The sequence below is a fragment of the Porites lutea genome, chromosome 3 (assembly GCF_958299795.1).
Source record: "Porites lutea chromosome 3, jaPorLute2.1, whole genome shotgun sequence".
In the NCBI taxonomy this organism is placed as follows: Eukaryota; Metazoa; Cnidaria; class Anthozoa; order Scleractinia; family Poritidae; genus Porites; species Porites lutea.
Genome location: NC_133203.1, coordinates 34,010,505 through 34,081,796, shown reverse-complemented (window position 1 = coordinate 34,081,796; position 71,292 = coordinate 34,010,505). Strand labels below are relative to the sequence as shown.

At 38.4% G+C, this 71,292-nt stretch overlaps 7 protein-coding genes across 7 annotated transcripts in view; 6 read left to right on the top strand and 1 right to left on the bottom strand.

Annotated features, from left to right (window-relative positions):
- LOC140931002 (vesicular inhibitory amino acid transporter-like) overlaps positions 1-187 on the top strand; it is a 2,052-nt gene extending 1,865 nt beyond the window's left edge. The window contains exon 1 of the mRNA XM_073380748.1: positions 1-187. This exon is cut by the window's left edge and continues 1,865 nt beyond it. The gene's annotated coding sequence lies outside the window, so the exon portion shown is untranslated.
- Positions 188-2,737: 2,550 nt separating this feature from the next.
- On the top strand, positions 2,738-5,814 carry LOC140931000 (vesicular inhibitory amino acid transporter-like). Its single transcript, XM_073380746.1, has one exon. The coding sequence runs from the start codon at positions 2,945-2,947 to the stop codon at positions 4,616-4,618; it is 1,674 nt and encodes a 557-aa protein (XP_073236847.1). The 5' UTR covers positions 2,738-2,944; the 3' UTR covers positions 4,619-5,814.
- Positions 5,815-11,044: 5,230 nt separating this feature from the next.
- Positions 11,045-11,710, top strand: LOC140932193 (zinc finger MYM-type protein 1-like). Its single transcript, XM_073381833.1, has one exon. The coding sequence runs from the start codon at positions 11,045-11,047 to the stop codon at positions 11,708-11,710; it is 666 nt and encodes a 221-aa protein (XP_073237934.1).
- An 8,523-nt stretch (positions 11,711-20,233) lies between these two features.
- On the top strand, positions 20,234-22,636 carry LOC140930999 (vesicular inhibitory amino acid transporter-like). Its single transcript, XM_073380744.1, has one exon. It carries the CDS (start codon positions 20,904-20,906, stop codon positions 22,572-22,574), a length of 1,671 nt encoding a protein of 556 aa, XP_073236845.1. The 5' UTR covers positions 20,234-20,903; the 3' UTR covers positions 22,575-22,636.
- Positions 22,637-27,953: 5,317 nt separating this feature from the next.
- Positions 27,954-30,382, top strand: LOC140930998 (vesicular inhibitory amino acid transporter-like). The gene has a single exon (XM_073380743.1). It carries the CDS (start codon positions 28,432-28,434, stop codon positions 30,115-30,117), a length of 1,686 nt encoding a protein of 561 aa, XP_073236844.1. The 5' UTR covers positions 27,954-28,431; the 3' UTR covers positions 30,118-30,382.
- Positions 30,383-34,583: 4,201 nt separating this feature from the next.
- Positions 34,584-52,383, bottom strand: LOC140930995 (ceramide synthase 6-like). The gene is made up of 10 exons (XM_073380741.1): positions 52,166-52,383; positions 47,431-47,664; positions 45,466-45,523; positions 44,746-44,796; positions 41,743-41,835; positions 41,274-41,402; positions 39,613-39,719; positions 38,709-38,796; positions 37,336-37,401; positions 34,584-36,199 (listed from the first exon to the last, which is right to left on the bottom strand). The coding sequence occupies exons 1-10, from the start codon at positions 52,345-52,347 to the stop codon at positions 36,095-36,097; spliced, it is 1,113 nt and encodes a 370-aa protein (XP_073236842.1). The 5' UTR covers positions 52,348-52,383; the 3' UTR covers positions 34,584-36,094.
- A 66-nt stretch (positions 52,384-52,449) lies between these two features.
- Positions 52,450-68,412, top strand: LOC140930997 (BBSome complex member BBS5-like). The gene is made up of 16 exons (XM_073380742.1): positions 52,450-52,594; positions 53,673-53,697; positions 53,776-53,833; positions 55,466-55,531; positions 57,821-57,870; positions 58,625-58,705; positions 59,539-59,585; positions 60,668-60,770; positions 61,820-61,852; positions 62,591-62,686; positions 63,282-63,344; positions 63,894-63,977; positions 64,957-65,007; positions 65,569-65,655; positions 67,192-67,215; positions 67,679-68,412. The coding sequence occupies exons 1-16, from the start codon at positions 52,539-52,541 to the stop codon at positions 67,784-67,786; spliced, it is 1,032 nt and encodes a 343-aa protein (XP_073236843.1). The 5' UTR covers positions 52,450-52,538; the 3' UTR covers positions 67,787-68,412.
- Positions 68,413-71,292: the final 2,880 nt, after the last annotated feature.

The following is a 71,292-nucleotide window of genomic DNA, read 5'->3' as shown; positions in this document are numbered from 1 at the left end:
ATTTAATAGAATCAAGCCTGCATTGAGTAGTCAACTGTGGCAATTGGTTTAAAATGCTTAAAACACTTCTTTTGTGAATAGATAATGTGATGTGCCTATTCATCAACTCATCACATCAGAAACACACTTGTTCAGTCATTAAAAACAAATTGTAACAGTGGACTAGCTTAAAAGCAGAGTAAAACTATACTTGTCCATGTTAACTGTATAGAACATCTTTTTAACCTTTCCTAGGCATTTTTTGGTGTTGTACTAAAGGTATGGTAAAACAGACAACAAAAAGGTGCAACTTGACAACAACCTCACTTGTTGCAAGACAGGTTAGTCACTAAGGCAGTGGCGCAGGGCTGGAAATTGCGACTAATACGGTTACCAATGCAACTAACATCTTTTCCTTGGTGAATAAAAGTTCTGGTTTAATAGCCACTTTGGCGACCTGATTTCTCTGTGATTTAGATTTAAATTAAAAGAGTTAAAACAAACATTTCATCTTATCTTGCTTTGCTTTCGTTATAAAAAATGTGCCAAATCACATAAACAATTCCAGTTTACCTCCCAATTGATACCGTCTTCTGTCTGCAACATTTTCAAACAATCAAATCTGTGCCATACTATAAGCGGTGTAATTTACATTATACAAACTGGCCACTAAAAATTTGCATCTGGCGACTATATACCATAAAATATTTCCAAAAATAAGTCCCTCCATGTAAAAGCCCCCCAAACTCATAACACAGACAACCCTCCATTAAATCGCCCCTCCAAATATAAGCCCCCCACTAATAGGGTAAAGAATACCAGGACAAAAATAATCTGCCTTTTTGGTTTTATTTGACACATAGTTTCGAAATCTCCGGGTTGCAGTCCCACTCTCCAGGTTTTTGGGGAATTTTTTCAAACACTCCAGATTTGCACGGTTTAGGGATTGGAAGGTCTAAATAGATCTGTGAGAGTCAAAAGAACAGTTTTCAAAACTACTAAAAAATGTTAACTTTCTTTTCTTTTTTTTTTGGTTCAAGTAGAGGGGAAAAAACGGACCAAGCACAATGGCGTTATTCACAGTCAACCTCTCCACAGCGGCCTCCTTGGGGACAGAAGAAAGTGGCCGTTTTAAAGAGGTGGCTGTAAGAGGGGTGTCCTATGACAATTTTTTTTAGGGAGTACAACATGTTTTTTTGTCCCAGGTTCATGCTTACTGTGTCCCATAATCATGGTAATCCAATCATATATAATGAATAGAGATACATCAAATACGATTGCCGCGATTGGTCATATAAAACGTGCCATACGCATCAATTCGTAACCATTCTTTACTTTTCCATCAGTCGCTTAAAAAAACTGGCCGTTACCGAGAGGTTATTTTGGCAGTTAGGGACAGAAGCGGAAAGGCTTAGAAGAGTTACGTAGCAAGCGGAGAGGTTTCTTTCTGGCCTGTACGCACAGGCTGGACTCTTTCGAAAGACTCGCTGCTCTTCGAGCAAACTAGCCTGAGTAGTAATTTATTCCTGCCTGAGTATAAGGAAAGGAGATTTTAGTTTCCCTCTTTTCCCTCCATGAACGCCTGATACTCTGGCTACGAGCAAACAGGCTCGGAATATTCGAGAGTATAGGAGTTAAGGGGGGGCCGAGTAGGTCCGTGCCCCCACTTTTTGGGCGAAAATTTTAAAAAAAGAAGACTGCCACTTCACCGTCAAAAATACTGAGTTAATAACACAAGGCAATTCCCCTTTCTATTTTCAAAAAAAAGGTTGTCAGGGCTAATTTTTTTTCGTGCCCTCTCACTTTCAAATTCTCTCCTACAGGCCTGCATGGGAACGAATCTACCATGTCACCGCGGCAGGATTAGCTCAGTCGGTAGAGCGCTTGACTACGGAGCGGGAGGTCGCGGGTTCGATTCCTGGGACCGAACCAATACATAACTGAGAAATGATGGTACTCCCTTTGCCTAGACCTTTGCGTGGCTCGGATGACCGCGTAAAATGGCGGTCCCGTCTCTAGTAGGAGACGTTAATATTATGTCCCGGATTAGTACCTTCGTGCTAAATACAGTACATTGACACTCAAATAAGTGCTCTTTTTTTATCAAACATTACGTAAAAATTGTTTGCCGCTCTTCACCCTTTAGGGCTTAGACTTTACAGAAGAAAAATCCTTATTAATGCCCCGATACTTGATTTTAAAAAAAAGTGTGGTCACGTTCACATGGAAAAAAACAGAAAGACCTCTTTGATCAATGTGGTCTGTTATGTTTTCGAAGTATGAATCGATCACGCGGAAATTTTTAAGTACCGCAAAATGACAAATACAAAATCACAAGACATGTCACGCCTGTTCCCGCCAAGACCGGAGACCCTTTTTATGGCATGTTATAGTCTATCACAGCGAAGCATGAGCAAATTTATTTGCAGTGATATTTATTGCTGATTTACAAAAACTGTCAAATTTCAGTCACCTTCATAACTAATATTTAAGTAGTGATACAAGTGTTTTAACATGGGCGTGACATCAGGAGTGTCGACACGGGCTTCGCGTGACGCAAGACGGCATGTCACGTTTTTTTTCAAAACTACAAATCATTGCGCGGGCGCAGAGGTGTGATGTTTTGAAAGGACTTCAATGCATTATGTATAAGATTAACAACGATTTAATACACAGTTGAAAGCAGACATGTTACATGTTATCGTAGATAGACGCTATGATGATTCAACTCGGCTTCGAGGGGAAGGTGTTACTGGCGTTACTGGCAAACCGAAAACATCCCATAGCTCCTAGCGAACATCCGGTATTAATAACTTCCGGTTTATATGATATTACAAGAGGGAACCAGTTTGACGCAGTTTTGACGTGGAATACGTTGGAGTTTAGCGAAACCACACGTTCAAAACCTCAGTGAAAAAGGAAAACTGCCCTTCTCTCTGTTTTCTGTTTACTTTCACAAAGCGCAATGGATAGAGACGGGGGTTCAGAAATGGATACGTTATCGATCACCTCGCCAGCGAGTGTTAACGTCCCGTCTGGTAGTATAGTAATCGGTGAGCCTCACTTGGCGACAATCGACGAAGACATTCCACTAACGACAGTAAAAATCAAAGGAAAGCAGGATGAAGTTATTGGCAAATACAACCCCGAGCCAAACGAGGAAACTCCTTTGCTTTCTTCGGCCGAGGCAGGCACCGAGAAGAGTTCAAGCGCTCACGCACGCAACAGCAAAAGCTTCACGAGCACTTTTAATTCAAGCCAAGGATCTTTGTTCTTTGCTTCGTTACAGCTTTCGTTGCATTCCAGCATGGCTTTGATTTCGCAGTCTTTGAATGGTTCTTTCAAACAGCGATCGGTTTCGTTTTCGATTCGAGACCGCGAAGGATCTAAAACTATAACTTTAGTAGAAAAACTATCAGACGATGCCCGTGCGCCAGCCGTACTTGCTATGTGGCATGTTTTGAATGTAATAATTTCCAGCAACAGTGTTCTGGGTATGCCCTTCGCCATTGCATTAGGGGGGATTGCCGCCTTACCACTCACCCTTCTTGTGGGATTCCTCGTCAGCGTGACCTCAGTTCTGTTGATTGACTGTCTTTACGAAATCTCCCCGAAAAGCCGACTTCGCAAACGAGTAAGAGCGAGCTATGCCGACATTGGAGCGGACGTGTGGGGACCGATTGGAGGCCACGCTGTGAATATTATGAGAATAGGTCTGACTTACTGCAGTTGCGTACTGAGGATTATGGTCTTAGGAAACACTCTGAAAGACTTGACTAGTGGCCAAGTGGATCTGTCTCTTCAGGAATGGTGTTTAGTGTGTACATCGGCCTTGCTGCTGGCTGTGTTCATCAAGAGACTGTCTGCCCTGGCCTGGTTAAGTATGATGGCAGTGCTAGCAGCTCTCATTATTTTCTTCCTTTTGCTGGGTTTTTCTTTAAGTAATGTCAAAACATGGAAGTGGGGCAGTATTCTCTCTTTTGATATGAATACCTTCCCAATAAGTATGGGTATCATTGTATATTCATACTGTGGGCATACTGTTTTTCCAGCTGTAGAGGGATCTATGAAGAACCCAAAAAAATACAACATCATTTCCCACTGGGCATTTTCCATATCAACAGCCATGAAATTTTTGGTGGGCCTCTTTTGTTTTCTCACATTTGGGACTGACACCCAGTCAATTGTCCTTTTAAATCTCAGTACAGCAAATGCTTCTATATTAAGTAAAATAGCATCTGTTCTAGTAGTAATAAACATGTACTTTTCCTACCCTGTAAACATGTTTGTCGTTAGTGGGACTGTGGATATCCTACTATTACCTAAGTTCCAGAAGTATTTAAAGATGAAATGGTTCAATTTCCTCTGGCTTTTGTCAACAAGGGTCATCCTCGTTTATTCCACCGTGGGTATCGCACTAGCAGTGCCTCGTTTTGGGTTGCTTATGAGTGTGTTTGGTAGTGTTTTGGGGGTTTGTGTAACTCTAATTTTTCCCTGTATGTTCCATCTGAAACTCAAATGGAAAATTCTAAGATGGTATAACATAGCTTTTGAACTGTTCATTATATTATTTGGGGTGGCGGCAGGCATGTTGGGTCTAATTTACTCTTCCCTTGCTCTCAAAAAAGCCTTGGGTTAAATAGCAACTTCTCATTCCATCAACCCATTATTCTGTTCCATAAAAGATTAACTGCTCAATTTTAAGCATGGAATATGAAAGCTTTTCAGAGATCGAAATATCTTATCTCCTCAGGATGCACATCTTTGTTCAATTCACTTAGTATATTAGTCACCAGCTGATTATAAACATTACATTTACTGACATTACTTATATATGATTACAAAATGTTTCATTGTGTAAGCCATGTCAATGACAAAATTGATGCATCAGTAGTGGTCTTGAAATTGTTAAGTTGCATTGCCCTTTTATGTGCAAAATTCATATTTTTGAGCCTGCAAATGCAACCCTATGATGAAATCATTTAAATGAAAATTCTTGGTAGTAAGTTCACTTAGTACTTTGGCTTCCTCTCCAGTTGCATTAATTAGCGTAACTACACAGAGTGTTTTATCCCGGTCATCAATGAGGCCATGGTTCCACTGCCTGTCAAGCCAAATTTTTCAGGTTTTTTTTCACTTGTTTAGGCTAATGATTTAACAGAGATCACATACACTTTCATCACATGGTGGTTATTGCTACAATACTTTTATTATTTTGATAATGAGATTAGAGTTGATCTGCTACCAGATTTATTAATTATTTTTAATAGCAAGTTTGCATATAATTACCCATCATTTTTTCAAGCTAAAAATTTGGTAAGATACGGCTGCCTTTACTGGGTAGGAACATCTGATGGGCGGGGCCAGGGGTCTCTCATTGAAGAGGAGCACAGCTCAGGAGGTGGTGTGGGCTCACTCACCCTTATCATGGCCAATATTAGGTCCGGGGTCTGTATACAGTGATTGTTTGTGACCACTTTCCCAACAACTAATTGCATTGGTTATCCTTCAGTACAGCTACCTTTTAATAACGTTTGTTGTAAATAAGTAGTTTGTAGAATATAATTATTTTAATATACACAAAGAAGATGATGATCTGATAATTTTACGGGTCATGCTATTAATAAGGAATAGAATTCACATTGCTAGCATGACATTTTTTTTCTTACCTAGTGGGATAACTCTCGATCTAAATTTTAATTTGGCATACCCATGTAGTTCTAACGTGCATGAAACTTTTAGCTTAAACAAAACGAATTTGTATATGAAGTACCTAACTAGAAAAATCGTGTTATTTAATAAAGGTTCCAATTTGCGTCGGGTGATGACACCAAACCCAGTACTAAGGGTACGTTAATTTGGGATCATGCGTATCAGCATTTATGTTCCAAAATCACTCGGATCATGGTTTATCAAGGGTACCGATGAATACTTGTCTTGATGGAATTTAGTGGTATCTTTGATGCTTCATTATCCGTTAGCCTGCGAATGCAACCGTTTCTCCTTGCTCCTCGCAGCCAGGGACGTTTCGCGCGGAGGAAAGTATGTGACTCAGCGACAGAAATTCCATACTGATGACGTCGACCAATCAGAGCTCCTGTCCAGATTCCGGACAGATTTTACTTCATCAGTATGGAATTTCTGTCGCTGAGTCGCAGACGTTCCTCCTGGCGAAACGTCCTTAGCGGAGGAGCAAGAAGAAACGGCTGTATTCGTATGCTAATGATCCGTTTGATTTTGGATCATAAAAACCAGCTCATCCCAAAGGAACGCACCCCTATAAGCGGATGTAGATGTTTCACTTTCTTCGCCGTTCGTTTTTCGTGAAGAGCAGACCAATGACCAAACCAGCACGTGCATTTATCGAACTCTTTCCCCAGTGTCTCTTCCGGGAAGAAACGGAAATCACTTGAATCGATTATTTGGCTTTGTCGTAGAAGGGTCAGTGGGTCAGGAGAGGGTGTGCAACACGTTTACACAGAAAGTTGAACGGTCCTTTCACAACTCACGTAAAATAATAAGGCATTGGACATTTCATTCACATGTATTGTTGTTCGATTATTTTCGTCCATACAACAGCCTTGTCGTGACCTTGTTAAAATTTTAATGGTCTTCCTATCCGCCGCCCGCGTAGCTCAATTTGATAAGCACCGGTCTGACGAGCAGGAGGTTGCGGGTTCAAACCCTGGCCGAACCAACACTCAGGGTCTTAAGATAACTGAGGAGAATGAGCTGCCTTTGTTGAGACATCTGCAAATGGTTAGACATTCTAGTCTTCTCAGATAAGGACGAAAATTGTAGGCCCCGTCTCACAGCTCTTTCACTGTTATGATTCTTGCAGGACGTAAAAAAAAACCCACACTGCTGTTCGTAAAGGGTAGGGGACATAGACCCCGGTGGTGTGGTACAACCTTTCATGTGCAGGGTGGGTAATGAAGGGGTTGATATCAATTGGGACGTTAGTCCTGTTTCATCCCCTGTCTCACCGCGTTAGGTAACTGTGGCGAATTCAATAAAGTAAAGTAAGAGAGCAAAATCTCTTGCTACTGAATCACCAAAACTCTCTTTTTCCAGTGTTTGGCAAGTGCGGTAAACTCTGGCTTGCTGAATGGGAATTTCATGGGTGCTAAGCTTGAGATAATAGTCCCAGATCAAAAAATAATGAAACCTATGAAATCGCTTCACCATTTGCTCAAGTTTAAACGAATGTTAGACAACTTTAACAGTTTTCAATGAACATGAAGTTCAGGGATTTGATAGTATACTCAAAATTTTTTACGGAAATTTATTTACGAATTTTGATGTGATCGCTGTTTTCAAGAAAAGTAGCCTAACACTAACTGAAAAAAATAGCTTAGCAATGTGTTTATAATTGGATTGTTAAAAACGTTGCTTCAAGCAGGTTTTATAAAAACTATTTATTAAGAACAACCATTTTTTTCTCTTCTCCTCCTCTTTTTGTCTCGCTCCTGCTATTTTTCCTTTTCTTTTTCTTCGTTGGTGCGATTTTCGGCCTTATCGGATTCAAAGAAACCTCCGTTTTGGTTCTTTTCCACTTAAATGGCCGCAAACTTCGCCATGTGCGTTTTCAAAAACTCTGGCTACATAATTATACTATATATACCGGCCCAAAACACACCACGCAACTAATGTTTAATCTTGGACCAACTTTCTTGTTTGTTATTACCACTCTTTATCAAGCCTTATGCTTTAAGTTATGTTATCAGTCATGTGTTTGGTGTGAGATAGCCTGTGAACAGGCTCTCTGTTTGGGGAAAGGGTGAGAAAATGGCTAGGTGTGCGAAGAATTCTTTAATGTAGGGGTGATTTCAGTACTGAAGATGTCCAATTTCGTAGACACGCCCTTTGTCCCCCTATCCGTAGTAGGTCGTTGATTATGTGACTATTTTACTCTTTAGCCTGTTCAAGGCGTTCAGATTAGGCAGTCTCCCCTGAACACCTGGAACAGGCTATTTACTCTTCTATCTGATCTTACGTTCTCGTGCGACTATGAAGTTTTCCTTGCGAAGTAAGCAGCTGCATAGCAATCGTTTCCCTTTCCTTTTAACCGAACGGGACAAGGGGTTGCCTGGGCTAAACTACAAAACAGTCGGTTCTTTTCTTAAAACCGGTTAGCGTAACCAGGAGCCCATCAAATGATGGGCTCCTGGCGTAACTTTTAAAAGAGTCTGACAAGCGCGAAGCGCACGAGCCTCAGTGTCTCTCCCCAATCTCGCAATCCGTTTTCAGCCTCGCTCCAGACCTTTTGTTTGACTGCTCGCCGGTGAAATACGGACTGTTTTCCAGTCAACTTGAGCGAAAATGAAAAGAGCGAACAATAGGAGCCGGGGGAGAGACAAGTAGAGATAAAACGAGGTTTAAGCAATAAGTTGCAACTGACATCACAATACCTTAGAGGGTGACGTCATCAAAAGTAATGAGGTCATCATCTAAAAAAAGAAAAGCGAAATCATTGGAGAGAAAGGGGAGATGACATCATCATCATGGTTGGTCCAAATGTCCAAAGTTTCCGCCAAATGTATTGGAACTTACGTGACTATGTCTATTTTACATTGAACTGATCATGAGTTATGATTGATTGCTGATCCGCCGATTTCGTTGACTGACAGTTTTATACTAAGATCATTTATTTTTCTGTTGTTTTACAGGGCCTCACTGAATATCACTCTTTGTGAAGTGAGCTACCTGTATAAAGATTATTATTATTATTATTATTATTTTAAAGAATTAGGAATTTATAGGAATACAAGATCTTATTCTTTTCAACTTTTTTTCTTTTTAATATCATAGACGGATTATTCTCTTTTGTATTGACTTAATTTAAAACTCTGGACTGCCTGCAAGAGTCATTGACCGCATCTGAGTTGCAAGGAATGTATTTGCGAAATCGTTATTGACACAGTGATTGCTATTTTTATGATTTATATCATTCTTAATGTTATATAGTGCTTAATTCTTACTTCAAATATTTCTGTAAATTATGTACATATTTTTTTAAAGTTCAATAAAATTATAATATTATTAAAAAATTATTATTAATATTATTATTATTATTAATATTATTATTATTATTAGGATTTTACATCTGGATCAATCCCTACTTGACATTTAAAATCTTAAGAAGGAAAAATGGGTATTGAGCAAACGTTAATAGAAATATAGCTTAATCACTATCGTATGGTAGTAAGGACTACAACTCTCTCAAATGAGATATTATTTTCACCCACCCGGATAAACAATTTCTAAGCTGAAAGAACTCCATCATCAAGTTTTTCAGAGGGTCAATTTAGGAAGACTTTTGATGTTCTTAAAATTAACACTAAAGGAGCTAGAACTGGAACAATTATATCACATGCCTTAAATTATCAGATAACTTTAACTTTAACAGATCTAGGATAGCTATATGAGTGCAGAGTGTACGTTGAGATAATCATTTAAGCCAGTCTCGGATTACCTTGCTGTCCACCAACATCAACGTCCTGGATTTGACCGCATTTTCAATCGAATACCGTAAAATTCCGAAAATAAGCCCCTCCATGTATAAGCCCCTCCAAATATAAGCCCCCAAACTCGTAACGCAAAAAACCCTCCCTTAAATCGCCCCTCCAAATATAAGCCCCCCCGGGGGATTGTACTTGGATACAAAGTAGAGCGGTTTTCACTTGACTGTCGTAAAACCAAAACCAAAGTAAATACACTAGCCAACCAAAGGGCGTAGTAAAACCAAAACCAAAACCAATGACTTTCGACAGTCAAGTGAAAACCGCTCTAAAACAAAGTAAAAACGGTAAATTTCCTTCCAACTGTAAGGCTAGCCCAATCGATTTTGAAACGCAAATTTCCCTCCATAGATAAGCCCCTCCGAATATAAGCCACTCCCAAAATTAGCCCCTGAAAAAGGGGCTTTGAAAAATATAAGCCCCGGGGCTTATTTTCAGAATTTTACGGTACGTTGTTTGGTAGCTTGCTGTGGTGGTACAGTGGTTGTACAAAACTCGGAGTTTTATGGTAGAGAAAAACCTAGCCAGCATTTACCTTGACCCAAGTCAAGTCCCCGCAAATTTTGGTTTAGACGCTGTATAGGGAGAAAATGACATTTCACGAAAAGACGTTCAACACTGGTTGAGTCAACAGGATGTTTATACTCTCCATTATTGGATTAAACTTACCCGAGAGAAGTCGTGTTATCGCTCACACTAAAAAATGGATGCTTGCTAATGAATCATTTACTCGTTTCTTGAGAGATATAAAACTAAATTTTATTGCCCTATATTAAAAACCAAACACAAAATAGAGTAAAATAAACAATTATTTCAAATAATTAAAATTTAGTCCTCTTTTTGACTCCTTGTTTCATTACATGGTGAATAAGTAATGCTTTAAGACGTCTTCAGGTTGCGGTATTTGATCGCATCACAATCGTGACAATGGATTAGGCCCTCTTTTATACTGATATTTCAGGGGCACCCAACGACAATTTTCGGAAAAATATCTGTTCGGAAGACGATTTGAGATCTAGAATTTTCGGAACATTTGTTGTAAAATTTCTTGCTTGCCTGCCTCTCCTAGGGTTTTCGAACATCTAAAAAATGGTATAATTGCCTATTTTTAACGGATTTTTACCATAAAAAGGTCACCTAGAATTTTCGGGAGCATTTTTTCTGGCTGAAACTTTCGAAAAGGTACGTTTTGATCCCTATAATTTTCGGATCACTAGACTTTCAGCTAGGAAATCCGAACAGATGAAAACTTTGTAGGGGATAAAAATATGCTTATATCTACCGTTTAAATACTAAAATACGTTTAACAATCAGGGACCGCGCAGAGGGAGGGGCTGGGGGGGCTTTAGCCCCCCCACTTTTTTGCAAGAATAAAAATAAATTTAACAAAAAAATAATTTAACAAAAGTAACGGAGTGAAAAATAGCAAAAAATAGTTAATTCGAAAGTGACCAGAGATATTGGCAAAGACAAACGCGCAGATAAATACGAGCTTCAGATCATTTTATGATGTAGTTTTACTGAAAAGTAAAAGCTATCCCTCCATGAGTGGACCGATGTTACCAAGGAGAACTCGCGCGCCAAGAAGAATTGAAATTGGCACTGGAGAGCCAACATATCCTGTGACCGCACAAGACTATTACAGGCGAATATACTTTGAAGCTATTGACTTGATGATGAACGCTATTGACCAGCGGTTTGACCAGCCAAGCTTTGATACGTATGCAAAGATGGAGTCTCTCTTAATTAAGACCTTCAATTCGCAGGACAAATCCGAAGAGCTAAAGTTTATGGAAAAACTGTACAACGATGATGTTAATATTTCAGTGTTAACCGCCCAGATGGAAATTTTACAAGTGCTGCTGAAGGATGGTGATTATTTTTGTTTTGACGACATCATAGTAAAAATTAAAGAGCTACCCAACCCAGAACGGGAAATTATAAAAGACGTTATCACGTTATGTAAGCTGATTCTCGTAAATCCAGCAACAAGTGCAGCCGGTGAAAGATCCTTTTCGACTGCCCGGAGGCTAAAAACATGGCTCCGTTCAAGAATGAACCAGGAACGATTTAGTAACCTGACAGTTTTAAACATACACAAAGAAAGAACGTACAGGCTTTCCACCATTGACATAGCAAACGAATTTGCCGACCGCAACACAAACAGAAAGCGTAATTTTGGCACTTTTCGAGTAAATGATGTACAGTAACTTTAATATCATTCACTAAATTATTTTCAGTCCTGTTTTGTTTTGCCGTGTAAATATTTTGAACGAATAATTAAACAATTATTGAACTCGGCTTTCGTATGATATGAAGATATACAGATCTCGGAGGGTGTTATCCACCGGGCTCAAGCCTTTGGCTTTGGCGGATAACCCCCTCGATCTGCATAACTCTTCATATCATACTCAGCCTTGTGCAATAATTGCTCAGTAATTATACAGCCTTGAGTTCAAGGCAGCTCAAGCAAAATCGTTGGATTTCTGGCTTATTTATAGTAATTAAAGGTTGATATCAGTAGTATAACATAACAATCTATGATATTTCAATTTAGTGATGGTGAATTTTCAGACCCGATAGAAACATCACTGAAGACGTGGAAAAAAATCAATAGTTTTATCGTTATTCGCATTCTCCGTCACTTTAGAGAAATTGAATAGAAATGCACAAGCATGCCCCCCCCGCCCCCCCCCCCCCCCCCCCAAATTTTCCTTCACGCATTCTTCTTTAGCCCCCCCACTCGAAAACTTGCTGCGCGGTCCCTGACAATTCTATGTTTAAGTGGTTTTGAACTTTATTCTCGTTGGGTGCCCCTGACATTTCTTGAGAGGGGGATCTGGTGATTGCATACAGGACAAATCCTGCAGTCAGCGTTCCAAAGGCATTTTGAGCATCTCATGATCAATGTATTATACTGAGTGAAATTTTCGCAATAACAGCAGCTAGGGATTTTCATTTTTGTACTGAGTCAATGTGCTTTCAGAATCGCTACTTTCTGTTTCCTCGCTTTCTCTTTGACACCCTCTTCCTCTTTTACTGCCCTCTTCTTCACTCAGAACTATTTTCAGAAGCTATTTCATCCTTCTTCTTTATCACTCTCAGTCTCCTTACCTCCGTAACTTCTTTCCTTTTTATCAAATCGCATAGAAGCCTTTTGTTCTTGATAAAGCGCTTATTTATTCGGCCTATTAAACTCCGCCAGTCCATCAAGGAACGTGTTTGATTACTTCTTCATTGTAAGGAAGGAGTACGCACTCAACTAGCTCAGCGATGTTTGTGAGCGGTATTATACGATTATTTCGAAGCATCTGTCCTCGAGTAGTCCAAAACAGAATATCTCTGGATGTCGCTAGACCGCTGTCAACACCTTTGCTTCGCGCGCTGCTTTGGACAAGTTCCAGCTAAATAAGATGAAGTGCAAGGAAATGAAGATTTGTTTTAGTACAAAAGAGTCTCTCGAACTCATCCTATTGTCATTTATGACAAGCAAATTCATATCGTTTCGCATGCTAAGATCCTGGGTGTAAAGGTCTTGAGCCACCTAAAAAGGAACCATCATATTGCCGAAATTGTTAAGAAAGCTAGGAAACGGCTTTTTTGTCTCTCTCATTAAAGAGCTCAGGCCCGGGGGGGTACTGCCATATATGGGCTATATAGGTATGTGCCGCTGTGAAGGGTATGGTTTTCAAGCAGTTTACTTTAGGATAGGGTATATAAATCAGAGAGTTTGGGTCTAGAATAGGGTATCATTTTTCAGGAAACTGATCAGTTGGTTGAAGATTTTATCTAGACTAGGGAAACAGCTACTCTAGGATAGGGGGATTTGGGAGTTTACTCTAGTATAGGGTAGCAAAATTCAGCTGAACTACAATAGCTCTGGGATAGGTCACGGGTTCCAGGGTCCCAGCGGCACATCCCCACCTAGAAATTCCTAAAGTACCCCCCCGGGAGCTCAAGCGGTCTAGGCTCTAATGAATTACATGACAGTTCTACCGTATCTGCATTCGCCCTATTACTGAATATGCCTGCCAAGTTTTTCATGACAGTCTACCCGACGTGTACCTTTCCCGTGAGTTACCGGCAGTGCAAAAGAGGGCAATGCGTATCATTTTTCCATGTTTTTCTTATGAAGAAGTGCTTGTTAAGGTAAGTCTTTTCACCCTGTCAGGAAGAAGACAAATCCTGACGGATAATATTTTCAAGAAAATTTTAGAAAACAAAGACAATAAGCTCAGGAAATTACTTCCCCCAAAAAATACCAAATGTTACAACCTCGGCAAGTCACGCAAGTTCAATCCGGCTTTTAAGACTGAGAGATTTCGTAAAAGTGCGAAAAGAGTTTAGATTCCAAAATTTAGCTGAACTCGAATACAGTTTGATATTTGTCTATCTAGCTTTCACCTTTTTAATTATTTAATGTGTGTGTTAATTCTGTATTTTTTACCATGTAAAAATATGAAGTAATTCAACTCTTGGGTTGCAAAGTTATATAAATTAACTATCTATCAGTATCTACCTAAAAGTTTAATCAGCTGTAATACTTAATACTTTTTAGGAACCTGACAGATCAGGGGCACCCAACGAGGATATAGTTCAAAACCACTTAACATAGCATTGTTGAACGTATTTTAGTATTCAAACGGTAGATATAGGCATATTTTTATCCCCTAAAAACTTTTCATCTGTTCGGATTTCGTAGCTGAAAATCTAGTGATCCGAAAATTATAGGGATAAAAACTTACTTTCTCGAAAATTTCAGCCAGGAAAAGGCTCCCGAAAATTCTAGGTGGCCTTTTTTAGGGTCAAAATCCGTTAAAAATGAGCAATTATACCATTTTGTAGATGTTCGAAAATCCTAGGAGAGGCAGGCCAGCAAAAAATTTTACAACAAAAGCTCCGAAAATTCTAGTCCTCAAATGGTCTTCCGAACATATATTTTCCCGAAAATTGCCGTTGGGTGCCCCTGACAGATAAATTGCAAATTGTGACATTGGCCAAGCAAATGTATCCCGGACAGACTAATTTCTTCATAAATCAGCACGAAGAAGCAGTCAAAAGACCCTTCGGTTATCTTCTAGTAGATTTGAAAACAAGTACACCAGATAACTGTAGAATGCGAACAAATGTACTACCCGGTAAAGAAGGGTTTAGTCAAGCAGAAATGCAAGGCAATATTTCAAAGTAACTTTTACGGCATCTGAAACTGCAAAAGCTATCAACCGGTCCGCTTCTCCTTTAATGAATGTAAAAGGTACAAGATAGTATGGATGATGTTCTCTCTCGCATTGATCTCCGTAACGATGAAAAAGCAAAGCGTTACTGAGTTTCAAACTACAGTTGAATGCGTCAACAGTTCGACATGGTGATGCGATTGAACGTAAAGAAATAAACAGTACTTTTCCGGAAAAAATAAGAAAACAGGATTTTTCAACATCAAGAGTGACCTCTACACCACTGAACTATTTTAACCTTACTCCGAAGCGAAATCAACCAAGCATCGATCTTGCAAGAATTCAAGACATTAAGCTCCGCTCCACTGGTGTCAAATCTTTCCACCCTGACTCCCCCTCCTACAGTAGAAACTCCGGCCATCACAAGGACCCAGGCGAACAAGGGGCTGCAGCGTCTTCATTTTGTCAATTACTTACAGGGGCACCCAACGTCAATCTTCGGAAAATATCTGTTCGGAAGACGATTTGAGATCTAGAATTTTCGGAACATTTGTTAAAAAATTTCTTGCTTGTCTGCCTTTCCTAGGATTTTCGAACATCTAAAAAATGGTATTACTGCCCAGTTTAAGGGATTTTTAACGTAAAAAGGTCACCTAGAATTTTCGGGAGCCTTTTTTCTGGCTTCAAGGTAAGTTTTGATCGCTATATTTTTGGGATCACAAGACTTTCAGCTAGGAAATCCGAGCAGATCAAAAATTTTTAGGGGATAAAAATATGCCTATATCTACCTTTTAAATACTAAAATACTTTAACAATGCTATGTCTAAGTGGTTTTGAACTATATTCTCGTTGGGTGCCCCTGTACTTAGATGATAACGAATCTCAAACACAGAGAAAACAAACTCGACGTCAAAGATATGGAGCTGAACCTTATGGATATTCCAGGTATTAAGATGAGGACTGATCGGCATTTCTCCTCTAATGTGAAATATGGTTGTTTGCTCTTTCTGTTTTCGGTTTACTATCAAGAGCCTGATACATGGAGGTGGGGGACTCCAGATTGGTGAGGTAATATGTGGCGGGTCATATCACTTATCATGTTCAGGTGATCATACGCACAGGCGGGTTACCTCACCTACCTGGGATCCCTCACCTTCATGTAAACAGGCCCTGAACGGTTATAAGCAAGCATTCATAAGTGACTTATAAGTCGCATGATTAAATCATGATTTAATAAATTAATCATTTCTTAGAACGTAAGCCAACTATTGTCTTATTGAATAGCAGACGTTTAAAGATTGTCCCTTGAGCTTTCTTCCCATGTAGAGTTCATACGCAAATTAACGTAGATCAAGATCAGTGTTCATGCAAACAGTAATAGTGTTTAATGAACTGTAAACTGATCAAGTGGACAAAGGCTGAGAGGTAAGTTTTTCTGAATTCAACGTTTTTAATTAGGATATTAGGATACAAGAGCGGCCGCCTGTGCCTGCTTTGTAAGGAACGCGACTGAACATTGTGGCCGAAAATGGTCACTACGATTATCATTTTGATATTTTGATGCTGGGGCCTTTTAGTAATTACTTTGAGTACTATGAGATAAATGGGTAACTAAAGGACTGTGACTTATAAAGAAATCCAGTCTACCTTTTGCACAAATTTTTATCGTCTTTCGGTCGAAACTTCACGAGCATGTATATTGGCATTTGATAAAATATAGAGTGGACTGGACTGGTAAAACATGGACCGGAGTGATAAAACATGGAGTAATTAATTAAACGTGGACTGATAAAACATAGAGTAACAAAACATGTAGTGATAAAACATCAACGAGCGGCAAGCGGATGATGCTAAACCCATATTTCTGTCAAGTTGGCTAACAGAACACTAAACAGTAATCAAACGGACTGCTTGTTTTATAGGGTCGCCGTTCCATGTGACATCTAGCCTGCGAACAGCAGACGCATTTCCGGTCGTCGCTTCTCTCCCTCCGAAGAGAGAAGCGACGACCGGAAATGCGTCTGCTGTTCGCAGGCTATGTGACATCACACGCGGCTTTAGAGCAGTTCCCTAAGTTAATTGAACTAGGACAAGGCTATTTCGTTTAAATCAGTGATTATCCCATAAGATCTGTACTTTTCTCGAAACATTTCACCACGAACTGTTGGGGACACTCAGAGGCCATTGGTTTATAAGTTCTTGAAATTGTGAAGCGCCACCCTCGCTGTATAACGTAGCCTGCGTAGCATGGCGGTTTTGGTTGGGCGCGCTAGGTAATAAAGGCGGGCGAGGGCAGAGAAACCTCTCGCGCGCTTCGCGGGCGAATTTCGCGGCTACGCCGCTCCTGCGCCCGGCTCGACAAAACCGCCATGCTACGCAGGCTATATAACGTTAGTTTTGTTGTTGTTGTTGTTGCTTTTAGTTTCACGAGAGCGTTTTCAGCGGACAGCACCATAGAACAAAAATAAAAATAATAATATAATATTAGAAAAGTGGAATCATTTGTTCATTAAAATCAATAGTTTACGACTTCTGAAAAGTGAACAGAACAACAACAACAAAAAGCGCTTTAATTGAGTGTCAATGTATTTAGCACGAAAGTGCTAATTGGGAACACAATTTTTTACGTCTCCTACTGGTGACGGGACCGCCATTTTACGTGGTCATCCGAGCCACGCGAAGGTTTAGCCGCTTGTAGCTAGTGCAAAGGAAGCACCTTCATTTCTCAGTTATTTTAAGACCATGAGTAATGGCCCAGCCCCGGGAATCGAACCCGCGACCTCCCTCTCTGCAGTCAAACGCTCTACCGACTGAGCTAATCCTGTCGAAGAAGTCATGTATTTGCTTATGTAAAAATAAGTCTAGTCCCAAAATCGTAATCATGGTCAGCTCCTACATTTCCGTTTTGAAGTATTTTCCCTAAAAAAGCGCTCCTCAAGAGTCCGTTGTCCGTCTGTTATATTTACAGTAATATGACTGAAAACGCAGGGACGAACAAAAGGCGTCCATTAAGATAGAGTTTACTGTATTTTATTTTATCAGCCCATGTTTTACCACTCCATGTTTCATAATGATCAGAAAGTTAAAATTTTGAGAAAATTCTGCTCTGCAGAAAAAAAATACAATCATTCCCATTCCTTCGCCGTCAAAAGATCATTGCTGAGTTATTTTTAGCTTAGAAATTGTTGATTCTTGAGAAATTGTTAATTGGGTTAGTCACAATTTTTTTTTTTTTGAGTGACGTTATTGCATTTGAGAGAGTTGTAGTCCTTACTACCATACGATAGTAATTAAGCTGTATTTCTATTAAAGACTGCTCAATACCCATTTTTCCTCCAGATTACAAATGATGAAATTTTGCATGACATCTTCTTTGGCTCCCGACAACTGAGGGTAAAAATATTGTGAAACTCTTGGCAATGAGCCATTACTGGCAATGAATAGTCTGTATCAAAAAAGGAAATGACTGGAGGAAAAACATTCACGCCGTGTATTGCGAGAACAATTATTTTCCAAAGGAAAAATTTAAATTATTTAATTTTTTTTTCACTCAGTGTACATTGTTTTTTCAATACATTTGATTTTTATTACCGATTTGTTCGCCGTGCGTTATTTGTGGGGCATGTGTATCGAAGATAAATGCCGTGTCGTGACAATCGCGCGGCAGACATTCTGGTCGCGTCACTTGGCTTATTTCTTTGTCTTGTTAGCGTTCGCACGTATTGCGTGCCTATTGCAACTTTGAATCAAAACAAGCGATCTCGATTAAGCAGCGGCGAGGGAAAGCCGGATCTTGTCGTAGATCAGGATCAGCAATATAAAACAACACTTAAAACTGAAGGCAAGACTGATCGTACAGCTAAAGGTTACAAATTTATTTACCCAATATTTCGACTAGACAAAACTAGTCTTCATCAGGGGCTAGAAAAGCTAAGTGAGAATAGAATAAACGGTTGCAGTATTTAAAATAATGCAAAAATAAAAAATATAATGTGTTTGGTGGAGGAATACAGTAGACAAAAACTTGTGTAAAGAGTTTGCATAAAAATATTGTTATGTCAATAGCTTAAATTTCATCTCGTCTGTTTATCCCGGCCTAGCTAAGGTTCAATCGGAGAAGGGGTCCCTTCTCAGATTTTGACTGAGGGGAGGGGGTTATGTACACAGGTTACATTTTTGATGGCTTTAACTTCTTGACCTTGTCAACTCCCCTTCATCTCCAGTCATTTCACTTTTCTATAGTTACTGATAATGATCTCATTTCTCCTGATGACGTCACCCTCTAAGGTATTGTGACGTCAACTACTCCTTGCTCCTTAAACCTCGTTTTATCTCTACTGGGACAGGGAAGCCGAAAGGAAACACCTGATGCAGACCGCAGACATTTTACCAAACGCCGTGCGACAACAAACGATAAAAATGATTTATTACCATTGGTTAATAGTTTTCGTTCCTTCTTGGGACTGGAGAAACGTTTTGCCCAAATTTATAGAGCTTTGTATGAGGGCACCATGCTTGTGTCCCTCTACCTGTATTAAGAGCGGAAACCGATAGAAATCTCTGTCACCGTGTTTTGCTACGAGAGCGTGTCCAACTTATTTTGATATTAGGACCGTTCAGATAGCGAAATCTCACTTTTAAACCTGCACAACGGCTTGTTGTATTTCTCTTGACCCTCCTTCCATGACAGACATCAGAGAATGAGATACCTGGGCCGCCATTTACAGACTCGATCACAAGACGTAAAACCCTCTCAAAATAAAAAAGGTTATTCAAGAGTGTCTAGCTGCCCTGAAAACTCATAAAAGTATAACTCAGAACATATTGTAAAATAGAGTGAGATCTGGGTACGAGATTAGTCCGTTTCTTCACATAACCCCCCAACGTAAACCAGTAATAACGATGTCATTCTAGCCTGTTCACAGACCCTCTATTTTCTCGTCAAGTCCTTCGAGCGTGCGTGATAAAAGATGATATCAACCGCGGGGGATTTATTGACCGCCAGCGCGCACAAGGAAGTATTTGTGCCCTCAACCTCCCCCAACCCGACTCCGCTCCCAACTTTTTGCGTGCCTCGTCCCCACCATCTGAGAGCCTGGAACAGACTATTTGCGTCATAAAGTGCGAAACAATGACGCAACAACACCAACTTTAAGCGCTTAGAACAGCGATGTATAAGCGCTATATAAATTCCATTATCATTATCATTATTAACTTATTAAATCGAGTATTCATTTTACACACCAAACAGAAATTATCTGATTATGGAAATCGCATTTTTATATCTTTAAATCATAACTTCGAAAATTAAAAGGCAGCAAGTGATCTACGAATAACTTGACTTTACATTTAAAACGACAAATTTAAAATGTTCGAACAAAAGCATCCTTTGTTGAATAAGTCTTTTTTGTCATGTAGGTCAATAACAAAGGAAGCTGATGTGGACTGCAGGTTGGCACGTCTGTACAGGTGACGTAACGCGACATAATGCTATGTGTCCCTGTTTTAATACGAAGGCGATAATAAACTTAAGCAATATTTATTTGGAAAGGTTTTTATAAGCATCGTGAAATTCAGCGATGGCGCAATAAGGATAGCTCAATACAGACGTGAATACTGTATTACCACAAAACGGCAAATACAAATCACGAGACATGTCACGCCTGTTTCCGCCAAGTGCCTAACAGTCTATCAAAAGCGAGGAACGAATGATTTCTTAGCGGTTCTATTTATGTCTGATGTACACAGACTGCCACTTAATTTCAGTCACTTATACTCAAATTTTAAAGTAGTGCTAGTGCTTTAACTAGGGCGTGACCTTTGGAGTTTCCGTTAATCAGTGCTATAAAGTCCATGTAATTAATCGCGTGACCTCAAAAGAATGCTTCTGACAAGGCTTTTTTCTAAGTGGCTTCATCGATTCGTTGCCAGTAGTTCTCACATAACATGTCAGCAGGACTGTTTTAATTGTGCCTTGCACGAAAGTTTCCTTAACCAGTGAATAAGACAAGATTTGGCAGATTTGAAGAAAAATAACCCAAATCATTGTGTGAACAAACAGAAGGAACAAGTTTGACGTAACATAAATAAAACGTGAAACAGAGCATACATGAGCATAAACTGCGAGAAACAACCAGTCGTAAATTGGTCGAAATTAAGGCTGAAAACCTCTGTTTCTCTTTACCTTTTGGACCGTTTCAAATACAACAGCTGAAAGCAAGTATCAACAATGGTTAAGGACGACGGCTTAGATAGACGCTCGTTATCGATCACCCCACCGGCGAGTGTAAGCGTGCCTAGTAGCAGTGAGGCTCACGTGGCGACATGCAACGAAGATATTCCACTAAAAACAACGCAAATGGAAGGAAAGCTGGATGGATCATATTATGGTAGATACGACCTCGATCCGAACGAAACAACTCCTTTGCTTTACTCCATGGAGACTGCCTCCGAGAAGAGTAGTTCAAGCGCTCAGAGACGTTACAGCATGAGTAGATCTAAAAGCTTTATAACTACTGTAACTTCAAGCCAAACCTCCTTATTCATTGCATCCTTACAGATGTCGCTGCATTCTAGTTTGGCATTTAAACCGCGGTCTACAGTGAGTGGCTCCTTTCAACAACGATTGGTCACACTATCAATTCAAGAGAGCGATACGCCTAAAATTACAACTTTGGGAAAGGGGCCAGAAGAACGCCGTGTTCCAGCTATACTCGCCATGTGGCATGTTTTAAACGTGATAATTTCCAGCAACAGTGTTCTGGGTATGCCCTTCGCCATCGCATTAGGGGGCATTGCCGCCTTACCACTCATCCTACTGGTCGGATTTCTCGATGGCGTGACATCAGTTCTTTTGATCGATTGTCTTTACGAAATCACGCCGAAAGGTCAATCTCGCCAACGAGCAAGAGAGAGCTATGGCGATATTGGAGCGGCAGTTTGGGGGCCAATGGGAGGCCACGTTGTGGACCTAATACGAATATCTCTCTCTTATTGCAAATGCGTATTGAGGATTATGGTCTTAGGAAACACTCTGAAGGAGTTGCTGAGCGGCCAAGTGGATCTGTCCCTTCAGGAATGGTGTTTAGTGTGTACATCGGCGTTGCTGCTGGTTGTCTTCATCAAAAGCTTATCAGCCCTTGCCTGGCTTAGTATGATGGCAGTGCTAGCAGCTTTTATTATTTTCTTCCTTTTATTGGGCTTCTCATTAAGTAGGTACAAGGCATGGGAGTGGCAAAATATTCTCTTTTTTGATGTGAATAGATTCCCAATTAGCGTGGGTATCGTAATGTACTCATACTGCGGGCATACTGTTTTTCCAGCTGTAGAGGAATCCATGAGGAACCCCAAAAAATACAATACCATTTCCCATTGGGCGTTTTCCATATCAACAGCCATGAAATTTTTGGTGGGCCTTTTTTGTGTTCTCACATTTGGTAGCGAAACCCAGTCAATTGTCCTTTTAAATCTCAGTGAATCAAATGCTTCCATATTAAGTAAAGTAGCATCTATTCTAGTAATAATAAACATGTACTTTTCCTACCCTGTAAACATGTTTGTTGTTGGTGGGACTGTGGATATCCTACTCTTACCAAAGTTCCCCAAGTGCTTAAAACAATACAGTCTCCTGTGGTTTATGTTCACTAGGGTCATCCTGGTATATTCCACCCTGGGTATCGCATTAGCGCTGCCACGTTTTGGGCTCCTTATGAGTGTGATTGGCAGTTTGCTGGGTGTATGCATAACTTTTATTTTCCCCTGCGTGTTCCATTTGAAACTTAAGGGGAAAAGTCTAAGCTGGTATCACATTGCTTCTGAAGTTTTCATTATACTATTTGGGGTAGTATTTGGTGTCTTGGGTGTTGCTTTCTCTTGCATTGCTCTCAACAAAACACTGTAGGGCTAAATGGCATTTTTTTTTTAATAAAGGTACATAACTCAGGTGTTTACAAAACCTGGATACCCAGTCGGGGGGGGGGAGGGTACTGCCATACATATAGTTTACTCTGGGATGGGGTATATAAATCAGAGAGTTTGGGTCTAAAAGCATAGGATATCATTTTTCCAGGAAACTGATCAATTATTGGTTGAAGATTTTAGTCTAGACTGGGGAAACCGGGAATTGCCACTCAAAAATCAAATGGGTTTTGTTTTGGCTGGACTGTTCTAGTGACCTCAGTAGTTTATGGAAAACAGGTACCCTAGGATATGGGGTATTTGGGGAGTTTAGTCTAGTATAGGGTAGCAAAATTTACTTGAACTGGGTTCGGTCTAGGCTAAAAAAATTCCTAAAGTACCCTCCCGCCAGACCTGGATAGACCCGGCTTGAATCAACCCACCGTATTCCACTAGCCTGGTCCAGGCTTTCAGATAATGGAGTATGGCAAGAAGTTGGAGAGAACGGGAAGAAAATAAGGAGAGAGGGGTGGGGGGGGGGGAGAGGAGAGGAGGGTTCCTTCTTTGTCACCCCCTACCCCACCCCTTTTTTTTTTTTTTCTGCTCACTTCTCCTTGCACTGTCCACTCTATCTGAATGTCTGGAAAAGGTTAGTATTCAGCCAAATAACAAAAGGTTGGGTATACTGTTTCAGGGGTTTATCTGATTCATTCAGATCAACGTTTTTTGAATGTCCAGAAAAACCTATGGTAACATAACTTGTCATTTCCCTATGATGTATGACAGAATAATTTACTTGCATCATGGCAAACACAATCTTGGTCTAGTATCAAAAACAGCACGAATCTCAGTGCACATTTCTGGCCAAGAACCATATAGTGTATAATAATTATTATGACTTTGAACTCTTTCCTGAATAATAATTACACACTTGTACATTGTAGGGGCAGAATATGTCAAGATGCAAATATAAATTCTTACAGGGTAGCAAGTGGACACTAAGTAGACAAAAGTACAGCTTCCTTAAATTGAAAAGTAGCTTTTGATCTGAACATGCAAAGCAGATGACAATTTGTTGATTCAAGGCTCAATCCTGTTAGGGGATCTTTTTAAGAGTGTGAGTTTTTGCTGTAAACATAACATTTTTTTTTTTCAATACATAAAGGGAATTAGACCCAAATTATTACTGTTGACATTGATTATTTGCATATCAAATTAAATGTGAATATGAATTTTATTGTATTATATTTTTGTATTATAATATGATATGATACTATTGTATTATGATATTATTGTATTGTGGTATTGTTTTATGATAGCTTGGTCACATAAGATACGAAATGTCTGTTTCTTGTCAAAGAGGGCGTGGGTAGTTATGGGGGGAGGGGGGGCTATAATTAATACTAGGTGCACTTCATTGTTCAGATGGTGTTCTCCATTGCTGATAGTATATAATGATTATTATAACTTTGAACACTTTCCTGAATAATAATTACACACTTGTACATTTGTTAGAAATATTACGTGTGTGACAATTTTATCATACTGATCATTTAGCTATTTTGGAGATAATCAAGTACCAAAGACATCAATCAAAATGATTTGTAACTTTAGATTTTTCTACGGTATATGTATTAAATAAAAATTCTTCTTTTCACTTGAGACTACAGCAGCTTTCGGGACGGTTATGAGTGTGACTTTTTTACTGTGATTTTTAATTAAACAATCTGAAGTGAGTGAAATAGTGTTGCGGTACTACATTTCCCACACATTGTAGGGGCAGAATCTGTCAAAAACTATGCAAATACAAATTCTTACGGGGTAGCAAGAGGACACTAAGTAGACAAAAGTACAGCCTCCCTAAAATGAAAAGTAGCTTTTGATCTGAACACGCGAAGCAGATGACAATTGTTGTTTCAAGGCTCAATGTAAACATAACATTTTTTTTCAATGTCACGACCTTGGCATGCTAATAAAGTGCTAGTTTGCGTGAATGTTGTGCTCAGTCGTAGTGCTTTTCGAATCGTGTCATATATTATAACCTGCCTTGTTAAAATTTGCGTGGGTCGATAAAAGCGACCCCGGTGTGACGCAGATGAAGAATTTCGACTCTCTCGACACTAGATATGGATCAATGCACTGAGGGCGAGCAAAGGTCGGGCGCTGCAACCACGAGTGAGCTGAGAGATATGCCATAACCTTTCGTTTTAGTATACCGTAAAATTCCGAAAATAAGCCCTGGGGCTTATATTTTTCAAAGGCCCTTTTTGAGGGGCTTATTTTTGGAGGGGCTTATATTCGGAGGGGCTTATCTACGGAGGGAAATTTGCGTTTCAAAATCGATTGGGCTAGCCTTATAGATGGAAGTAAATTTACCGTTTTTGCTTTGTTTTACTTTGTATTTGAGGGCAATTTTCCAAGTACAAGCCCCCGGGGGGCGTATATTTAGAGGGGCGATTTAACGGAGGGTTTTTTGCGTTACCAGTTTGGGGGGCTTATATTTGGAGGGGCTTATACATGGAGGGGCTTATTTATGGGGCGCCGTTTGTAAAAAAAATGATTTAGCTTAATTTTGTCATTTTTTTCGTTATTTATTAAATAAAGTTTTCTGATATGATATCATACGTCAATGATTTGATATAATAAATGTTGATTTCAAATCATGCGTTTATGATTTGATATAATAAATTATTATTTAAAATCATGCGTTTATGATTTGATATAATAAATTCTGATTTCAAATCATACCTTTATGATTTGATATAATAAATTATTTTTTCAAATCATACCTTTATGATTTGATATGATAAACATTGATTTCAAATCATAAGTTTATGATTTGATATAATAAATCCTGATTTCAAATCATTCGTTTATGATTTGATATAGTAAATCCTGATTTCAAATCATAAGTTTATGATTTTAGGGGGGGGGGGGACGACGGGATGAACCCAAAGCCGAACAAAAAATTGTCCTTAGGAGCAGAATCCTACGGAACTGTTGCTTAAAAGGGCTTCTTCACACAGTCCCAAGTTCTTCTGTCCTCCATTGAAGATTTTCATCGACCATAGTTTTTCACTTTTATTGTGACTCAGCAAAAGGCGCTAAAAAGTGGATCACGCTGTCGAAACACTTACAGTGTTTTGACCTTTTGGGCGAAGCTGAACACTGGAAACTTCTCCATTTTCCGGCATTTGACCACAGAAAAGTCGGCACTGCAGTCACACTCCAGAGGGCATTCATCATCTTTCGCTTGTGTGAGAGACGTTAAAACAACCAAAATAAGCAAAACGCTTAGCTTCCTCGATATCATCTCAAAATAGCACAAAATCGCGTATTTAGAATAAGCAATGTTGTGTATTGATCAGGCAAGAGTTGATTAATTGGCTCTGTGATGTCATGATGACATGAGCAATCAATTAAGTACGCAGGCAATCAATTATGATGTGGAATTGCGGAAGTTCTCCCGATAGGATTTGTTGTCCTGTTCAACGCCCTAATCATATTACGATCATATTGATACAATGATTTCAAATCAAATTGGCCAGTCATCAGTTACCCTCCCCCCCTCATCCCCGCCGTTTTCTCGTTTGGCCTCGGTTCAGGTTTCGCGCGGTTGTACCATTACTTTACGAAGCAAAACGAAACCCGGCACCCAGGAAGTTTTTTTGTTGGTCCTTCTCGACGCGCGGGGCATGGCCGGAAGGATGCACCATACCTTTACAAGAGAGACCTTTATTATCTTCTGACGTGCGTCATGTACTCTATGTTTTTCGCGCTGTGGCTACATATGCTCGATCATGATCACTCAGGCTCAGTGTCAATTTGTATACAGCTATTTCGAGAAAGGTTATCGGAAAAAGTGCACGCGACAATCCCGAAAGGTATTGTGGGTGGTTTTGAGTTAACTAGTTCTTCAATGATATTCGAAAAAATGGCACGAGAGAGGCCATGGACGTATCTTTGCTAGTGCTAAAGAAAAGTAACAAAAGTAGTTTCGACAGCTAGCTACAGTGTCAGGAACAGTGAAATGATCGTATCTCATATTACCTTTCGGGATTGTCAGGAGCACATTTTTTCCGACAGCCTTTCTAGAAATAGCTGTACACTTTAATTGGTCAAGTAACCATGAAAGTACCCATCCCCTACTTCCGAAACAGAGGGTGGGGACTCTCATATGAAAATGAAGAGTATGCTCTTCGGAAAAATTGAATTACACCTCTAAGGGTTCTCTAAAGTCAGTAGACCACACTCCAACACAGTATGACGTCATTTGTTCTTTTTCTAGGTCATTTATTTACGCACAACCCTAAGATACTTTCATGGGTAAAAATACTGGCTATCTGTACTGTACTGAACATTCGAAGTGAGACCAAAATCTGCAATTTCTACCCCGAAGCTAGTCTGAAATGTCAAGAACAAGAAGTCCAAAGACTACTGCAAAGCTGATTTAAAACAACGTATATTGTTTTTTATAACATGTTTTCATAACATTCATTCCGTTCTCTCGCTTTTTCGCCTTCCCATCGCCAAATCCCCAATAGATAGCCTAATCACACAGGCTATAAATTTAGAGCTGCAAAGCTATGTCAGGAGCCGTAATCGGCTCCTGACAAAACTTTCAAAATATAATATCAATGGTCAAGTACAACCTAGAGTTCAACGAGGATCACTCACAAACGAAGAATGTTCTTGTGTTCGGTGGGCCCAGCGCACGCAAAGTTGTTTGCGATTCACCGTTAGTTCCTTTAAGGCTAGTTTCATGTTCATTATTTCTTTTGAAAAGTTGTTTATTTACAACAACGGGCTCTTTCTCCCAATTCACAAGAGAAAAGCCTGGTAACAAGTTTGACCAGTTGGGCAATCAAACAACTAAACACTTCACCGCTGTCCAACAGGTTCTTCCCTCTTAAAGTTAGTTTCAAGTTCAAGTTCCGCAGGTTTAAGTCTTCTTCCATCTTTTCAGCCAAAAATTCAAAAACAGGAAGACTAAACTTTACTGACGAGAGCGGAAATAATTTGCAGAAGTGTTGGTCACATTTTGACGCACGCTTGGCGACTAAACTGAAATCGGTGAATGACGTTGATTTTTGAATAAAATGACAATCCTAAGAATCTAAAAGGTTTTAGTTTTTTCTTACAGTATAATATCTCTTGATGCGTTTTCTGGGGCAAGTGATCCATATTTTCGTGTTGTTTTCCCGCGAAGTTCCGCGGTCGTCTTAGGCAAGAGGCTTGGGAAAGAAAGAGGTTTCGCAATAATTTCCGGTTGATAGCACGGAGCAAGTGTATTTTAGTTATGCTACCTGCTTTAATTTAAAAATTAAGAAAGATTCTGTTTTGTCCTTTACACATTCCTTATCATAATGCAATCAATTTGCCATCAGTGTTTAAAAAGTTTTATTGTTTTTACGTGCGTGACTTCAGGAGTTTCCCCTCCACACGCACGTGTTTTTACCGTTGCGTGACAAGCCACAAGAACGCTACAATTCCAAACTTATGAACAACTACGTGAAAGTTCCCGAACAATTGAAACATTACAACCTGGAGATTTTTATTGTTAACTTCTGCCTTCGTGGCCCGTGAATAAGGCAATAGTTATTACTTTTGGGGCAAAATTATTCATTTTTTGGCAAAGTCATCGTGCGATCAAGCAGGCGCGAAACTTGAATTACGCGACTTCTAAACTAGGAAAACCAGTCTGACGTGGTTAACGTGTGGACAACCGGCGCAATGTACTATTCACTTAGTCGAAACTTCACAGGCAAAGGACAGTCTTTGCCGCCCTTTACTTTTGCTAGATTGCTTCTGGATTGTCTAGAAGAGAAGACATAATCGAAAACTGGACCCAAGAATTTGCCATGGACAAAGATAGCACAGAAATGAATCTGCTTTCGACGGCGTCCTCGCCCGCGAGTGTTAGCTGCAGTACAGTACTCAAAGAACCTGAACTAGTGACAATCGTCGAAGACATGCCGTTGACGACAGAACAAATCGAGGAAGAGCAGCTCCTGGAAGCGGTCGAGGATGAATATGACATTGAACCGCCAAACGAAGGAACTCCTTTGCTTCGCTCGTCCGAGATGGGCTTCGAGAAAAGTGGTTCAAGCTTCTACACGCACAACAGTAAAAGCTTCACGACGACTTTCACGACAAGCCAAGCCTCTTTGTTCATTCCCTCCTTCCAGTTTTCGCTGTATTCTAGCATGGTGTCCATTACGCGGTCTTTGAATGGTTCTCTTAATCAGCGATCGGTAGCATTGTCAATACACGATCGCGAAAGCTCGAAGTCGAAGAGCGGTACTGTGTCGTTATTGGAGAGAATGACGGAAAATGGCCAAGCACCGACTTTACTTGCCCTTTGGAACCTCATAAATATGACTATTGCTAGTAGTAGTGTGATAGCGTTTCCTTACGCGATCGCTTTGGGAGGATTTGCTGCTCTGTTCCTCATCCTTGTCATCGGATTCTTTGCTGGCGTGACCTCAGTTCTGTTGATTGACTGTCTTTACGAAATCTCCCCGAAAAGCCGACTTCGCAAACGAATAAGAGCGAGCTATGCCGAAATTGGAGCGGATGCGTGGGGACCAATCGGAGGCAGGCTTGTGGATTTCATCACAGTGAGTCTTTCTTACTCCAGTTGTGTCCTGTTTGTGATGGTGCTCGGTAAAAGCATGAAAGACTTGTTAAGCAGCCAAGTGGAGCTGTCCCTTCAAGAATGGTGTCTGATGTGTACAGTGGCCCTGCTTCTGACTGTCTTTATCAAGACACTGTCTGTCCTAGCCTGGTTAAGTATGCTGGCAGTCATAGCAGTTTTTATTATAGTCCTTGTCCTGTTAGGTTTTTCACTGGGTGATTACAACACTTGGGAATGGGCAAATATTCCATCTTTTGATTTAAATACATTTCCAATTAGCTTAGGTATTATTCTGTTTTCCTACTGTGGCCATACAGTGTTTCCTGGAATAGAGGTTTCCATGCAAGAACCAAAAAAGTACAAAAAGGTTTCCCATTGGGGGTTTTCATTGGTCACGGTTTTGAAATTTTTGGTCGGACTGTTGTGCTGTCTCACGTTTGGAAGCAAAACCCAGTCAATTGTTCTTTTAAATCTAAGCGCGGCTCATGCTTCCATACTGAGTAAAGTAGCATCACTGTTAGTTGTGATAAATGTTTACTTTTCTTATCCCTTAAACATGTTCGTTGTTAGTGGTACTCTCGATATCCTACTGTTACCAAAGTTTCCTCTTTGCTACAATAAAAAGCGATATAACTACCTCTGGGTTCTGTCAACAAGGGTTATTCTAGTCTTTTCCACCCTGGGTATCGCACTGGCTGTGCCACATTTTGGACTTCTTATGAGTATATTTGGCAGTGTGTTTGGAGTGTGCATAACTTTGATATTTCCTTGTCTCTTCCATTTGCAACTGAAATGGAACAAGTTACAGTGGTATCAGATTGCTTTTGAGTTGTTTATAATATTATTTGGGGTAGGGGCTGGTGTGCTGGGTCTGATTTATTCCTCTATTGCTCTCAAAAATGCCAGCTAAGTACAGCTGTACATAGGTAGCCTGCATAGCAGGTGCCAGTTTTGTTAGGGCAAAGGAAGAAACTTTTAGGACGGGCAGGCATGCATGAGGGGATTCCTCTTCCCTTTGCATGTTCGCCTGCCATGCTATTTAAAACCTAGCCAAAAAATTTAACTGGCGCCTGCCACGCAGGCTGGTACATAGGGTATTCATCATTTTTTTAGTAAATGCGTCTGCATTGGTTAAGAAAGTCATACAAATGTATGAGGCTCAAAAGCTGTTCCAAAAACAGCATTCAAGTCTTTTGTTAAAATTCCTAAAAAGGACATCATTTTTGGGAAGGGGGGGGGGGGGGGGGGTACATATGTCACCAACCTGTTTCCAATAGGGTGTGTGCAAAGGTACAAGCTTCCTCAGGTGGCTTGGTTTAAAATTCCTTAAAGTTTAGCCATCAAATTTAAAAAAATATGACTGTTTTGTCATAATCCAAGAGTGACGAACGTCAGTTTTTCTCCTAACAAATATATCGTACATCATCAAAAGACAAGCCTTCCTACTTTAGAAAAGGTTATGAGAAAAAAAAAAAAATTCTTGAAGGAAATGTATGGAGACTAGTCTCGAGAAATTTGTATGTGGACATTGGGGCTTAAAGGGTTAAAAGAGAGACGAAGGTTTTGGATCTATGCTTGCATGTTATGCCGAAAACCAATATTTAAGTCTCTTTCTTACATTAAGAAAAGGTTGAGATAATATTGCTGCCTTAAATGTAGGCATTAATCTTCAAATTTGTTCATGTCAGAGAAAAAAGATATAAAATATTGGTAGCAAAATGATATATTAATGCTTGTATCTGTTCTCTTTAAGTTCCATTGACTTAACATAAATCTGTTCTTTTGAACACCAACTTCTCATACCTGCATGGTTTGTTAAAAAATGCCAAGACTGTATGCCTTCTCCTGTGGCAAGAATTTTTTTGTTTCCTTAGTACTTAATAAATTATATATTTGACCATAATAAACTAATTAAATCAATAATAATAGTAATAATATAGTGGAAGCCCGTTAATATGGTCACCAATGGGCCAAAAAAATTTGTCATGGCCATGATGACGAGATAACCGTAGGTGGTCGTAAGGCGGGGTTCCACTGTAATACATTATTATTAATGATTGGCTTCGTAAGCTTAACTGTACAAAACTGCTAAAATTACTAATTTTGGTAATATTCTGCTCTTTAAAAAGGTATTGGTTTTGTTCCAATATAGTTACCGCTGGTCGGGAACTTGTTTTCGTTGTTTATGTAGTAATATTATTCATATTATTTACTCGAAAGTTACCTGTACATAATGATAAATATGTTTAATGCTCATGGTTATTAAAGCTCTTTATTTTTCTACTGGAAAAAGCTGGGAATTACAGCTCTCTTGGAAATTATTAAACTTTTGAATATATTATGTTCCTGCTTTATTAGCTATGCTAGCCTGCAGAACAGGCATTATATTTTCGCATTTTTTTGGCAATTGATAGCAAGCGCAAAGCAGTTGAGGCGTGTGAAACTTGCGCAAAGGGGGAGACACAGAATAATATAATTTTCTGTCTTCTACCATCACACATCTCATGCTCCATGCCTGTTTGGTGCTTTGTTAACCAGAAAAAAAAAACACAAAATAATAGCACATGTTCTGCAGGATACAGTCAACTCTCTTTATAGCAGACACTCTAGAGACCTCGAGTTAATGTCTTCATTAGCAAGAGTCCGTAACAGTGGAAGTTTATTTCAGTCAAATGTCTGTAATATATTTTTCCTGGGATTTAGCTGTTGTCCCTGTTATCGGGGCGTCTGTTATAGCAGGGTGTCCACAAGGCGAGAGTTGACTGTATGGCTATGCGTACATAAATGTTCCTTGTTAACCAGTGATAGAAAACTAAAGTCATTTATTAAAAAATGAAAAGTTTAACACTGAGTCTAAGTAGTGGTCCTGTTTGTAGTCTCTTGAATCCTCTGCAATGTTCATTCGAAATACGCGGTAACTCAATCTCCCTTTTAAGTCCTTTACATTAAAAGAAATGTTTTAAGAATGATTTTTTGAGATGTATTGTCCTTTTAAGTTGGATTCCCACCCAGATAATCATAGTCAGACACCCAGGGGGGTACTCAGGATTTCAAGTGACAGGGATGACCGAATGGGGGCAAAAATCAAATTTAAAAAAAAACCCTAGGGCTTCCAACAAAACCCCCAAATATCCCTGGATCAAAACTTAACCCTGAAAAGTCCCATCCCATCGAATGCGCAAGCACTACCACAAATCCTCAGATTGCTTTGAATACCCAAAAATATCCCGACTTAAATTAAACCACCAGAAAAATAGTTGCCAAATTGTCCTACCCAAAAAAAAACCAGAATCAAAAATAAATCCTTTGATCATCCGTCAGTTGAAATCTGGAGTACCCCCCCTGGGATCAGTAAGACAATCCACCTTGAAATGAAAGCAGGACGATGTTCACTTTGGATGAATCATGATTTTATCTGTCTGTTTACCTGTGTGTCTTGATGGGTTCCCACAGCTGCATAGAACATTTATTGCATTGGCTGTTTCTGCTTTAGACTGAGATGGATACCTTATTATAGGAAATTAACACTTTATGAAATTAACGCAAATCTTCAAAATTCACCTTAATTTTAGTCACGTTAATTTATGTTACGTTAATTTCCGTGCCGTTAACCAAGTGTAGTGTTTTAAAATTTCCATTATTTTACTCCAATTTCTCAATACCATCTGACAGTCTTGACACCTAAGAGAAAGGTGTTTTTTTTCAGGGTGGTGGTCCGCTAGTAACAGAGAAATTGTGTAGAACTTGAAGTTGCCTGATTTCTTTCCTTAAACTAGCCTTTACAACAGGCACTTTATGAGCCAAGCGAGGGGAACGCGGCATTTTGCACGAAACGCGAAATGAGTGCGAAGCGGGGAGGACAAAATAAGGTGCTCTATTTTTCTTCTCCCCTCGTCTTGCGCTTCGCATCCGTTTTGCGCTTCGAGTAAAATGCCGCGTTCCCCTCGCTTGGCTCATGAAGCGCCTGTTATGAAGGATGAAGGCTACCCTTAAACCCTTTGTACGTATGCATGTATGTAATTTTTTTTATACACGAAAAATCATCAGTTAAGCTTACTAAGTTTAAAACTAATTACAACTGCTTTACATGATTGCCATGTGGGAATCCAATATATCAGCTACCTTCTTGATATTTCACTTAAAAATGCTCAACAGATGCAGCATTTTTTAAGCTTTTGGGTACGTCATTCCATGAAACATGGCCCTGCTGAAAGACAAGCTTCGTTTCAAATCATTTTGTGCTTGTTTTGGACAGGGTCAGCCTTCCCTCACAGTTTCTTAAGTTGTAAGCAGAGTGACGCTGAGAGAAACGAGGAAAGAGCCAAGAACCAGGCCTTGGGGCACTCAACGACGGCTACACAAATTAGGCTTAATTAATTAATTATTAGGCTATCCAAAATACTTTAAGATCTCTAGAAATGCATTCTAAGCGGCGCTCTTAAATTTGTACTTGTTCGGTCATCCTAGGGGAACTTGAGTCTTTTCAAAATTACAAGGGCTTCAGTATTATTTGCAGAAAATTTTTAGATGCAATTTAACATATTACGAAAGTGAGAATTTTTCTGATTTCTCTCTCCATTACATTTTTGTATGCGAAAATTTAAGGTCTCCATTTTGTACGAAAAAAAGCCTAACCATGGCAGTGAAATGTAGAGAATTTAACTTCAGAAAATCGTGGGGAAATAATTAGATAAGCCTTGAAAACTGTACATGAATGGAACAGTCATCTAGAAATTTTCAACCATCTTTAAGTAATAGAAAATTCTAGGCAGCATTTGCTTCTCAGAACAGATATTTTACAGAAAACAGTCGTTGGATGCCCCTGAAGAACAAAGTATCCATTTTGGATGTCAAGTTTAACTTTAATCCTGTTGTCTCAACAAGTTTTGTTGCTTTGTAAACGTTGCTTTAATTTCCTTTATTTTGAAATGTTACCCCCTCTTTCGCATTAATTTCCTTATTCGAAAATTGTTTTTCACTAAATTTGCATTAATTTGCTATAATAAGGTTATCCTCATTTTGTCGATTGTGGCAATTTCAATTATGTCTCTTCAACTACTCCCTCACATCATGGTAAAATATTAAAGTATTCATATTTTACGAAATTAAATTTGAAATTTTTCTTTAATTGTGACCAATTTTGGGCACATTTGGAAAGAAACAATTTAATGGCTGACGCAAAAGACTGCCTGCAGACATTATATTTCATGTTTTTTCAGGCGTGCGAAAGGCCAGTACAAGGCAAGTGTGGAGCATGAGACACTTTCCTCACACCCACCCTGCAAAAGCTTCACGTGCGTGAAAAATGCTAAAAAATAATTCCTGTTGTGCTGGCTGCACAACTGATAGAAACTTTATATGGCATTACAATAAGGCAAAATTAATGTGTTTTTTAATCATTAGTCCTTTATTAAATATTTCTAAATCTCAATACATAGTCACTGAAAAATCTAAAAGATGGACCAATTTGCAAGACTTAATTAGACGGACCATAAGTAAGAAAGAATAACTTTTTAAGTAGCGAACAGCAAAAACGAATCTCTAACCAAGATGACTTAAAACTGTAACCTCATCAACAAAGTGTTGACATATTTTCTTTTTTCACGTGTCAGCCAAATGTTAGTCACCATGTGGGAAATAATGTTCCCATTTCAATAATATCACTAGGAACGTATACAAATGTATACTGAGTCTGAGTCTTATTTTACCAAAGATGTTATAACTTCTAACAGGAATGAGAATTCCCGAGGGCAAGCATGTGGTCTATAAAGGTACTTTCGTTGCTGAAATCAACTAAAACCAAACATAGATAGAGTGTTATTATAGTAAAAACCCTTTAGGTCACAAGAGTGACCAACATCAATTTTCTCCTAACAACATCAGCAGATCATCAAGGGTAAAGGTTATGAGAATTACTTAATTGATTACTGGGAGAAATGCTTTGATCTTAAACCAAATTCTCTCAACTATTCTTAAAAGAAATGTATGGAGATCAGTCGGGAGAATTTGTATGTGGATCTTGGGGTCTAAAGGGTTAAGTGCTCTCTGCTTATAGACACAGATGAGACCTCTTGGGCAGAACTACTGCATGACATTATTTGTTTCCGTGTATGTTAACAAAGCGAAATTTGGAATTTTTGTGAATTGTTTTCCACTGGTTACTGTTGGGCAACTGGGAGTGAAGAGGTTATTTACCAAGCTTTAAAAGGTCTTTCAAAGTTTTGCATTTGTGAAAATGACAATGCCAACAAAGAACCATAAAGGGAGCCAATTAGCAGTACTTTGGCAATGTTCAAAGAGCTGCAGTATGCAAAGAAAGTTATGTTCTTAACTTATCACCCGGTGAGCCAGAGGGAGTTTTTTGGGGGAATTCGAAATTACAGAAGTATTATTATAAGACTATATGTCTTATTTATGAAGAGAGTAATCAAAAACCTACTGGTGTAATTAATAAAACGTTAATAAATAATAATAAATTAATCATCAATCCTGCATATCAAAAACATTTTTCCCTTGGTTAAGATGATTCTTGGGCCAGTACCTGCCCAAAGGGCAAGCTAAAAAACTGACTTTCTCTGCACCCTGAGCTGCACTACCCAACAAGAAAAAAATTGTTCTCTTCATTTTATCAATGTTTTTAAAACAAAATTTGTTGCTAATTTTCTTTAAGGTTTAATAACTTGGGCTTAACAAAATAAAAAACCCAAAGGGTAAATTTTTAGACAGACTACAAAGTCCTTTTCTTGTGAAAATACAAGAAACACATTTGAACTCTGTCACATGTCAAGACACTTCCATTCGCATCTGACCTAAGAAAGAATAAGAGATTTATGCTGATGTAATACAGAGCCCTCTCTTTTAAAATCACTGGACTGCTCACTGTTTCTTCACTGCAGCTTTTTCTTATTGTCCAAAACGCCATCTACTTTGTTAATTTCTGCTTTCTCTTCTTCTGGTCCTGACTCTTCATCACTGCGTACATCTCCCTCCACCTTGCAGACAAACAAATATGTCACTAATTTAACAAACGGAATCATGATCATGAGGTTCCAAGGTTTAAGCTCAGTGATGTATGGGAAGAATGTCAAATACGAAGGACAGCATCTTCACCTTCCATTACCAAGCTATTGGCCACTTTTCTTTATTTTTTCACTAAACAATATGCCTTCATCATTGCGGAGTATTGGGGGGGGGGGGGGGGGTGTTCCCCATAATGGCCTGCCTATACAGGGAGGCTCCACCCATAAAGGGGTATCTTTTTCAGAACCTCAGGAATATGAAAGGGTAGAGATTTCACTAGTTGAAGTATTTAAAAGGGTTGGAAAATATGTCATTTCCATGATCTGTAAAACTACCTAAAAGGGCGAATAGTAAAAATTTACGGCTGTGAAAAAGAGAGAAAAAAACCTGGTTTGTGATTTTTTCAAATTTCAAAGACAGTGCATTTACAGTAGTTAACCATTTAAACCCTAAGATCAAAATTTGAATTCTCATTGGTTGTCCCTATTCACTTCCTACAGAAGTAGTGGTGAGAAGTTGATAATATGTCAAGCAAATTCATCATGTGTGATCAGGTCCGTAATTCTCATGTCCACTCTGTTTTACAAAGCATTGATATTACAAGGAGAAATTTGATGCTGATCGCTCTTAGGGCTTAAAGGGTTCAAAGGGATGAAAAGTTGTAAACTACGTATGTAAAAGGGGAAACCTTTTCTGTCAAAAATGGTATATAAAAGGGTAAGGAGTTGGACCTCGATCAAGGCGCAGCCTCCCTGGATAAAAATTTGTTCAGTGCCCCCCACTCCCCACTAGATTGATGATCCCAGCATTACACAGGGACCATACTTTCAAGCCTTCTTACAGTGCAGTGGTTGGAGTGCATGCCTGGTGTTTGGGGGGATCACTGATTCAAATCCTTTTGCACAGACTCAAGACTATTTTTTCTTGTCCCAAGTTAATGATGTAACAGTCATTTAATGACATCTTTCTGGTTGAAAGATTTTTACGTATAAGTGAGTGCACCTCACCATAGCCCTGTTCCATAGCTTCATACACTTATTCCTTAGAAATGACACATTTTTCAGGGAGCACATACAGTATGTCTGATATACCCAAGAGCTTAACTCACCGTTCCTTTTCTAAAAAAAGACAAGGCCATCTCGGCAATCTTGTAAGACCAATACATATGAAGAACCTGAAATAAAAATGATAAGAGCGTTACCAACCAACAATTTTTTTAAGAACAATAACTAAGAGTTTTACTGTGAAAGGAAGTGCTGGCATGGGAACTACAAAATTTTACTGCAACAGTAACTGAAATTGTGTTGAAAATAAAGTTAAGGGATAAGACTGCAATTATAATATCTGAAAAAAATTAGACAGGGAGAAAAGGTTCCATGCTGAAATTTAATGACCCTTCAACGACCTGCAAACTCTGAATTCTCATTTTTCAACCAACAGCTGCCGCAGCCTCCATTATTATCATAGCAGACATCCCATGCAACAAGAAAAATATCCAGTCACATTCAGTAAACTGTCTTGAGCTTATACATCTTCGATAGGTTTTAGGAGGGACTATAAACACAGGGGCTGTATCAGAGGGGTGTTATAACCGGAATAAAAAAAGCGCTTTGAAACAAGCTATAGCAAAGCTGATTAAAAGAAATCTTGCATTTAGTGTTTTTTTTAGGGCAACAAGAGGAGCCTGCAATCCTAATCTGCAGGTTGTTATTACGCTTGAGCGACATGAATGTAGCCAGCATTCATTTGGACTTCCACTAAGAATGAATGGAATGAACAGAACGCAATTTGATTATGTGCGTTTGGACCTTCTATCACTCATAATCTGATCACACATGTTCTGACTATCCATCACAAGTAAAACTTATGCAAAGCACAGCGAAAGAGCAAAAGTGTTTTGACCTTCGATTGCTGTTCAGGGTGCAAAGAAAATCATTTTTGAGGCTTGCCATTCGGGCAAGCTGAAGCTAGCATTTACTAGCCCAAACGTCATTTCAACTAGCCCCAAAAGCTTTTTGATGAGCAGAATTCCTCAAAAAACATCACTTGCCCTTCGGGTAAGTTAAGAACAGAATTCACTAGCCCGATAGCAAAATCCACTAGGCCCGGGTTATGAGACACTACTTTCTTTGCACACTGGCTGTTGCCCGCACTCCGTAACCTTTGGTTATTACTAGTAATTATGCTTTAAAATGTCATATAATAAATCGATACACACTAGAGGGGGACATATATCTGGGGAGAGAGGGCTCATAATTGGGTGTATTTTTTGTTTACAGGTAAATAGGACTATAACTGGGGGTGGGGCTAATAATCGGCAGTTTACAGGATGCAGCCTGAGCCATGATTGGCTGATTTATGCCTTGACCCACATTTTCAGTTCCATATTTAGACATCCAATTTTAGTTGTCACGACGTGACCACACAATGGCCACACTCACTTTTTATTCCCTGCATGGGATTTAAATTTCAATTAATTACCTGCAGGCATAGGAGAAGTCCCATGAAATAAGGCCAAGCTTTAAATGGACCACAATAACTTGGAGAGTAGTACACAGTATGCAGTACCCTGCATCAACAAGAAAAAACACCAAAAAAAAGTAAATAGGTCATTTTTCCAAGTTGCCCAAAGACTCTGTTTCAAAGCTAGGCTGATTGCAAAGCCACTGGTATGAAAATGAATTCTTATTCTAATGCAAATGAAACTATTTTCACAACAAAGGTTTTGCACTTAATGTCGTTTTGAAAGTACAAGATTTTGGAACTTGGAAATGGCTCATCCAGGTGCTGTCCTAGGCTCTGCTTTCTCCACCCCACATAAAAAGATTCAATCCATATTCAGTATTCCCTTTCATTACACAAGCAGCGATGCAGAAACAAATCTTATGGCTACAATGTTATGACTAAAGGTTCAATTTATAATTAACAAATTAAGATGTCTTGACTGTGCTCTGTTCTGTTGTAAAGCATGCAGGAAGTGACTAGCATAGTCAAGGTTTCTTTCTTTGTTTTATTATAAAGCATCGGTTAAATTCCCCACATATTACTTTCTAATTTTCAAAACAAACTATTGGTAGATGGTATCACATTTGCAACCAATCAGAGTGTGTGTTACATCTGAACTTGATTATAAATATTGATAAATTCACTACTGGAATCTATAAGGGGATAGCTGTAAAATTTTTAAGAACATCATTAATGAAAATAATGTCAGGTAAAATGGCCCATTTTCATTTGCACAATGTAAAAATCAAATGGTTTGATATAAACACATTGTTATAAAGGTTACATCAATTTTGCGAGTGATTACACCATATAAATTTGTTTGTAAGGCTCCTCTACTGAATGTGGGAACTGCATCAAATTGGATCATTTTTTTACTTACCAAAATGGATAATAAACCAGTCTTGATGAATTAAATATCACAGCAAACAAAATAAATGCTATGTTGCAGGTTGCCTCCCACTTAGCATAGTTAAACACCTTTGCTGACTGCAAAAAAAAAAAACATGGTTAAACTTGGCAGAATGCAAGTTAGGGTACCAGTAATTAAACTCAAAGCGTGTTTGGATGATGGTTTGGAATGGGCAGAGTGCAAAGAAAGTCAGTTGGGTCCTATAACCTGAGGCTAGTGGATTTTGGATAGTGAATTCTGTTCATGACTTGCCCAACAAGCAAGTAAAGTTTTAAGGGGAATTCAAATTACAGAAGGACTGTACTCAATCCTGCATATTAAAAAAAATTTCAGGCTACTTAAAATGACTCTTGGGCCGCTAGTAACTGCTAGCTACAGCTTGTTGTAAACTGACTTTCTTCAGTGGCAGACCTTCAGACCTTCAGATAAGGGAGGGGCCCAGTCTCACAAAAAAATTTTCCGGCCCTTTGGGCCTCAGTTTGGTCTAAAAGTAAGTGGGGGAGGGGGGGGGGGCCTAGATTGGCCACTGTTCTTTGCACCCCAATGGGGCCTCTATGGTAGGGGGATAGGGGTCCAGAACCTGCCACCTCCTGTACCTGGCATCCCTGGCTACTGCCCCTTTTTTGGCTTCCTCTCTTAAGCTCCTTTTTGATTGCAAAGTATTTAACACTGTTGTTTAATTTTCCTTCATTTCTCCTGCTTTGTACCTTTTTAGATCTCCCACCTCCCTCCCTTTCCTCTTCTGCCTCCCTTACCCCTCCTGACCCTGTTCTCCTTAGCTCCCACTCCACTCTGTGAATTAACAGCTTTCCCATTAGACTAATCTATTTGGTTTTTGTTGCTACACATTGTTGAATAAAGTTCTTACTTTCCCTGTTAAAGTCCATGTTACAAAACATACCATGAGTCCCATATTGAGCCACCCCCCGTCCCAGCAGCCTCTCTTCTTACACCAGAATAGGAAATTGAGGGACTATATTTAATAATGGCAATGATAAGAAATGAAACAAATCCATCTGGTGGCAAGGTTTTAGCCAGAAAGGTGTCCAGCCATTCTGTTGACGCCCATTTTTGGAAGAAATACAAGGAAAATTTAGTTAATCTATTATATATCTGTGGAAAAACATGCCTGCCTTCTGGACGGCCAGTTCTCAATGTCTGGCTAAAAGCCTGCCTGGTGGTAAGGCCATGGCTCAAACCTGGGTACCCTCCTGGGCTGGGTTGTTCAAAGCCAGGTTAACATAACCCAGGGTTAGTACAAAATTTGAATTCAGATATGAAAGCTTAAAAAGCAAATTCAGTTTAATTCTTTCTGTCTACAATTTGATGATTGGCTACTCTAAATAGAATAGAGAAAATTTTCTGAGAAAATGCTTTTGATGAAAAGAAAAAGAGGTCCGGGTTAAAATTTAACCCTGAGTTAGTGCTAACCTGGATTGTAAACCCAGCAGTATGAGTCCCAAGTGGGCATGCTACCTCCATTAGGATCAATTTCCATCACCGTACTGGGGACAGTCTTTGATCCCCCACAAAGTGCCCTGAATAGCAATTGGTAATAAAGCCTACTATGTCTTTCCATCCAGAAATACAATCAATCCTTATTTGGCTGGTGACAGCCAGCTGAAACACACCTCAAGAAAGATATCTGCCAAGTCATGTAGCAAAACGATAATAGATCCAATGCGGAAGAAACCACTATAGTAGGAGAAGACTAATAACAGGACCGTAACTATATGGTGAACAACCATTTGCCAAAAATCCTGCAAAATAAAAAAAAGTAGTAGCAAGAATTATTTGTTAAGCTCACAACATTATTGACAAAACTGGATCACTTCATCAAAATTATCCTCTCATCTCTACTTTAGTGCTACTTAAATTTTGCCATTGAAGGGTTTTTTAGAGTTAATTGCTTTTGTGATTCATACATTAGGAGTTCATCACAATCTTTAGCAAAAATGATTGGAGAAAGCAAAAACTATAACCTAAACCACAGTTCTCTAAGTGCTTAGCCCTGTTACCAACTATTTTTAAATGACAGGAGAGCTTTCAAAACATGACAAAATTACTTAGCAGATGCAAGAAAACATCATTCATACTAACCTTTCTTTTAACATCAACAAACAAGGATATAATTAAAGACAAGTAGAACCCTGTCTCAAACAAGTAGTAGTAATATATTTCATCTGTGAGTGGCTGAAAAGAGACAAAAAACAATAACCATTGTCATGATATAATAGATAAATAAATAATGATTTAGAGGAAGCACACTCACATGTTGATTTTTAATTTTTTGACCACTTCTTATCAACTTGGAATTTAAAAAATCTTGGTTTTAAGGATAAGGGAAAACTAGAGTGCTAACTACAATCATCGTCAAAAGTGTTGGGAAGGTTGCCTTTTTTACCTCTTCTTTTTCTTCCTCCCCCCACCCCTGGCCCAATGTTGATCAAAACGTTAATGTTTGTGCGCGCAATTGTTCTGTTATATCCCAACATTGAATAGGGGGGACGGGGGATATTTAGCAAAAGAGAAAACTCTGTTTTTTCAGGATTAAAATGGACTACTGTTAAGTTGTACAACCTTCCCAACTAATTTTGTCTGTGATTGTCTGAAAATTCTGGGTGTGGCAGTAAAAGGTCAAAAATCGACGACTTTTTGTCAGTAGAAACGTCTTCAAAAAACACTCGTAAACAGTACTCTGTTGAAAAAAGATATTTGCTGTACCTTGTTAAGACAATTTTTGGCGCAGACGCCTGTTTATATTCGGCATGTTTTGCAACCCGGTAAGTACAACTATTGCTCTTTCCGGGGCACAGGAAGAGCCAAAATACAAATGCAAGATTATTTTCGGTGAAAGCTATTGACTATAGCATAGGCTGATATGTTTTAAATGTTAAAGCAAGATATAGTGCGTTCACCAGTTCCCCAAAAAATCATTCGGATCGCTACATTGCAGCTGACATATTCCTTAGCAGCTCCCCATTCTTTACAACATTCAGCACATGTCCATTTGCCACACGAGCAAACTATGAGGCTGAGTGGAAATTGCTGAATTCTAGAGGCTACTTTCTCTGGCTGAATAACTCTAGTTAAGCCCTTGTGGCACCGCTTTTCGAAACTGGTTTCAGAAAACGAGAACAAAGTACGTTCTTGATTTAGATTAAGGCGTCTATTGTCTTCGTTAACCTAATTAAAAAGGATAACACACGCAAAGTCATCACACACCACATTACTCCATTTTCGTAGCCGAAAATAATTCCTTTATAGTAGCGCTAACGACAAAATAGCCTAATTGACTTGTTCGGGGCTTTGCAAGGACTTAACCAAACGAATTTTAATAGACATTTTAGCTTAATTCTAAGTAAAATACGACATTACTCCATGGGTAGCGTTAAAATTAAACTAACTTTGCTAATTGACCTTTATAGGGCACTGTTTAAATGGAGTAATGTTGGGAAACAGTTGTTAAATTTATCCCCGTAGATAAATGCGACAAAAACTGTCCATATTCTTACATGGTTTACATGTTTTTGCCCTTTTCTTGTTTGAAAGTTGGTTCATTGAGCATATATTTCGCATTTTCTTATGGAGTAATGTGGTGGAGGAATGTGGAAACCCATGTTGTTTACTGTTCTCAAATTATCTGAATGATTGACAGGCGACGGTAGCACAGCAATTTCTATATGAACTCTGAACATGGCTGAATAAACTCTTTTATAGAGGTTCCGTATTACCTTCAGACCTTACGAAAATAAAGTCTAGAAGATTTTAATTCAGCACTTATCTCACTCCTCCCTCGCAACTACAAACATCATGTTTTTCTAGGATAGTTTAACACCGCCGGAATGAAAAAAAAAACTTTATTGTGGCAGCCTTTATGCCATTTCTATTTGTAACATCTTTCAAAACATTTGGCTGATAGGAAACAGCAAAAGTTAACCAGGAATAATACCGCTGATGAAAAAGATGCATGTATACATGACAACGACTGCAATGGTATAGTATTTTTTTACTTAAAAATACCCTCATGACTTTTCGCTAAATCTGGTGAAACAGACAACCTGTAGCCATTCTTTCTACATAGTCCACGCGAAGGAAACGTCCTCTTACTTCATGAGGAAAATTAAAGACCTTAAATGTTTTCTTCTGGCGTTCTTAGAAGAAAGCGATTTCACCCAGTGGATTTTGTGGTCACGCTATGAAATGTCACGCGCGTCAGATGCAAAATTCTCCTACATGTATTTATGATTTTACCGAAATATAACCTTTATTATATTTTTTATATAGTTTGGAAAGTGCGTTATCAGTACAGTTCCAGGGCGAGATATCTCAACCAAATGTTAAATGCGACAAGTTTTATAAGCGTTTAAAGTTGATTTCCTATTCTCTTACAATCATCGTCAAAAGTGTTGGGAAGGTTGCCTTTTTTACCTCTTCTTTTTCTTCCTCCCCCCACCCCTGGCCCAATGTTGATCAAAACGTTAATGTTTGTGCGCGCAATTGTTCTGTTATATCCCAACATTGAATAGGGGGGACGGGGGATATTTAGCAAAAGAGAAAACTCTGTTTTTTCAGGATTAAAATGGACTACTGTTAAGTTGTACAACCTTCCCAACTAATTTTGTCTGTGATTGTAGTTGGAGAAGACATATCTAAGGGTAAGCATAAGAATCCCAAAAAATTGGAATTTGTGGGGGCAGATCCAGGATTTTTCTTAAGAGGGGATGCACCACTAAGGAATGGTGAAACTGATTGGTGACATAAAGAAATTCTAAACGCGACAACGAAGAAGGCTTTTGAATTGCGTAATAACATAATGTGAACTGCTGAAAATACATGTCATACATATCTTCATATTTTGCAGAATACCAGTTGTATTATAAAAGCTGCAGGTCATTTCAAGGGGGGGGGGGGGAGGGGGGATTACACACCCCCTGCACCCTCCCCCTAGATCTGCCTCTGATTTGAATGTGGGCTGCTGGGTGGGGGTAGGTTAGTGAGCCTCAACTACTATACCACTTTTGATTCTCCTGTCATTTAAGTAAGAATGAAGTATGTATACTAGTTAGTAGTAATGTAAATACAAGGCAACATGGGACCTACATGATTTCCATGATCAAAGAAGCAGTGTCTCAGATCCCAGAGCCAAGGCTCCTGAAGAAAGTGGTAAAACAAAAGGATGTTTAAACCTGTAACTTCAAAACCATTAATGTCATCTTGCTAAGAATCAAAAACACACTCCATGGGCAAAATGTTCTTCCAAACTGATTTCCAGAAAGTTGGTGTTACATTATATGTTACATTATCTCAACACCTAACTAACTCAGGCTGCAAAATGAGGGGTATAGAATGGTTACTCGAAAAAAGTGGATCTTGGAAAAATTTTGGCCCGAAATCTCAGGAACGTTTGTGATGGGTCATAATGTCTCGTTTTTGGGTGATGTTGCGCCTCGGAGTCCCCAACTTTTGGTCTCAAATTTTGAAGCCGGGGTCTCAAAGTCTCGCAAAGCCTTACTTAACCATTCTATAAGCCTAAAATGAGTTCCAGCCAAGGTTATAAGAAGCATAGCTGCAATGATCCACAAAATTAGGTGGGCCAAGTTGACCTCAACCACATTTCAGACATTTTAATTTCTAACACTATCTACTTGGTATTAAGAAGTAAGAATAAAAAAGTCTTCCCTTTCCTGCACGTTCCTAACTAATATTTTGCCACTGCTTAAGCTACTTGTTGAAGCCAACAAACAGGGCAGTGTTTGATCTCCTGAGGAATGCAGTTCTTACTAATTTCCGAATATACCCCATTACAGAACAATGGCCTACCTTAAACAATATGACAAGTCCATAAATAGATGTTCCCAAATAGAAGACAAATCTCCAACTAAAATATAGAACAAATGATGTAAATGTTAACAATGCATTTCTCACATACTTGGCATTTCTGTAACCTACGCAATGTGCCCCTGCACAGGGCATCCAGACACTAGTCACACCACCTTAGCAGTGAGAAAGAGAGGGAGAGGGGAGGGGAAGACAACTGCATTAAAACAAGCAATAAAAAAGTAGTAGCCAGGGTGATTGTGGACCCAGGGATTTCGACAAAAATTGAAGCAGCTAGCAGGTTTGATTAGAGTAACTGACTGTATCAACAACGGGCTGTTAGTCCCCTTTTTCTAGGGGGGGGGGGGGGGGGGGTGGGGCTAAGCACATTCTGCCCCAGGAAATTTTTGTAACTTCAAAGCCCTAAAATGAGAACAAAAGAGCATGCTTTTCATTCAAGAAAATTTAACTTTCAATTTATCAATCACAGAATCAATTCCTGCAAGCAATAAACAAATGATGAAAGCTAAATTACATACAGTGAAACCTGTATTAAGCAGACACCCTTGGGGAATGCTGTAGTGTCCGCTTAATACAGGGTGTCCGCCTAATACAGGTTTCGATAGATAACGTCATATGAGATGTCAAATGCCATTCAAATGAACAGTCGAAATGTTAAGAATACTCCCAGAGACTTTGACCATATATGTTTGCATTAATTTCTTTATCAAAGTGGACCAATTGGTCATAGTACCATAAACATAGATTGCAACTCAAATTTGAAGAAATCAGATAAGTAAAAAAAGCTCTATACAAACAAAACGAAATAGAAAACAATACTGTTCTGTGAAACTAATCAAATAAATTCGTCAAGTCACGTTTTTTAATGTAAAAATGGAAAAAGTTGTGGGTGGCAATTCAAGGTAATCTTTCGCATTTCTGGTGTCTGGCATGTTGGGTAGTGAGATTTGATTACAAGTGTCCATTTAATACAGGTTGGCAACAATAGAAATGACTATTTCAGGTACTTTTTAGGTGTCCGCGTCCGCTTAATAGAGGTGTCCGCTTAATAAAGGTTTCATTTAAAGTAAATAAGGGAAATAAATTTTGGGGACTTCGGCTACTGCCCACTTAATAGAGGGTGTCCACTTAATACAGGTTTCACTGTACTTTTGCATGTAAACAAATTCTGCATAAACCTATAAAGAAACTTGTGAAAAAATGACTGAAATATAACATTCACACGACTAAGGCATAATGTAAAACCAGTAGGCCTCTATGAAAACACATAATTACGTTTTCATTCAGATTTTATGATATGTTTCTTGTTTACAACATTATTCAAACTAGTAGTAGCTGACCTCTATGGGCAAAGTAGCTGACACTTTTCATCGATCATTGGCCATCGATGCTTACTGAAACCCCTGTGGACCAGACTTAGATTGTACCCCACAAACTCTTAGGACCTGAAGCTGACACTCTTTTATTGAAGTAGCTCTGCTTGGATAATTCATTTGCCCTTGACATTTTGTATAAAAAGATGTCTGAGGCTAGGCAAGCCATTTTCTCTAATAACCATCTCGCCAAAACAAGGCAAAACTGTTCAAAACATTGTCTATGAGTCGAGCAGAGAGTGCTGAGGTGTGAATGTGGTAATAAGTTATCTCTATTTATTAATCACATAAAAAGGGAAAAAGGAACAGGATTCTTAGTTAAATCTGATCAACAAAAAACCTATTAATACCCTTTAACTCTCAAGCCTGACCAATATAAATTTTTTCCAAACAATATCAGTACATAATCAATGCAAAAGGCTGTGAGAATTGGTTAAATGATCACAAAAGGGGAAATGCATTGATCTTTTATCAAATTCTCCCAACTTGTTTTCATAAGCAATGTATAGAGATTAGTCTGGAGAACTTACATGTGGGTAATGGAGCTTAAATAGTTAAGCCAGTTTTTCCCTACCTGCTCTCTGTAGCCTTCCTCATAAGAGACGGTTTTGATTGCTGACGGCGATTTTTGAACCATCTTTTGACCTCACGTGTTGACCAGCCAAGCTGTTTTGATAATCCTTCAATTCTTTCAGCATTGGGTGATTTACTAATAGTCTGGTAAACCTTCTCACAGAATGTATTTGGAACAAACACTGAGGGTTTGTCTTGTACTCCAAGATATCGTGCAAATGGGGTAGCAATAAACCTAACGGGTAAGGTAAAGATCACATCAAGATCACAAAACGGTATAACCTTGCTAACTCAAACTTCCAAAGGGAACAATACACTTCATTTTTGAGGAAAATTAAGTTGTTGAGAAAACATTATTTTTCCTAACAATGAGCAACACTGCAAGGCTGTGCTCCAAAAAGAAACTGAAAGTAGCCCAGAGCTCTGAACCTGTAAAATCCAAGGTGCCCAACATATGATTTCTACTAGAAAAAGGAAGATTTTCTATGATGCCTGGAAGCAAATGTTAGCCACCAAGGGCCACCAGGTGCTGATTCAACAAAGCCTTGCACTGAAATTGAAATCAGTGAGTATTTAAAGTGGGGAGTTTGAGTTAATTACCAAGCTTTAATAAATAGGGTTTTACATGAATGGTAATTTTCCATTGCTAGCCCAGGGTTGTCAATAGCCAGGGGCCAGGGATTTTCCCCGGCTACTTTTATTGGAAAATAGAAGAAAAATAGATCCAAAAGAAATCCCTAGCTGTTTGATTCCCCACCTACTTGTTGTATTTACCCGGCAACTTGAAATCTTAGTGACAACCCTGCTAGCCTCATATTACAAAGCAAAGCTCTTAAAAACCAAAAGTTTAGGGTCCTTGGGTCAAGACTAGAGGACAAACCCTGAAACTGTAAAAAAGCAAGTATCTCTTTAAAAGAAGACCATCAAAATTGAGGTCAATTTGTGAATTCTAAAGAATAACAATTATAGAAGTGATAAACTAAACAGCAATTCAGTGACTTATAATGACATGACTTGGATATAATATTATTTAAGACAATTTTTATAAGCATTGAATATCATAACAAAACAAACTAAAAAATTTACAAACATTGGGTATTGTAACAAATCAACAACCTGTCACAGCAACAGGTGATAGGAAAAATAAAAAAGCCCTGCTAAAAAGAAAAGAAGCCAAAGGCTTTCTCGGTTTTTACATTTCCCACAAAAAAATATTCCGCAAAGGCAAAATTAAATGCGATTCTAGTCCTGTAGCAATTTTTAAAATTTTTAAATTTTTAAAACTAAACTAGTGAGCAGCACTCTGCGAACTGTTGCTGTAAAACTTGTTTATTCTCCTACGCGTTTCGTCTAACTAACGTAGACTTCTTCAGGGAGTTTTACAATCAAATACTAAACGCCTGTATTTAAGCCATAATATGACTAAAAATAATGATGGTCGCAAACATTGAAGGTTTGGCCGGATTTACGAAAAGGAACAGGCGCAGCTGTGAAATTTTTTACGCAAGGCTTAAGAATACTTTGGGGCCACGGTTTTAGCTAAAACCGTGGCCCCAAAGTATTCTTACGCCTTGCGTAAAAAATTTCACAGCTGCGCCTGTTCCTTTTCGTAAATCCGGCCAAACCTTCAATGTTTGCGACCATCATTATTTTTAGTCATATTATGGCTTAAATACAGGCGTTTAGTGTTTGATTGTAAAACTCCCTGAAGAAGTCTACGTTAGTTAGACGAAACGCGTAGGAGAATAAACAAGTTTTACAGCAAGAGTTTGCAGAGTGCTGCTCACTAGTTTAGTTTTAAAAATTGTCTAGTCCTGTAGCAGTATGAAGGATGTTTGTCACAAGAAAATACAATGGCCTTAGTTCCCACAGGACTCCTGTACCCAGCAACATTATCTAGACTAAAACCAAAAAGACATAGCTGGCCTTATATCCTGTTGGGAGAACATTGACTTCTTTTTTCTGAGTTGCCAGTATCACTGACTGAAAATATGCACCATCGCATTTATGTCAAATGTTAGAACTACTGTTAAGTTTAAGGTCAATTAAATAATTTGTACAATGTAAACCCACCCAGATAAAAAATTTTTGTGCAATTTGTTTTTATGGCACCATAGACCCTTTCTGCTTGCAGTCACATCACCTGTATTATGTAAAAACTATGGGATACAACTTTTAAAAAAGGATGGATGAAAAAAGACTTGGGGATAGTTTTGTTGTTTATTGAACGCAAGCTGCAGTGATATTGCGATATTCTCTTATCTATTTTTCTTCTCTTTCTGTTGCCGCTTTAAGCCCCGACGAGCGGCCCCCACATTAAATTAAAGCAGCATTCAATCGAAATTAAGTTTCAGGAAGGTTACATTTACTTGGCTAAGTCTGCCACACAGCCACAGCCATTCTTTGTGTGGAGCGTTGTGTGACAACACAAAGAACTGTTGTGTAGCCTAACAAAAAGTTGTTAAGATATTTCGACATGGAGTCTACCTTTTAAAAAGAAATTGCCACAAACGTACCAAAAAAGGAGAAAGACAGATACAACCTGAATAAATGATCTAAGAAATCTCCGAGTCAACTGAGTGTACCATTCGTATCGAGACTGAAAACGGAACAATCTGATCAATAGTTGTAGATGCAAGAAAAATTTGCATATATCACGTGTAATTGCATCTTTTATTTAAAAATACATACAACAGCAATGTTTCTAAAGGCAAAACGACGGGAATAAGGTCATGACTTTTATACCGAAGGTTTTCCTGTAACCATTCAATTCTTTCGAGATCAATTAGCGGAAGTCTGAAGAGAAGAGGATTTCAAGACGTGTGCTTGTTTGTAGTTTGTTTACTTTTTATCATCGGTATCTTTTGCCTACAGCCGACGACCAAACATTTGATATTTTCATTTCAAAAGCGTGGAACAAGTAGGGAATTGTGTCGTTCATTCACTGGACGTTGGGGAGGTCTGGCAAGAATCACTAGTTCAGGTGCCCAATGCGGGCTCCTCGTTTATAATTTGGGTCGCCTGCAGGCGAATAAAATTAATTGTAGAAACCTCTGATGACAGGGCACTCATAAGGCAGCAGCCTTGATCAGCAAAGCAATAGAATCGTCAGTCAACACTTTAGTTTCCCGCTCTAACAGATACAATTAACTCTCTAAGGGATATGCATGAGTTGCTAACGAATTGACTAACACCTCTAACGGATACAACTAACGCTCTAACGGATACGGATGAGTTGCTAACGAATTGCCTAGCGCCTCTAACGATTTTCATTGAATCATCTAACGGATGACTAACGGACAGCTAACTGTCTAACCATTTAACGAAATATTGTTAGTGTACATTTTCCCAAGGAAGGTCACAAATACTGGCTTCAAGACCAATTATAAAATGAATATTATATCATAAACCTAAAAATTTGCAGAACCACTATATTTTGTTGCTGATCTTTGTATCTCTGGAATTTTCAGGGTTGTATGATACAATTTTGGCATGAGAAGGGTTATGTGATCTCTAACTGCATGGGGTCGATTATCTTAGTTTTTCATTACTTTCTAAAATGAAATGTGGCCAATTTCACAGTCTATGAGTGATCATCTTGGCTAATAAATTCTAAAAGACACTGTGAATTGGGAGGTAGTTCTTCTAAAGGGATGTCTGAAATGTCATTCGTCTCCTTGCCCAGCAACCAAGTGGGGCACCCAGCTAGGGGGGAGGGGGGTTGTGAGGAGACAGATGACATTTGGGAGACTATTTTCACTCTGAGCTTATAATAGAAGGTTGTTGTTCTTCACTTGACTCTAGGCTATGTGATAATCACCTGGAGTACAGCACTGTTTTTTTTATTTTACAGGTGAAAGCACTTTATGAACAGGTGCATCAAGCAAATGTTGGGCACTGATTATAATCAGAAAAATAAACAAAGGACATATATAACTGTAAAACCATTTAAAAGAGGTCATAAACGCAAATTTTCAAGTCTGAACTTCAGACGATTTTAAACCGCTTTTTTGGAGGTAACAAAAGTATGAATAAGCAGGTGTTTGGTCAAAGATGGATTTTATTGTATTTCCGGATATCCAGACATGTAAATTTTCTACGTTTTTCTCGGCTACAGGTCACACCTTTTACAAAAAAAATTATGGTTTCACGCATTTTAAGCCTTTATGGATTCCCCAAACCACCTTACATTTAGAAGATATAACTTATTTTAAGTACCTTTCATAAAGATTTGCGTAACGTGTGATTATTGCTTGGTTTTACTGTGTCAAGTTGCGGTCAATGGTTTCATTTTCTGAAGTTTTGACAGCACATAAATAAATAAAGTCGCGATATAAAACTACTAGAGCGTCACAAAATATTTATGCCCATGATAAGAAAATCCCCTTGAAGATTTTCCAGTCTTAAACGTTGTAAGAAGTTTGGTTGATGATAACGACGCTAACCTTCGGTCCCTTAAAGCTCTTGATAGGCAAGGACTCCGGAAACGTGAATAAGCTTACCCTTTGGATCGCTTATGGGATGTAAGAAAAAAAATTCGTCCGGGCTTGCTTGCTTGTACTATACAGACGATTAAATCAAAACGATGATTTTTTGCTTTCTCGATTCTTCAAAAGGAAAAAGTCGTTTAGCGTAAATAACCAACTGTACTTCAAAAATCTCCTCATATGTAGCCAAAAGGTCAAAAAGCCGTGTATGGTTACAATACTACGATAGAACAGATCAACTCCACTTACTTTTCGAAGAGAAAACGTAAAATAATCAACACTATAGCCACGGGAAAGGTTAAATACAACTCTCCGTTTCGACCCCAGCTTAGATTCTTTGATTCCTCAACGTTCTGCCAAGAAGAGTTTACGGGAAGCCAAAAGTCAGCGTCCCAGAACCAAGTTCTCCATGTGTGCAAAGCCGCCGCCATCACTCAAGCAAGTTGAAACTGATACATGTCCCACAACCACCGTTCGCCCCCTTCGTTTCAGCTGGACACCTGGCTTTACCTTACACGAGTTGAATAGCAGGATAATCTCGATGTGAACACAAATCCGCCATGTTGTTGGTTGTCAAGTGAGTTCGAAAATGCTCTAAGCTTGTAAATTTTGACAAACTGCAATGGGTGACTGTAACCTATGGGAAGATCGAGATGTTCGTTTTGATATCACCCTACAGTAAGTTTGATTTATCAATAATTTTGGGCATTATTATGTATTTAATGCAATTTGAATTGGTGGCGTTTTGTAGACATGATCATGATGAAAATCTGAGAAATTTAAACTTAACTACAGGGTATAGGTAAGATTTCCCCATAAACCCATACATTTATTATGCATGCAGCAATTTCATAATTTTTCTCACAAATAGTTTGATATGAATAAAGTCGAAACATATATGCATAATAAGTGTATGGGGGTTGTACGGAACGTAATAGACATTTTTACGGTTTTTCAACTTTTTATATGGACCAGTAGTGAAAATCTGTCGACACCATTGAAAAGAGCACCTTGAAATTAGGAAAACTGCCAAATTTGAAAGTGATAGGTCTTTAGTGAGCAAAGATATAGCTCTGTGAGGTTGCAAAAATTTAAAGACGTTTGTATGGTTTTCAACAAATTACTTTCAAACTTGGCAGTTTTACTAATTTCAAGGTGTTCTCTTCAGTGGTGTTGACAGGGTTTCCCAAACTTGTCCATGTCAGAAGTTGAAAAAAAGTGTGAAAAGGCAGTATTCCTCCAATATAACATATATTACATGGATTGTCTTCAAGGGTTATAAGGCCATCCTCTTTTTTTTCTCCGTTTAGTGTCGTCCGACCGACCCAAATTTTTGGCATCGATCTTCAAAAAAAAAAAGAAAAAGTAACGATGTAGTTAAACCATTTTTCACTTGAAATAATTCTTTTAATCTGAAAAATGAGCATAGTAACAGCATAGAGAAAAACAGGAACAAAGACATGAACATTTTTCACAGTATATTGTGCATTTTGTTAATCCAAATCTGTGAATGTTAACTTTTGACGTCATCCTAGGGTACCAGGGCCTCCTATTCCAAGACTTCTTGTGATGTTTTTTTTAGGTTTTTTTTTTCAATCCGACTGACCGACCCAACATCAGGAAACGCATTTGACGCTAAATGAAAAAAAAGGGGGGATGGCCTAAGACCCAAACCAGCCATCAGACATTTGCTCTTTTGGGAATAACTTTCGTTAGTCAGCTCAATGTTGACTTTGCTTTTTTTAATTTGTCACAGGCAGATGCAGTTGAGACCAGGAGAGGCAAGTTTGTTTCTCACTTTCTCAGAGATTCTTCTTTATAGACTCCTTTTTTTAATTAGAGCTTACATGTTGTGCTAGGTTCTGATTGACAAGCTTGATTCTGTTGAAGACACCAAGGGAAATAATGGGGATAGAGGTATCAAAATAGTATGATTAACCCTTTAAGCCCCAATATCCACATACAAATTCTCCATACTGATCTCTATACATCTCCTTTAAGAATTAGTTAAGAGAATTTGATAAAAGATCAAAGTATTTTCTCGTAGGTGATCATTTTCTTAATTCTCATAACCTCATCTCATGACAATGTATGGATATCGTTAGGAGAAAATTGCTGTTGGTCACTAGTGGGACTTAAAGGGTTAATATTATTGTAAATTTTACAGAATGCACATTGATGTTATATATGTTCACAGTGCTATAGATTCATGTTATGAAACAGCAGAGAATCAGTATGCAAAGGTACAAAGCTTCTTTCTGTAACTAATATTTCACAACTTCCTTGTCAGTTTAAACCTGAACAAATGAGTTTGAACAGTGCATCAACAGAAGGCCATGCAAATTTTATCTAACCTGCTAGCTGTGCAACACTGACTTCCTCACTCACTGAGATAAGTTTTGCCCTTTCATTCCCAAAAAAGTTTGAATCCCAAAAGACAAATGCAAAGCTCCAAGACCCTTCTGCAAAAAAATGCAGGACTCCAAGGCTAAAAAGAACACACAAAACCGAGACTTTGAGACTCATCATTCAAGATTTCAAGACGGAGGCAAAATTTTCTGAGACCCATGTTTTTCCAGGTACCATTCACCACTCCTACAAGGAAGACTCTAGGCACTTTATCCAAAATTACTCAGGGCACTAATATTAAGTTTCACCCCTTTAATTGACGGTTGGTGTGGAATAAGGCCTAAATTATTTTCTCCCCTTATCTTGGTGTTAGATTAATAGTGACTTAGGGTCCTATTCCATACATCCAGTGTTCTTACCAGGATTTTCTCATCCACTAGGGTCCACAGGACCCATAGAGAAGGTAAAAGGAGGTCAGGGGTAAGAAAAGTGGGTCACAATTTTTAGATACAGTTAACTCAGTGTTTTCACAGGTCTGAGTTAGAGTAAATACCTCGCACTTCCTTTGATAATGATGGGTGTTTTCTAAAGATGCCATAACCAAGAATATTAAATTTTGGCTTTTATTATACGGAAATGTATGTGTAAATATATTATTATGTAGGTTTTGTAATAGTCTTTTTTCCTTCTTTGTGCCCTTGGGACCCCTGCAGGGGGGGGGGGGGGTACTCCAGATTTCAAGTGACAGGGATAATCAAAGGATTTTTTGGGGTTTGAAATTTTCGATTTTGGGATTTTTTTGGGTGGAAAATTATGGCAAGTATTTTTCAGGTAGCTTGATTTAAGTAGGGATTTTTTTGGGCATTCAAAACAATCTGAGAATTCATGATAGTATCCCACCTATTTTTTATGGGTTGGAAATTCATCATGGGATTTTTGGGGGGTTAAATTTTAGTTCAGGGATTTTTTCTAGGTTTTGTTTGAAACCCTGGGGAATTTTTTTGGGTTTTCATTTTCCCCCATATTTGATCGTCCCTGTCACTTTAAATCTGGAGTACCCCCCCAGGCTTAAGACCCCTTGGGCTATTAAAGTGCAGTATTTCCTGAAAAAGTGCAGCGATTTAGCGGTCTGGTAAGAACACTATCCATCCCTTCTATTAACATTCTAATAACTCCATAGATACTGTGCTTTGTTTGTAGGAAGACTTCTTGTTACCAACCTAAGATTGATATGGCATTCACAAAGCATGCCCAGGGTTAATTTGTGTGAGTAACTTTGCTTACCCATATTGATATATATTAGAAGCATAGTATTTAATAAATTAATAACAATTAAAAATTGTATAGTGCCTATCCAGCCCTACTCTAGGCACTTTACACAACACTCCAAACAAATAAAGAATTAAATAGTAAATGAATGAACATGAAGATAAAAATAACCATACTACCAATGGTATGCTTTCCTAAAAAGATATGCCTTCACTTGAGATTTAAATGTACTAAAATTGTCACATGAACAGATGTTGTCTGTAGGTAGACTGTTCCACAGGTCAGGGGCAGCAGCACTGAATGCTCTAGACCCACAGGATTTCAGATTAAAGTTAATGGGATTCAGTTGTAGTGTACTAGATGATCGGAGTGTTCTGGGCGGTGAATAGCAAGTTACAAAATCTTGAATGTAGGTGGGTGCTTGTTGGTGAAGAGCCTTGAAAGTGAGCAGCTGGATTTGGAATTTAACCCTTTAAGCCCCAGTATCCACATACAAATTCTCCAAACTGATCTCCATACATTTCCTTTAAGAATGAGTTGAGAGAATTTGATGATAGATCAGGGAATTTTCTCTCAGGTGATCATTCTATTAATTGTCATAACTTATCTCTTGACAGTGTATGGATATTGTTAGGAGAAAATTGATCTCGGTCACTATTGGTACTTAAAGGGTTAATACACTCATTTACAGAAAGCCAGTGTAGATCAGACAGAACTGGAGTCATGTGGTTGTATTTGCGAAAGCATGTAACTAGGCAGGCGGCAGCATTCTGTACTGATTAAAGCTCTTTCAAAACATACTTTTGCACATTATACAAAAGAGAGTTGCAGTAGTCAAGCTTGGAGGGTACAAAAGCGTGGACAAGGATCTTGGTAGTCTTTAGAAATAGCATGAGGTTCGAATTAGCAAGGTTCAAGTTATCGGAGTCAACTGTGCCATTCATTTGAATCGTCACACTGAATAAATAACAAAATATTAGAACCACTTTGTACAGCAGAATAAACAATATCACATATACAAATTAAAAAGTGAATTTCTTTAGACTGTTGTAGCTCTCGTAAATGATGTGAGAGGTAACACTTTACTACCAAATATGCACATTTATATGCTAAGTTATGTGCCAGTTTTTATAAGAGATATGAGTTAATAATGTATGACAACTAAACCGTAAAATTCCAAAAATAAGCCCCTCCATGTATAAGCCCCTCCAAATATAAGCCCCCAAATTTCATAATGCAAAAAAACCCTCCGTTAAATCTCCCCTTCAAATATAAGCCCCCTGGTGGCTTGTACTTGGAAATTGCCTTCAAATGCAAAGTAAAACAAAGCGAAAACGGTAATTTCCTTCCAAGTATAAGGCTAGCCCAATCTATTTTGAAATGCAAATTCCCTCTGTAGATAAGCCCCTCCAGATACAAGCCCCTCTGGATATAAGCCCCTCCAAAAATAAGCCTCTCAAAGAGGGCCTTTGAAAAATATAAGCCCCGGGGCTTATTTTCTGAATTTTACAGTATCTATTGATGCATAAATGGTATCTTAACCTACCTTTTCTGGCAAACTCAGGTTAATCATTCTACTGTCATCCATGAACTGTTACTCCACATTTGCCTCATACTTTCCAACAGATTTTTGGAAGAGTTGTTTAGCTTTATCCCCAGGGGCTTTACTCTGGATTTCAAGTGATGAGGATGATCCAAGGATTTTTTTGGTGGGAAAATTTGGCAATTTTTTTTTTTGAGTGGGGGGGGATTTTTTCGGGTATTCAAAACAATCTGAAGATTTGTTGCCACTTTGTTGCCGCGTAGTTCTGCAAATAAAATTCAACCAATTGCAAACTTGGGCTCACAAATTTGTTGTGGGATTTTTGGGGGAGTTGATATTTGGTCCAGGGATTTTTTGGGGTTTTGATTTTTGCCCCCATTCAATCATCTCCATCACTTGAAATCTGGAGCACCCCCTGGGGCTTTATGAGTCAAACAAGGCAAACAGGGCATTATGTGCGTGAGATGAGAGAGAAGAAAAGTAAAGCCCCATGTCACGTGCTCTGCGTGAAATGCCCCATTCACCTCACTTGGCCCATAAAGTGATTGTCATGCAGGCTAGCTATATCCTTCAGCTTCTTTAATATTTATTTCAGCATTGATGTTGATAAATATAAAGATATTTCTCCTTGATGAACTTCATCCTTATTCTTATTCCCCTTTTAACTGAACTGATCCAGCAGTGAGTTTTGTAATATTTTATTTATTAACAATGATATCATTATTGTTTTTTTCATTTTGAAGCTGTGGGCTTTAGTTGTGTTGTCAATGTGTCTACAAGATCAGCAAATTCGGTATGTGCTGTGGTTATTGCTTCACACAGGGCAGTCAAAACTGCCAGAAATTCCATTCATACTGATAAATCTTACAGTAATTTGAATCAAGAGCAGAAGAGATCCTTTAAGTACCTCGGTGTGATAGTAGAAGAATCGTTATCTTGGAACAGTCACATAATGCTGTTTCAGGTCATAATTTTTTAGCCTAGGATGATTAATGTGATTTTACCTTGTTTCTGAATCCTAATTTACTGCCATATTTTTGAATATGTTAGAGTTATATTAGGAGGCAAAAGAAATTGAGAATCACCTGCAAGTGGCAACAAAATAGGCCATTTCCGAGTTCCAAAAAATCTCACTCTCAAAGCGAGGCTAAGTGCGAATCCATTGATATGAAAATGAGTTTTAATTATGATGCAAATAAAACTCATTTTCACAACAAAGGTTTCGCACTTAGCCTCGTTTTGAAAGTGAGATTTTTTGGAACTCGGAAATGGCCTATTGGTTGGGGCACTTTGCCTTATAAGGGCTCTTCTGACGTTTTGACATTTTCTTAACTCACCTGACATCAAATTGAAGTATTGAAATGTGCTGCAAAACTGTTTTCAGGATTGTCAAAATATCAGAGTGTGATTTCATGGCTACTATAATAAATAATTAAATCCTATGTGAAGATTTTTTGTTTGTGTTTGTTTCTTCTTTCTATGACAAAATCATAACAATTAGGTGTAATTAATCAGGAGTATCATTTTTTTTTTAAATTTTATTGCAGAAACTTCGTGGTCAAACAGAAGCTCTATATATTTTGACAAGATGCAATAACACAAGATTTGAATTTATATTTACAAACTTGGTGAGTGCAAAAATGATTGAAGCCTATTGAAACCTATTTTTTCACACCTTCTTAGCGTACAACCCAAAAAAATGTGAGTAGTTTAGAGCCTGTCTGTTCAGTACTTTATTAACTTTGTTAAACTCAGTTTTCAATGGGTAGATTTGAATCCTTAGCAGATCAGCCTGTGCCACAGACGAAACTAGTCTTTGGTTAAGTCTGTCTGTGAAACAGTGCCAAAATCCTTGTTCTGGGCTCCCACTTCTACCTGTGTACCAGGATTTGAGTACATGTCATGGTTGGCCTGCTAAAAAAGCTATTGGCGATTTGCCAGCCAGGTTGAATGGTTAATTCAAAATGCATTTCTGGTAATGTGTTGAATTTGTTAAGGACCCAGAACAAGGATTTGGGCACTGCTTCGCAAACTTTACTAACCAAGGTTAAGTTATGTCTGCAACACAGGCTATTACCAGATTAACACTTGTAAAGTTTGAGAGTAGATTAACCCTTTAAACCCTAAAGATCAAAATTAAAATTCTCATTTGTCGTCCCTATTCATTTATATAGAAGTAGTGGGGAGAAGTTGATAAAATATCAAGCATGATTCATCTTGTGTGATTGTATCTGTAATTCTCATGACCACTCTGTTTTACAAAGCATTGATTTTACAAGGAGAAATTTGATGCTGATCACTCTTAGGGCTCAAGGGGTTAAGTATGTACTGTCACTTAAATATCATATTTTTTATTTTCTCCTTGATTTTACCATAACAACAGGCAAGATCTGTCGTAATTTTTCAGGTTATTTTTTTCACTGACTGTATGGCATTATTTTTTTTTTTTTGTTTATTGTAGGTATCTGGTAGTCCAAGGCTTTTTACAACAGTTATATCAGTTTTTAAGTAGGTCCTAGTTTTTATAATATATAGTCATACACTCCTACGTATGCAGCCCTCTTTCATAAGAAACCACCTAGTATTCAAAACATGGTTACTGATTGTTCATGTTTATTGTATGTGCTTCAATACTCGGAGAATGCAAGGTACTTTAAGTGACAACATAGCACCGCTCTTAAACTCAGAAATTGCATGCAGATTTTATACTTCTGTTAGTCAAATAACTAACAATGATTGGATGAGGATAAGCAAAATATTGTGATTTGTCAGTGGCGAGCAGATCAATTATTCGGCTTTAGCGAATAATTGATCTGCAAGATTATTTTGCAATCAATAATTGTTTTATCACTGGATCACTGAGTTTGTTTTTTAATGAATATCCACGGGAAGTGAAATGTTCCGTCACTTTCATGCAAGGGCAATCGCAAGAAGGAGAAAAGTGTAGTTTCATTTTAATACGCATGAGCAGAATATTATTTGTAGCCAAACACAGTTGGACAACATTGCACATGAGCAGACTATTATTTGTGGGCAGTTATTTGCAGGTCACGTGGTGGCCTCTAGGCCAATGAAAAGGAAGAAAAATTTGCATTGAATGATTAGTAGATTTGGCAGGCCTGTTCTCTGTAGAGGTCTCCTTTCAGTAGTTTGACTTGTGAGCAATCTTGTTGCATTTTCAGTTGTTGCTGAAAGCATGTTCAACTGTGATAAATATTAATATATAGCTCTCTGTTACTACATGCTCTGTGTTTGGTCAGTTTAGTGGCTCATACAGTATACATTGTTCCGCTGTATGGCCCACTTGCATTCTTGTTTTCCAACACAAACCATCCAGAAAAATAAAGATTATATAGTATTTTTTTGAAACAGTAAAACTTGTGACTCTCAGCCTTATTTTTTCCTTCAGAATTGTACATGTAGTCCACAGTGTATACACTTAAAAATTGGGCTGTAAAAAGAACTTGATCCTTAACTAACAATATCAACCTAAAACTCATTTTTAGGAGGTATTTACAACATGACATATACAGGATAGGTATTTTATGTGAGTCGTGCCAAAGAGTACCTATGAATTTTTTTTAATATAGGGCGTATGAGTCGTCCAAGCTTTATCGTGACCTGAAGCTACGTGGAGCTCTGATCCTCAACAAGCAGCTACGTCTGTTACCCCTCGAGCAGGTGTATGATAAGGTAACAATAAACACAGCCTCAGAGTGCTGGTATCCATGTAAGGAATGGGTAAAATAAGTTTGACTAATAGAACTTCAATGAAACTGATACCCAGTATGTTGTAGTCAGGGGAGCAAGGGATGGTGCGGTGGTGAGAGCACTTGCCTCCCACCAATGTGGCCCAGGTTCAAATCCCGGGGTCGACACCATATATGGTTGAGTTTGTTGTTGGTTCTCTCCTTTACTCCGGAGGTTTTTCTTCGGGTACTCCAGTTTTCCCCTCTCCTCAAAAACCAACATTTCCAAATTCCAATTCAATCAGGAATCGGGTAGATGAAGAACCACTTTGTGGATGTGCTACCTCCAGATCGTTATCATTATTATTATTATTATTATTATTATTATTATTATTATTATTATTATTATTATTATTAGAAAGGTCATATGGTTGATGCAATCATACTTACTGCATTGTTGTGTGTTGTTTTAGCCTTAGGGGCTAAGGGTGGTATTAAAGAGGACATATCTATTCCTCTCTACTGTCCCCTGCCCCCTGAGAGCTTGCACACAGGCAATGGTCTAGTTATTGCTATTAGCAATTATTGGATGCTTATGTCAATATTGATGACCCTGTCTTCTTTTGTCTGTTCGTGTGCAAATTCAGGATATGAAAGATGTTTAATCTACTAAACACATATTCTTCAAAATTAATAGTAGTTGTCGTCTATTAAGTAGTAATTTTTCCCTTCTGGTTACGTTTTTAGGCAGAAGCTCAGCTATTATTGTTCGAAAAATATGTGAATTTTTTGCCGTTTTCTCCAGCTCTTTTAAAACAATTGGGCCAACTCAACCTCATCCCCAGTGCTTCCCGGTTGCCATCCCATATTCTGGCAATAGCTTGTACTACATCATTTTACCAGATATTGCAATTTATGCCTTTCAAATTTGGTCAATGTTAGCTGGTTATGAAAAATTAGCCAGGGGATTTGAGAGAATCAGAAACAGAGAAATACTTTAAATGAATAATGATGGTAGTTTAACCATACTAAAATCATAATGTCTTCTTTTAGATCAACGGTGTCTGGAATCTTTCCAGTGATCAGGTAGAGTCTTCCCTTGATTACTACTAAATAATGTCTGTGGCTGTTATTAAACTCAATTCAAACAATGGCTTTTTGAGACAGTAATAATAATAATTATAATAATAATTATTATTATTATTATTATTATTATTATTATTATTGCCACTTTTGCTTTAAATGGTTCTAAATCATATAAAGCTAATTATGAAGCTCTTGAGAGTACTGTTTTGTGTCCATAGCAAAGTTTATTTCAAGAATAATGTTGGCTTTTTCAACCAAAACTGGATATGAAACTCAATTATGCCCTTTATACTACTACATGAGAAATTTCTGCAAACTGATTGGCTTAGAGCAGTGGTATTTCAGCTTAATTTGAAATACCTACATGCAAAAATAACAAACCTTTTTCGGGTAGTATAAACAAATAATAGCATGATTTGTACGTGATATTTAACATAAATACCACTTGTGATATTTCAAAATGTCTCAAAGTTCACTCACATAATGGCTCGTGAAATTACGTATAACAATTTCGAAATATTACTCATGGTATTTATGCCAAATATCACTACAAATTATGCTATTACCTATACTAATATTATCTCCATTGGGCTGGCTTTCTTAACATAAACTTTACAGCACTTGGAATTCTTTTCTTAATTGAGTTGTTATTCTTTGTTCCTGTTTTCTTTTACTTTATTCAATTCAATTCTAGTTTAGTTTGGTTATTAATTTTGGTATTTGTCCTTGCTACTTCAGGGAAATCTTGGAACATTTTATATTACAAATGTCCGCCTGGTGTGGCATGCAAACATGAATGACACATTTAATGTCAGCATTCCTTATTTACAAATGGTGAGATAAGCAATGTTATGTGCAGGCTTTAATTTTTGATCTGTTTTTCATTAATAATTGTTTTCTAAATGTCTGTTTAATATTCTCATCACTGTAATAAACTAAACAAGACTAAGATGCTTTTGGCCAAAATAATCACCACAGTATACTCAGTTTGGTCAATTTCTGCTTGAGCTTTCCTAGGACAGCCAATAATTTGCAAAAAGACTGCAGTGGAAGCTCTCGTAATTATAAGTGACCACCTCCTCAAATTTGACTAAGTGTTTGTAACTTAGAGCTGGTCGCTTACGAAAATGAGCTCTCGTAGTGACTCGTAGTGTTGTGGTTGAGAGCTTCGAAAACAGGGTATCCATTGAGGCTGGCCGAATATGACATGACCATATTGCAGACTCCTGTGTCAACCCATCGTGGCGCATGTTTTTTTTAAGTTATCTGCTCACATGTTAACACTAGTTTCCAACTGATCACAGGCTCAATTCCAACTGGATTTCTATTTTTCAGTTCCTTTCCATTTAATATTTGGTCCAAGGTGGCCTTTATTGCACAATCTGCTACTTTAAATTAATTATTACATTCCACCTCTTTCTTTTAATAGAAATCAGTAAAAATAAGGGATTCTAAGTTTGGACTTGCATTAGTACTGGAAACATCTCAACAGGTGACAGGCTAACATTTTGTTCACTACCATGAGGTAGTTTTTTTTAAATTAGTCGCTCCCTTAACCTTCAAGGGCAGTTAACAAAGCTTTAAGGTTAAATAGAAGATTATGTAGTTTTAATTTGTGATCATTATTTTCAGTGCAGTCATAAAATTAATATATTATGTGAAGAATAAACATTGCTGTTGTGGGGCTAATGATACAGAAGTGGTTTTTCTCATTTGAGACATTTCCTAGATTATTTCAAATGCACTTTGAATATGTAGTGTTTCAGTGAATGGATCCAAAACCCCTCTCAAACCTTGTCCAAACTGAGAGGCCTCATTTATATGGCAATACATGATCCCCATCCCTTCTTAGCAGAAATGTTTTTAATGTGCAATAATTCTTCTTCAATCAACCCATTACAGCACAAAAGAGGTATGTAAGTAAAAAAAGACAACACTACTTCTTAGTTTATAATTCTGTTGCTGTGCTCTAAGTGTTGGAATATTGTCACTACTGTTCTGTTTTAAGAAGAAATACCATTATTGTTCTTTCTTTTTTCAGAGTGGAGGATATGTTCTGGGTTTTCGCATAGACCCAGCAGAAAAATTGCAAGAAGCAGCAAAAGAAATACAAAGTTTACAAAAGGTAGTTCCCATTAGTTTAAAGAGATTTATTTATTTATTTATTTATTTATTTATAGATTCGTACAATGTACAGGGGAGAGAACAATAGGACACGTAGTCCCCTACTTGGTTCACCCTCCTAAAAATACAGATATACAGTAGATCGAAGCAACCAACTCTTGTTACGACCAGCTTTGTGAAAACTCATTTGAACAGTGACTGAAACTTTGTAATGAAAAGCTCTCATAAGTGGCCACTCCGAAATGCTTGCTGCACACAATCACCGCATGTGAGAAAAACCTGTGGTGCCCAGGGTACTGACAGCCGTCTCTATATCAGATATAAAGACACTCATTAAACTTTACAGTCAAGCCAGGTGAAGCGTACCCACCAAGAATCCATTAATGCATTTATTATTCGAAAATTGAATCCGTTGCTAGTTGTAGATTTCAGATTGATCTCTGCATTCTTGCATGCATAATGAGCTGTGAATTCACATGCAAGGCAGTTATGAAATTTCTGCCAGCTCAGTTTTCGTGAATTTGATGTAAATGTCTTCTAAGAAACTTAATCCATTCAAAGATTTTCAATCTGACCAAACACAGAGAAGTTCTCGCAAAATATTCACTGCTCATTGTGCATGCAGGAATGCCGCTTTGAATTTGACACCAGTTATGGAAACGACTAACGGATTCATTTTTCAAATAATCAATTCATTAACAGAATCTTGGGGGGTACGTTTGACCTGCCTTGACTGTAATTTCTTTCTTTTTTTTCTTTATGAATTGTTTATGATTTTCTGAACCTCTCGTAAGCGACCACCCTCTACTGTTTCTCTCAAGCAACCAGCTCTAGTTATGACCACTTTTTCTAATTTCTGAGGTGATTGCTTACTAGAGCTTTGACTGTAAATCACAATTTTATCTTGAATTTTTTAAAGGGCTCTGAGTAACATTAAAAGAAATCTTGCCTTTTCTTTCACTCTAATTTTTTTACTGCAGGTCTATAGTGCCAGTCCAATATTTGGAGTAGAATTTGAAACAGAGGAAAAGGTTGGTCTCAAATACTTCCTGCACCAATATTAACCCTTTAGGTCCCAAGAGTGACCAACATCAATGTTCTCCTAACAACATCAGCAGATCATCAAGGGTAACGGTTATGAGAATTACTAAATTGATTACCAAAGGGAGAACGCTTTGATCTTAAACCAAATTCTCTCAACTGAAATGTATGGAGATCAGATCGGAGAATTTGTATTTGGATCTTGGGACTTAAAGGGTTAAGGATAACTACTAACGAAAACTCAAATTTGGGGCACTGAGTTAATACTAGCCAGTTCCAGGCGTTCATATTGTGGGGACGGCACAAAGAGATCATGTGAGCAGGAAAAAACAGTAAGGGGGTGGGGTAGGGAGTGAAAGCGAATGTTGCCTCCTCTCTCCTTCTTCTTCTTTTCCTCCTAATTTACTCCCACTCGCTGACTTTTCGTTACACTATCTGATCGCCTGCAAGCCACTCCTTGGGTTTCACCATCTGAATCTCGCTTATAACCATTCATACGCAGCTGCAAGAATATTATTTAAAAGCTTGTTATTTTCTTGTTTCTTTTTCAGCCTCAAACAGTGGATGAAGTGACAGTTGATCCAGTGCAGGATGATATTGAGATTGTTAATGAAGGAGAAGGGACCGATGCTTTTGCAGTAAGTAGTCAGTCTTTCTATATATTACTCACATAGTAAACTACAATAACAAGGGAAAAGCGCCCTAGGGACAAGGTTGCCTACAATACCACTAAATGTACTGAAAAGCTGTTACAGATATGCAATATCTAAATTAGACTGCGAGCAGTCTCTCTTTTTCTTCTGCAGATTTAGTGAGAGCAATGCACGCGCGCGGGAGCGGCGAAGCCGCGAGACGCGCGAACGACCCGTCTCGCGCCATCAGTCACGCGCGTGGCCATTTGCGTGTCTCGCGTTTTGCTCGACGGACTACAGAAAAAACAGAGACTGCTCGTAGTCTATATCTAAATGTGTTGTTCAGTTCCAGCTCCAGTTCCAGTTTAATCCTCCAATCGGTAATCTTGTAACCATGGAGTTACATTGTCCATTACTTGTTCATCCAATTGAGCAAAACCAACCTTATCTTGCGTACACCTATTTGCTTTGTCAATAGAGGTGTGTAATAGTTTTGCAATATTGATCCAGGCGTCTCGTTGGTAAGGACGCTTCGACTTCACAAGCAACATCTTCTTTGTGACCCAGTAGGGAGTTTAAGCAGTGACGTTTTCAACCGGAAGTATAATTTTTTGCACTTTGGAGACGTGATTTTGAACCGACTTTTGAGTAAACAGGCTTTAGAAGACTAAAGGCGTTTAGCAATACAAATTTGGTAGCGTCAAGGCATATCAAAAAGATAAAGGCTCACTTCCGGTTGACGTGCGTCGCTGAAAAACGCCGCTGCCTAAACTTGCTAATGTTTGGACAATGACACAAATGACGAATACTGTTGTACAGCCGCTCTGATTGGCTGAGAGGTGTGTTTGCACGAGAGTATGTAAACATAGTTGTGACGTCAAGATGTTTTTATCTGTACGTGGTAATAACGACAGCGCAAACTGAAAATGGTTTTGAGTTAAAAACTCGACAAGTTTACTTTATTTACTTCAATTCTTCGTCTGCTGAAACTCGGAAAACAACATCCAACAAGTCTCCAAGATAAATACCTTTCCTCATGGAAGGATCTGTCTTGACTCCCAGATGGGCCTATAATGCCTCCCTCAGGATTTCCCGCTTTGGCAATCCTTTATTGACGAAGCTTCTTTAGACATGATAGCTGGATATTGACCTTGTTGTTGTTGTTTATTTCTTTTTGCATTTTTGTTGACCTGAACTTCATATTGGTTCATAAAAAGGCAACAAAGAACTTGACCAAAAGCCAGCTACCTTGACCTCATGCTTCATACTCAAAACACGTTTTTATGGTAAAATCACTTCATTTAAGTGTCACTGTAGCTCTTTCCTCCATAGAGCCTCCCGCTGGGTATTCCAATAAAAAATTAAATAATAATAATAAAAACAGTAAATGCGTGGTGGACTTCCCATTGTCCCGCGCGCGATTTCTTTTTTCCCTCTTCCCAGTCTCCTAAAGACACAAAGAGGCCTCCGCTGTGGAGGAGAGAGCCACTGTAATATCACCTTTCTTGCTGTCTACTAAGCTGCTTATTGTATCTCTCACAGGCATATTTTGCTGATGGAGATAAAGTAAGTACTACCTAAGCTAACTGTATCGGTCCAATATTTATTTTAAATTGTCTGGAGCAGGTGGGTTTCTCTCTGAATGTACAAGTGGATTTATTGTCAACTTCTGCTCCCTGCATAGCGTGACTACAAAGAATTTTTTATGTGGGGAATGCAGTATAGGGAATCAGTAGAGAGGTTTAGAATCACGTTTATATAAACCTCAGATTCAAGTTGACAATTTCTCAAATAAGCCCAAATAAGCAGATAGAAACTGTGCAAAAGAATTCTTATGGATAAGCCTGTTATGAAACTACTTATTTTTGTGTAGATAAAATTAACAGTAAACGACCAGTTAGAAGAAAATTTAGTCACGTGGTGCAAACTCACGTTTGTCGTTTGCCGGCTACCAGCAGATGTACACTTTATAATGATTTGTCAGAGGTGAATTAGATGGTTCAGCTTAATTGTTTTGTTTTCGTTTCAGTCCAGTGATCGTGAACCAGTTTACTCTGACCAGCTAGGACTAGCAGTGGAAAAGCTAAAGGAAGGATTCACCTTGCAGGGACTGTGGGAAGTCGTTCCCAGTCAGTAGCCCGCTGAGTGGATAAAAAAAAATATCAAGCCTACCACTCTTAATACCTAACAATGAGAAAACTAGAAACTGGATTGATTTCCAGATATCAGTGCTTATAATATTTAAGAAAATAAGATACCTTGTGAAAGTGAATGCATCTTATTTATTATTCTCAAATAGGGATCTTCCGTTCGTTTGAGAGCGCTTGGCGCTCTAGCAAACTGTGTTAGCTTGCATGGCACGCAGAAAAAAGGAAGGGAACTTTCGGCGCCCCTTTCGTTGAATTCCCTTCACGCCCTAACAAATTATGTTAGCTTGCCTGGCACGCGAAAAAAGGGGGAGACTCAGCGGAAGGAAAAAAGCGAAATCTTCTCCCTTGGAAATTGAGACCTTCCTACCTTTTCCCTTCCTCTCCTACATACCTCTTTCAACGCCTGCAAAGCAGGTTTAGTTAAGTTGGCAGATGATGCTGGGATTCTGCAATTAAACTTAACAGTAAAAATGAAGTACTTTGCTGACTTTGCCCAAGGATCGGCCAGGGTTTTAAGGGCATTCGTTTACGCAGTATTTCATAAGCTAAGCTGTTCAAGCTAACAAAATCTGGGCAAAATTGATCCCTGAACACAACTTGCATTCTTTTACAAGTTAAAAGCCAGTTTCTGTAAATATCGAGAATCCGGCGACAGTTTCAAAATTTTCACTTTCTTCATATTTTGCCCAAATAAAGCCCTTAGTAAGGTATTTTCGAAAATACAATTAAAAGATCCCAAAGCGCTCGAGTTTTTTCAAAATCGAGGAAATTTTGAAAATCGCCATTTTGGCCTCCCGCCGCCTTTGAAAATTGACGAAAATGATGCACTTTCGTTTCGCTCGTGCTGGTAAACGCGATAACATCTCGCAATGTACTTTTGACATTTCATAGCACTTCACTTGCTCTTTCTAAAACACTAGATTACTTTTGAAAAGCTGTCAAAATAGTCTTGTTTCTGGCCGTTTTAGTTACCCCACTTGAAGCGCTTGAGCGACTAGGCTAATTTTCGCTTACTTCTACCCCAAGAAAAGCCCACTGGTACATAGAATTTGAGGCCAAAACTAGTGGGCGTCGATAAAACCCGGAACATGGAACATTCCGGAACATCCCGGAACATGAAAAATAGAAGTAATTTTCATGAAAAAAAGCTAATTAAATAAAATGATAATAATAACATAGTTTTTGTAATAATTAATAATAACAAAATAACCTAAAATGACAAAAAATAAATAAATAAATATAAATGATTAAGAAAAAGAAACTCATCTCCGAGTATGAGAAAACAATATTTTGACGCAACTAATTTGTTGGGCGGGTGAAGGTCCATGCAAATGACAGTTATGAGTGAAGGCTTCCTTGTAAATTCAAAATATATTAAAATGGGTCTCGAGGAGGGGGGTTTTCAAGCTTTACTCACACAGCTACCTCTTGTAATTGTTTGCCATGAGTTAATCATTTGGCGGTTAACCATTTACGGTTCTGCGATGGTCTGAAATGTCGGTGCAGCATGCCATGTCGAGCCGAGTCGGTAATTAAGTTACTAAAGTCCAAAGCGACGAGCCCCCAAGTAGGCTTTTGTACATTATGCTTTTGCTTCCCTACTAAAATGCTCCACCTTAATGCTCCATTTTTCCCACTAAAATGCTCGGTCTCTCCAAAAAAGTCACTAAAATGCTCGGATAATGCTCATTATACAAAAGGTTTTTTTTAAATTAAATTCAAAGTTTACACTTACAAAACCGTTCAAGTGTTGCAAGTAACAACGACAACGTGTACAAGTTCATAAATACAGCCAAAAAAACCAGCTGTAGTAGGTTTTTTGTGAATTTTGAATTTTAGTCTTCATTTTGTTTAAAAAAGCAGGAGCTCATGGGGCATGGGCTCCTGAAAAAAGTTAATTTCTATTTTATTTTCTCGGAAAAATTAATTTTCCGGGCAAAAGGCCACTAAAATGCTCGAATAATGCTCAATGGTTTTGCCTCACTAAAATGCTCGAAAAAATGCTAGCATAATGTACAAAGGCCTACCCCCAAGCTCTTCTTACGGTCGCAAAGCCGTCATGGCAAACATTTACAAGAGGTAGCTGTGTGAGTAAAGCTTGAAAACTCCCCTCCTCGCGACCCATTTTAATATATTTTGAATTTAGAAGCAAGTCATTTGCATGGACCCTCACTCGCCCAACAAATTATTTGCGACAAAATATTGTTTTCTCATACTCGGGGATGAGTTTCTTTTTTTTAATCATTTCTTTATTTTTCTTCTTTTTTCTCTCTCTCTCTTTTTTTTTTTTTGTTATTTTATGTTATTTTGTTATTATTAATTTTTACAAAAACTATGTTGTTATTATCATTTTATTTAATTAATTTTTTTTTATGAAAATTACTTTTATTTTTGCATGTTCCGGAATGTTCCGGGATGTTCCATGTTCCGGGTTTTATCGACGCCCATACTTTGTTGTGTGAAAATTTTTTCCGCGGCCCGGAAAAAGTGTCCCGTAGAGAAACGGAAACGTGAAGACCATTTTGCCACCTAAATCAATTTACGAGGCAACATGTTGCCCTACATACCTACGCAAACAATTTAAAAATTGCTCTGGAAAACCTTCCACATGTTTCTTACCGCTTGAATATCGGATAATAGACACATATGTAACTGTTACCTTTTGATTTTTATCTCATTGTAGCGAATAAGTGCTAAAAACGCTTCCATTGCCGACTCGTGTATGTCAACATCGAGTTAATATTATCAAAGCAACCATTTCAGCTTCGGTTCGTTGCACAACGGGGATTCTATTTTTCAAAGTCTATATTTCTTTTAATACTACAAGTTTATAAGTTGGTAATAAGCTGTTTGATCGACCATCTTCCAAAAAAAAGAAATTGTGAGTGGTTTTATAGCTTTCAGCTTTGCTTTCAGAGACATCTTAATTTGTAACATTACATTGCGTGACAAATTCGGTCACCCCTTGAAATAAAAAACTTCGTCGGGAAGCCTATGAAATGAGTTAAAACGAACAACATCTGATATTTTAAAATTAAGGCTGTTATCTGATTAGACGAGCAGTGGGACGGCCCATTAGAAAGTGGGGGGTGGGGAATTTTCGAGCCGCAGGAATTTTTTTTCGTTATCAAATTCCTCGTCTGATTTTTTTTAGGCCATAGCATAAATATTTTTTAAGGTTGGCGTGTATGAATTTTTTTTCATTTAATTTTCCCTTGCGCATATATTTTTTTGGTACTTCGCCACCCCCCCCCCCCCCCCCCCATAAGTTTTCTAATGGTCCGTCCCTACGGTAGATAAAGAAAAGCTAAAGAAAACTTTTAAAACAAATTGAATTACAGTGACAATGTTCACTGAAAAACAACGTTTGAATCGTACCATTAGAAAAGTGTTGGGGGGAGTTTGTTTTGTTAACATTTCTCTTGTATCAATTTTTGTAGGCCAGTGCATAATTTTTTTTAGGTTTTCTTTCTTCTTTCGTGCATGAATTTGT

Bases quoted from the DNA above. Each gene is read 5' to 3' on its own strand.
- LOC140931000 (XM_073380746.1), top strand. From the start codon at position 2,945: ATGGATAGAGACGGGGGTTCAGAAATGGATACGTTATCGATCACCTCG.
- LOC140932193 (XM_073381833.1), top strand. From the start codon at position 11,045: ATGAGTGGACCGATGTTACCAAGGAGAACTCGCGCGCCAAGAAGAATT.
- LOC140930999 (XM_073380744.1), top strand. From the start codon at position 20,904: ATGGTTAAGGACGACGGCTTAGATAGACGCTCGTTATCGATCACCCCA.
- LOC140930998 (XM_073380743.1), top strand. From the start codon at position 28,432: ATGGACAAAGATAGCACAGAAATGAATCTGCTTTCGACGGCGTCCTCG.
- LOC140930995 (XM_073380741.1), bottom strand. From the start codon at position 52,347: ATGGCGGCGGCTTTGCACACATGGAGAACTTGGTTCTGGGACGCTGAC. The intron at 41,403-41,742 runs GTTAGTATGAAT...TTTATTTTGCAG, and splicing joins TTGTTGATGTTAAAAGAAAG to GATTTTTGGCAAATGGTTGT. The intron at 36,200-37,335 runs GTGAGTTAAGCT...TTTGTCTGCAAG, and splicing joins CTTTTTTTAGAAAAGGAACG to GTGGAGGGAGATGTACGCAG.
- LOC140930997 (XM_073380742.1), top strand. From the start codon at position 52,539: ATGGGTGACTGTAACCTATGGGAAGATCGAGATGTTCGTTTTGATATC. The intron at 53,834-55,465 runs GTATCAAAATAG...CTTTGTTTGTAG, and splicing joins GGGAAATAATGGGGATAGAG to GAAGACTTCTTGTTACCAAC. The intron at 63,978-64,956 runs GTAGTTCCCATT...TTTTTACTGCAG, and splicing joins AAATACAAAGTTTACAAAAG to GTCTATAGTGCCAGTCCAAT.